Source organism: Passer domesticus, chromosome 29 (genome assembly GCF_036417665.1).
Source record: "Passer domesticus isolate bPasDom1 chromosome 29, bPasDom1.hap1, whole genome shotgun sequence".
Lineage (NCBI taxonomy): Eukaryota > Metazoa > Chordata > Aves > Passeriformes > Passeridae > Passer > Passer domesticus.
The window spans coordinates 3,575,345-3,644,589 of NC_087502.1; the positions used below are offsets into that span (position 1 = coordinate 3,575,345).

The window sequence follows — 69,245 nt, forward strand, 5'->3', positions numbered from 1 at the left end:
TGGAGCCGCCCCCAGCCCACCCAAAGTGGCCCAGCATAGGAGGAATCTCTGGCCCCGGGTGTCTGAGACAGCCTGACAGGGTCTTTAGGAACGGCTCAAACCATCAGCAAATGCTGCCCTTCTCTGCAGGCTCAGGGCAGCAGAAGGAGCCCCCAGGGCTGCCGACACAGCCCCCCTGGGAAGGGCACGGGGCCTTCCACAGAAGCTGGCATGGCCTCCTAGGGACACCTCCTGGCTGGTGGCCATCCTAAACCTGCGGGTGTGACACGGACAAGGAACGTGTGGGCCAGGGCACGAACGCTGCCCTGAGCCCTGGGGCCCGTGCAGCGCTGACATCAGCAGGTGTGGCAGAGTCCCTGCCCAAGTACACCTGCCACCCCTCAGCCCTGGCAGCGCTGGTGCCCGTCTCCTGCCCCAGAGACCTGTGCCCCGGGGGGCTTCTGTGCCACAGGGAGCCAAAGCCCACGTGCACTGGGGGCTGTGCTCCTTCCTGCTGGGGCTGCTGGCAGGAGCACCTGGAGCAACTGCTGGCAACACTTGGTCTCTGTCAGAAGCTCTTACTCCGTGCTGAAATTATTTTCTCATTGAAGTCATTTCCTTCTGCAGGAAAACACCTTAACAGCAAAGGCACAGAATAATGGGGCATTTAAGAATCCTCAGTTCAGGAAAGCTTCACTTCCCATTGCTCAATTCAAGTAGTTCCAAAAAGTTGCAAACTTCCCAAATCAATTGGGATGGCTTGAGAAGGTGAAGACTTGGAATTTTGCTTCCCATCTCAAAGCAGTGACCCATTTGTCTTAATGTCATCCACTGAGAGTCACTTTACAGAACATTACACAGAGGCAAAAAAAAAGGCCATTCTTTGGTTTGCAAATGGTTTTCTATGAAGGGATGATAATATCCTCATTCTCTTAAGGAATAAAAACTCAAGAAATGAAAGTTCACTCAGTGTTCCCAAAGTAGCCCAACCAAAAAAGTAGATGGCAAAAGGGCTAATCATCCCCCTGGTACAGATATCTAAGTGGCCAGTAAAGTACAGCTCTGCTCTCTTGTTCCCTGCAGGAGAATCAGGACTATGAACAGGAAAAGTCACAGATATTCTTTCTGCCCTCCGGAACCAAAGCTGTGCCAAACCACAGATGCTGCCTTCAACCTGACTCAGATTCCAGCCTAGACCTCTCACCTTCCAGACAATGCCTTCTCCAACACCCCCCCAACACTAACCCCCCCAGCCTCCCTCACAGAAGCCCTCAACACCTCGCCAGGACCCCGAGCTGTCCCTGTCCCTCTGCAGAGCTTTCCCACCCTCCAGCAGATGCCCTGGTTCCCTGCACGTGCCGTGGGATGGCCCTCAGGAGGGTCTGCTCCAAAGCCTTCCCTGGTGGCAGCTCAGGCTGCCAGGCCTGTGGTTCCTGGATCACCCTTCCCACCGAGCCTTCCTGTGCACGGCTGTTCCATTGGCACCTTTGCTCAGCTCGGACTTCTCCACTTAACCAGGACTGCTGGTCAAGGATCCAGAGCAGCCTGGCCAGCTCTTTCTCCAGCTCCCTCTTTACTCTCGGGGGAGCTAGAGCATTGCACAGGAAAACAACTGGTGCCACAAGGAGCCTCAGGCACCTTTGGCAGTGAAACAAGGCCTTTGTTTGACCTAAGTAAGCACAAGCCATTCACATTAGTGAACAAGTGCTTAGCACAGTCTGACCTGAGTACTTGCACCAGTTAGAATAAGAAAAACCTGGGGACCTAATTGATAGGAGATTGACTTGAAAAAAAGTTTTAGACATAGTCTGCCAGAAGAACTAAGGGCAAGTACAGAATCAGCCCTGTGCAGGGAAGCCATGAGGAAGATTTTGTGCTGCTTTAGGGCATCGAGACCACTCCTGGCCAGCACCTGGACATTAGCTTCGAGGATAGGAATGTGACACAGTGTATTTCTAACCCCCTGCCTATCAAATCACCTCAGCAGCGTAAAGATGGATGGTATTTTTGATACAATTCCTACACCAACCCACTGAAATTTATCCATGGCGGAGAAGAATTTCAGTGGGGTGCAGACTCCTGCCCTCCTGCCAGGTTAATAAAAGGGCTTTTGGCAGACAATGCATTTCTCTGCCGATTTCTTTGAGTGAGGGAGACCCCTCAGGACTGCTGTATCCTGAGGGAACACCGTTGGCTTTGACCTGTAGGCACCTGCACAAGCTTAGAATCAGCTGCCTCAGCTTCCAGGACCTCTCTTGGCCAGGATCCTGACATGGATGCAGGATTGCTGCGAGGCACTTCTGGGACACAGCAAGACAGGACCGGCTGTCTCGTGTCCACGTAGCACCCCCTGACACAGCCTGGGTCATCCCAAAACCAGACAAATGCTCACGTGTCAGCAGAGGGGAGCAAGGAGCACTGGGCTCCTCTCAGGGTATCTCAGCTGGCCTTGCTCCACAACACGCTTCCATTTTCACATGAGGGATTTTCCGTGGGGGACCACCAAAGTTACTAAAGTTACCAAAGTTACCCCAGAAAGTTCATTTGGCCAAGGGGTGGGGAAATTCATGGGCTATTGTCATGAAGCAGGTGTGAGCATATAGGGCAAGTTGCTCCTTGGCAGGCCCTGCTCAAAGCAGTGTACCATGGCTGTAAGCACTCCTGCAAACAATCACTTGTGAGCATCCACCTCAACCAGGCCAGAACTCCAGTCAGGGTCTTCAGGGTCTTGGTCTCTGCTCTTGTGACAGTTGTGAGGCAGATGAGGGAAACCTTGGACAATCTCTTGCAGTCATCTCTTCAGAGTGACGAATGAGCTTTGTCATCTGGTATTGTTCACACAAAGTGTGCTGGGGAATGCTTTGCCTGTTCAATAAACAGGTTTTTCCCACCTCCGTCCAAGGAAATTCTTTTCCAAACTGGTTGTGGAGAGGGGCCGTGTGGGTTGGCTTTCTGGGGGGGCCCCTATTGGAGGTTTCCTCCCAAATTTGCCCTAAACCAGGACATTCCTACATTCCCTATGCCACATTCCCGTTCTCATTGCCCCATTCCCTATGTCATTGCCAGTCCTGGACCCGTTCCCATTCCCTATCCCACATTCCCATTCTCATGACCCCATTCCCGGTCCTGTCCCCGGCTCCTTCTGTCTGGGGGAGTGGCTCTCCAGGGTCTGGTCTCCCCTGGGCACAGCGCAGCTGATCTTGGGGTGTTGCTACCTGCCCAGCAAGGGCCATGGGGGGTGATGGTGAAGCTGGCGATCGGCCAGTGCCGGCGGGCGGGACACGGGTTTGGGGATCCCCGGGAGAGGCGGGGATGAAAGGCGGGAGCCCCGGCGTGGGGAGAGGGGCGATAGCAGAGCTGGGGGAGCTCCGGCAGGCTGGAGGGGTGGTGGAGCCGGGAGATGAGTGGGGCCCGGGCCCCGAGGCTGAAAGTATTGTCGGGGAGCGGGGGAAGCGCTGAGTGCCTGGGGTGGGGGGATGCTGGAGAAGGGGACCCTGGGACACCTGGGAGCCGCGTTTGAATGAGGGGAGGATGAGCCCTGGGAGCCCCAAAAGCCCCTCAGCATGCCTGAGCAGGGCCCGGGACAGGGGAGGTGCCCAGGACCCACGGGCCCCTCAGCAGCTCTGAGAAGAGGGACCCCCATAACCCCAAATTAAGGACCTTGGAAACAGGGAACCCCTGGGAGAGGTTTTTGGCTCCTCCTTGATTTTTGGAGGTATTTTTGGCCACCAGACACCCAGTGACTTCTAGAGATGGACTTGGTTATCAGGACCTTCAAAGGCAATGCACTCACATCTTGTTTTTCTCTCAAATCACCATTTCCCATTCCCAACAATTTTCTGGATAGAGAAGGCTGCGAGGAAGCGAAAGATGCCTCGGGACTCTGAGGCAGGTGAGGAGGAAGTCACTGCCCCTTTCTCCCTCTCTCCTGCTCCATCTCCCAGCCCAGAATGGCCCCTGGCTGCAGGACAACCCTGCTGTCTCAGGGAGATAAAGAACTAGGAAAGACCTCTGGCTCGGACTCGGCAGCTGCTGGGGAGACCCACAGAGCACAGCGCCTTTCCCAATTCCAGCCAGAGGATGCACTGACCAATTTCCTGGGAAAAACACATCCACTCTCCTGTGAAACTTTAAAAGTTTAATAAAGGAAGACAGGGGACAAAGACCACAGAGCAAAGATGTTATGGCCAGGAGCATCTTGGCACTCAGCCCAGAGCACCCCTGCTATTTTGGAAACACCCTTTAGATACCATTTCCAATGCATCAGCTTGTTCCATATTCATAAACAATTATGCTTACTAAACTTCTCTGAAATCTGGTTTACATATTCCAAGAACTGTTTAGCATGGCTCCTCCTCCAGTCTGCCTTTTTAGAGCATGCAGATTCCTTGGCTGTGATTTTAGTCCATTTTTATCACAGCCTTCACTATTGCACCTTGGTCCACACTGTCTTCAGATGGTGAATGCTGATGGTTGGCATATCCGTAGCAGGTGTGCTCATCCTGTGTTCATTGGGTTTTATCACATCCAAGCAGGCATTTTAACACAAGCATACACTTACATCACTATTTCTAAGTTTTAGTTAACAACAGAAATAAAAGCTATATAACAAAGTTACTTTAACACCACGCATATAGAATCCATTTTTTTAATATTGTCGAAAAGCCCGTATTATAATATGTATCACTACCATGTTATGAATAGAAAGTTGTATTTTTTTTTAAGTTTCAGAGTTAAAAAAACCAAGCCAGACCGAGTCAGCCTCCTTTAGTTTCGCTGCCGAAGGAAAGCTTTTCAAATACCTGTTAATGGCAGGTGATTAACTGATTGTTTCCCTGATGCTGGCTGCATACCAAGAAGATACCAAGAGAAACCCTCCAGGGTAAAGAGATGAACAGTGACACCAGAGACAACATGCAAATGAGAAACGCAGTGCACCCTGGATTGTTACAGTTTTACAGTTTTTATAAGAAAAACCCCTAAAATCACGAGCCATAAGTAACTTAAAGTGACGTCTAAGGATGGGAGCATTGTCCCGTACCTGCTTAAACCTTTTTATTTCTCACTCTAACTTGAAAAGAAACTGATTAAAGAGACCCCCCGGGTTTCTAAACCAACAAACTAAGGACTCAACGACTCTCCCGTGAGGACAGAGTCCCCAGTTCTGTCTGCAGACCAGCGGACAAAACTGCATCGTCCTCCTGCTTCGTGCCACGCCTGGGAGCAGCGGCGGCGAGGGCGCAACCCGTCGATTTCTTCCCACCTGAGCTGATTCTTCTTAATAAAGGCATTAAAAAGGAGAAAGATCTCCTGCCCATTTATTTCAGCTTGGGGACTCGTCCGGGATAGCCACGCCTGAAGAGGACACCAGGACTGGGACGGCCGCCCACCCTGGACCTGCAGGACAGCTGGCTATCAGGACCAGAGAAGATCGGCTTGGGACAGTGACACGGAGCAACGTCGGATAGGTGAGAATATCCGGCGGCGGGAGAGGGAGGCGAGCGAGTGTGTGTGCGTGAGACGAGGGCCGGCAGCTCGGCCCCTCGAAGCGAGTGAGGACCCCTCAGTACCGCGGTTCCGCACCCCCGCGAGGGGGCCGGCCGGGAACAGGGGGAAGCGAGTGGAACTGGTGATTGAGGCGCCTCCAAAGGGGTAAAGAGGACCCCCCTCCAGGCGTGCGGAGGAAATAGCTGTGTGAGTGGCACGCACCCCACAGGACCCCCCTCCGGGCGTGCGGAGGAAATAGCTGTGTGTGAGTGGCACGCACCCCACAAGACCCCCCTCCGGGCGTGCGGAGGAAATACTGTGTGAGTGGCACGCACCCCACAGGACCCCCCTCCGGGCGTGCGGAGGGAATAGCTGTGTGAGTGGCACGCACCCCAAAGGCCCTGATACAGGTCCTAACGAAAGAAGTTAGGGTATCAGGCAGTTTGGCCCAGACAAAGGGCGCCTCAGAAGCCAGGGTTTCGAGGTTTGACTGTTTGAGCCTTGGCAAGGGAAGGCCAAGGTCTCTCTAAGTCCTGACGAAGGAGGTCAGGCAAACCTCAGAGGTCAAGACCTCGAGGATGTTTTTTTGTATTTTGGTTGTTTGTTGAGTCTTGGCAAGAAGGCCAAGGTCTTAACAAAGTCCTGACGAAAAGGGTCAGTGAAATTGGAGTTTTGGCAGGAGGTCGAGACTTCTTAAATAAGATATATTTCCTTTAGAGAAAAAGACACCTTGTGATTTGTTTAGAGGCAGAAAATAATGGGAGGGTGTGGTAGTAAGAAAAGTGGCCAAAGATTGAAGAATATACCTCCCCACAGTCCCCTAGGTGAGCTATTAGAGAAATGGGACTTTATAGAAAGTACAGAAGGATTAGATAAAGTTAAGATGATTCATTACTGTTCAGAAGTGTGGCCAGAATTAGAAGTGCAAGGAGGATGGCCATGGTGTGGGACGAAAGACAAGTGGATGTGTCAACAGCTGAGTAATTATCTGACAGCTAGAGAAAATACTGATGCTGAGGAACTATTGTATATAGCTTGTTGGTTGAATGCTATACAGAAAGAAGGAGTGCAAATTTGTAAAGTGCAGAGCAAGAAAGAAGGGAATGAAAGAGGAGATGCTAGAATTAAGGAAATTGGTAAAAGGTGGGACCCTCTAGACTACTTGCCTCCTGATGCCCCTCCACCTTATAACCCTCTCCTTCGAGCACCTCAAATAGCAGATCCAGTTCTTCTCCCGGCTGCCATGGGGGCCATTCCCTCACCCCCCCCTTCGACTCCTTCAGCTGCTTCTGCACCACCACTAATACCTACTACATCTGCTGCATCCTCCACCCCTTCTCCAGCTCCACCTAACCTGCACCCAAGCTCTTCTCCCCCTCCTACGGCAGTCCCTCCACCTCCTCCTAACTGTGACATAAATACCTCCATATCTAATAACCCCTTATCACCAGGTATAACCGTTGACTTACAGCAGGTCCAAGTTAATGCTATTACCCCTCAAGTGAACAATCTTGTGTCTGAAAATGGGCCATACTGTAGTACCCGATCCAAGACCTCCAAAGCAGAGAGACTTTTTCCCCTTAGAGAAGTTCCTATGGGAGGAGTAGCAGGAGGTGTTGGTTTTGTAAATGCTCCTCTAACTGCCTCTGAGGTGAGAGGATTCAAGAAGGAGTTAGGGAATCTAGTTGAAGACCCTGTGGGCATTGCTAACCAAGTGGATCAGTTTTTAGGTCCAAATTTCTACACTTGGGGGGAGATGAATTCCATTCTAAATATATTATTTTCCCCAGAAGAGTCCCGAATGATTAGGGCGGCAAGCATAAGAGTTTGGGAAAAAGATAACCGTCCAGGGCCCCAAGTGCCATCAGGAGAAGAAAAATTGCCACTAGTGGATCCCAATTGGAATCCTAACCAGGAGGAAGGGAGGAAGGCCATGATGGAGTACAGGTCCTTGATAATTCGAGGGATAAGAGAATCAATTCCCAAAGGAACCAATACAAAACTGGCATTTGAGGGTATACAGGAGAAAGATGAAACTCCTACCGCTTGGCTTAATCGCCTGAGGCGGAACTTTCAATTGTATTCTAGAACAGACCTGGACACTAGCGAAGGTGAAATGCTACTAAAAGTCCATTTTGTTACTAAATCTTGGCCTGATATACGAAGAAAATTGGAAAAGATTGAGGATTGGCAAGGAAAAGATATTAATGAATTATTGAAGGAAGCATTGAAAGTGTATTTAAGGAGAGAAGAAGAAAAAGCAAAGGCCAAAGCTAAGATCATGGTTGCTGTAGCCAGAGAAAGTGTAGGAGCAAACAACCCTTCCCTGCAGTACAAGGCTACAAAAGAGTGGGGGAGTCCACCACCAGGAGCAGGTAAAGATAAGCCAGTACCATCATATACAGGAGGAACGGAGAGGCCCCAAGTCCCTTTAAGTGAAAGGCGTTGCTATTACTGTGGGAGAACTGGGCACATTAGAAGGTTCTGTAGAAAGCTGACTCTGGATGAAGCAATAGCCAGAGAACAAGAAGCCTTAGAGAAAATGCTTAAAGGCGATGATTAGGGGTGTCAGGGGCTCTATACTTTAGGGGACCCGATGCAACACCTAGAAGAGCCCTTAGTAAACTTTGAAGTAGGACCCCAAAATGAAGAATTTGAATTTTTAGTTGATACAGGAGCAGATAAGTCCTGTCTTAACAAATTACCAGAAGGTATGGTAATTGGTAAAAAATTTTGTGAAGTATTAGGGGCTGAAGGGAAACCATTTAGAGCCTCAGTGATTGAAAATGTAAAAATAATTGGAAATTCAAGACAGTGTGAAGCAGATTTGATCTATCTGCCTAACCTAGAAAAAAGTTTGTTGGGGAGAGATCTACAAGTTCATTTGGGAGTAGGAATTATCCCGAGAAAAGGGAAAATGGTAGTACAAATAATGAAGTTATCCCAAGGTGATGTTGCTGAAATAAGCCAAGAGGTGTGGGCTGAAGGAGGAAAGCGAGGCCTACTGGACATTCCTCCAATAACAATAAAAATGCAAGATGGTACTTCACCCATACGGGTCAAACAGTATCCAATTTCCCTAGAAGGAAAAAAGGGGCTAGCCATAGTTATTGAACAATTGCTGCAAGAGGGAATTTTGGAACCCTGTATGTCACCACATAATACCCCTATACTAGCAGTTAAGAAAGCTGAAGGGAAATACAGGCTGGTACAAGACTTAAGAGAAGTGAACAAAAAGACCATTGCTAGACATCCGGTTGTGCCCAACCCATATAATCTTCTAAGCCAAATTCCAAAGGAACATGCTTGGTTCACTATTATAGACTTAAAAGATGCTTTCTGGGCATGTCCTCTGGCAGCTGAATGTAGAGATTGGTTTGCTTTTGAATGGGAAGACCCAAATACAAAAAGAAAACAACAGCTAAGATGGACCCGATTACCGCAAGGGTTTACTGAGTCACCCCACCTCTTTGGACAAGCCCTAGAGAGTTTGTTAGAACAGTTTGTTCCTGAAGAAGAAGTACAAATCCTGCAGTATGTTGATGACCTGATGGTGTCAGGGAAAGGAAAAGATCAGGTCAGAACAACTAGCATTAAACTTTTGAACTTTCTGGGAGAGAAAGGATTAAAGGTCTCACAAGAGAAGCTACAGTTCGTACAATCAGAAGTAACATACCTTGGGCACATAATAGGAGAAGGATACAAGAAATTGAGCCCTGACAGAATTTCAGGCATCATATCTCTCCCAGCTCCACAAACAAAAAGAGATGTGAGAAAGCTTCTAGGTCTGTTCGGGTACTGCAAGTTATGGCTAGATCAATACTCACAAAGTGTGAAATTTTTATATGATAAGCTGGTAGCCCCAGATCCCATAATTTGGACAGCAGAAGACGATCAACAACTAGAGAACCTAAAAGAGAAGTTGTCTTCTGCTCCAGTCCTAAGCTTACCAGACCTCAAGAAAGGCTTTGATCTGTTTGTAAGTGCTGAAAGAGGTATAGCCTATGGTGTACTAACCCAAGAGTGGGGAGGCTGCAGAAAACCTGTAGCTTACCTCTCCAAATTGTTAGACCCAGTAGCTAGAGGTTGGCCAGTTTGTATACAAGCCGTAGCAGCAACTGCTATTCTAATAGAAGAGACCCAAAAATTAACCTGGCAAGGAAAAATTAAAGTACATACCCCTCATGATCTTAAAACAGTGCTGAGCCAAAGAGCTCAACAGTGGCTAACCAATGCAAGAATACTAAAATATGAAATAATACTAACTAACACAGAAAATTTAGAATTCATCACATCAAACGCCCTCAATCCAGCACAATTCCTTATGGGAGAGCCTATAGAGAATCTAGAACATGATTGCCTTGAAGTGATAAGTCTCCAAACCAAAGTAAGAGAGGATTTAGAAGATCAACCTTTAACAGCTGGAAGAATTTTGTTTATAGATGGCTCTTCGAGAGTAGTAGATGGGAAAAGAGCTTCAGGTTATGCCATCATAGACGGAAAAACTTTACAAATTAAAGAAAAAGGAAAACTACCCCAAACCTGGTCAGCCCAAAGTTGTGAAATATATGCCCTGAAAAGAGGATTAGACTTATTAGAGGGGGACCGGGGAACCATTTATACAGATTCCCAATATGCATTTGGAATAGTACACACTTTTGGGAAGATATGGGAGGAGCGTGGATATCTAAGCTCAAAGGGAAAAAACTTAGCTCATGAGAATCTAGTCAAGTCTGTATTAGAATCTCTACAAAAACCAACAGAAATAGCAGTAGTCCATATAAAAGGGCACCAAAAAGGACACAGCTCCGAAGTTAAAGGAAACCGATTGGCTGATCAGATAGCAAAGGAAGCAGCTTTAGAACCAGGAGATCCAGTAAGAGTTTTTAAAGCAGAAACCACACTCAAAGAGAATGAAAGAGAAACCCCCATATTTAGTGAAAAAGAATTAAAGGCTATAAAAGATTTAAAGTTACGCCAAGGGCAACGAGGGGAGTGGTTAACATCAGACGGACGGGTGTTCTTAAACAAAGCACTTGCACGGACAGTGCTAACAGAACTACATAAATTAACCCACTGGGGAGTCCAAGGACTATGTGATCATTTCCTAAGAAATAACCTGTGCATAGGTGCATATGACCTAGCAAAGGCAATCACAAAAGGGTGTTTAATTTGCCAAAAAGTAAACCAGAAAGTCATGAGAAAAGTAGCACCTGGAGGGAGAGAACTAACTCTAAGACCTTTCCAGAGCATACAAATAGATTTTACTGAGATGCCACCAGTACAAGGATACAAATATTTACTAGTTATAGTAGATCATCTCACTCACTGGGTAGAAGCTTTCCCAACCAAAAGAGAAACAGCCCAAGTAGTAGCAAAGGTAATCTTAGAAAACATTATCCCCAGATACGGAATGGTGAATACCATAGACTCAGACCGAGGTCCACATTTTGTAGCTCAAACATTGCACAATATAATTGAAGTATTAGGAATAAAATGGAGATTGCATACTCCGTGGCACCCCCAGAGTTCTGGGAGGGTGGAACGAATGAACAAAACTCTCAAAAATGTATTGACTAAATTGATCGAAGAAACAAAAATGAATTAGCTAAAGTGTTTACCCCTAGCGCTCTTGCGCATCAGGACAAGACCCCGGTCTGATATAGGGATTTCACCCTATGAAATGATGTTCGGATTGCCATTCTTGTTAACACCCTATAGCACAGGAGACTACCTGGAAGGAGAAGAAGCTACAAGGAAATATTTAGAAGTAATTGGAAGGACCCTAGAAGGACTTAGAAAAAGAGGATACCTCCCCCAAACCTCCCCTCTGGATACAAAAGCACACGACATCAACCCAGGAGATTGGGTTTTAATAAAATCTTGGAATTATAGACCATTAATACCTAAATTTGAAGGCCCCTTTCAGGTACTCCTCATCGCTAATTCGGCCGTGCGAACCAGAGAAAAAGGTTGGACTCACATTACGAGAATTAAAGGACCAGTCCCACCCCCGAGCATTGGACAAGATTCTTCAGTGTCTGGTATTGGACCAGATTCCACACCACTCTCACCCCCGGGCATTGGACAAGATTCGTCAGTGTCTCCTTCTGGTATTGGACCAGATTCCACACCACCCTCACACTCTAACTCAGGACAAGATTCAACTGCATCGGGAGTTAATTCAGCTGAGTATACTATTATAAAAGGACCAAATGACTTAAAATTGACATTCAAAAAGACTGATGAACTGCGCAAGAAAAAAGTTTAGAATCATAACATGTCTTGAAGTGTTTTAAGAAATTTGTAAAAGTTAAAAATTGTTAATAAGTAATTCTAGTTAAGTCGTCCCAACTTGGTACCAAAGACCCCAGGTTAATCTTCTCCAGAGTACTCCCCTAGGAGGGACCAAATTAGCAGGGACAGATCAAGAGAGGTTTAACCAGAGGAGCAAGAGACTCTAAAGAACTTGGAGACTTCTTCTCAGTAAAATCCTCAAGAGGCAAGGCCGGGTGGGCAGGCTGTGCAGGATGACCCATACCGGACTCTTGGGAAGGGTAGTAGTGCTGGCTCTGATTGCTGGTGGTGCTCTGGAGAGCCCAGGAGAGCTGTGCAATGAGTACTACCAACCTTTCTATGAGAAAGAAGTAAGCTCCTTGCTGAGAGTCCACAACAATTGTGTTAACCTCTCCCAATTGATCTTTTATCAAGAGAATAAGAAAATATATTGGATAACCCGGAACACCGCCACCTTTAGGCAGCCACTCCTGGGAGAGCACCCTGTAGGAGAAACCTGGTGGTGCTTTGAACGTGATGCTACTGAAGCAAACCTAGTAAATCTGGTAAAAGGAAAAAGTATTTCTAAATATTGGGAGGGCACGACAAAAATTAATCTCTTTCAGGAAACCCCTAAATGCCTGTTTTGGGTCAATGGTACCACCACATCCACTGAATTGCCAAGAGGCTGGTCTAGTGGTGGCATCATTAAAATTATAAAACAAACTGTCTTTATAATACACAAAGAATCTGGATCAAGTTTAAGAGTTCCTATATATGAGAATTTGAGAAAAACAAAACTGAAGGAACAATATATGTTAAACAAAATTTTGAAACTACAATCAGAATTGGAAGTAATATCTAATCAGACCACATTGGCTCTTAATCATATTAATGACCAACTCAACCAAACCAAAACAGTATTTTATCAAATCAAATTAATTGTGGCAGTCATTAGAAATACTTTAAACGAAATAAAAGAACTAGCATATTTACAAAATCAAAAGACTCCTACACTTGATTCCAGTTGGTGGGATAATCTATGGATTTTCAAAAAAAGTTGGAAAACTATAACCTTCACTGTGGGTACACTTGTTAGTCTGTTCTTATTTCCATGTTTAACAAAAATAGTGACATCTGCTGTACAGAATAACCTAAGAATCTCTAAAGAAATTAACCTGAAAAAACCAAAAAAAGTAATGAAGCTTAGTAAATATGATCACCCAAGTGCTGAGGAAATGTATGATCAATACAAAAAATATAGGAAATTCTATGTTAATGAGCCAAAAATTATAAGTTGATGCAAGCTTAAGCTTGATCAAAGAAAAATAGGGGGGAACTGTTATGAATAGAAAGTTGTATTTTTTTTTAAGTTTCAGAGTTAAAAAAACCAAGCCAGACCGAGTCAGCCTCCTTTAGTTTCGCTGCCGAAGGAAAGCTTTTCAAATACCTGTTAATGGCAGGTGATTAACTGATTGTTTCCCTGATGCTGGCTGCATACCAAGAAGATACCAAGAGAAACCCTCCAGGGTAAAGAGATGAACAGTGACACCAGAGACAACATGCAAATGAGAAACGCAGTGCACCCTGGATTGTTACAGTTTTACAGTTTTTATAAGAAAAACCCCTAAAATCACGAGCCATAAGTAACTTAAAGTGACGTCTAAGGATGGGAGCATTGTCCCGTACCTGCTTAAACCTTTTTATTTCTCACTCTAACTTGAAAAGAAACTGATTAAAGAGACCCCCCGGGTTTCTAAACCAACAAACTAAGGACTCAACAACTCTCCCGTGAGGACAGAGTCCCCAGTTCTGTCTGCAGACCAGCGGACAAAACTGCATCGTCCTCCTGCTTCGTGCCACGCCTGGGAGCAGCGGCGGCGAGGGCGCAACCCGTCGATTTCTTCCCACCTGAGCTGATTCTTCTTAATAAAGGCATTAAAAAGGAGAAAGATCTCCTGCCCATTTATTTCACCATTCCTCAGCGGTGGCTCCGCAGTTCCCGGGCAGAGCCGCAGCGCCCAGCGCTCCCCACTTCCACCCCACCTGCGCCACCCGCTCGCATCCAGCGAGCCCCGGGAGCGGAATTTTGGCTCGGGGGGAAGGGGACGGCACGGACGGATCTGCACTGGGGGCCCCGAGCCCCCTGCCCATGGCTGGGGGCTGCTGGGGGTTTCTCCCCCTGCCCCAGAGCCGGTGCTGCTGCGGCCGTGGGGCAGAGCGGGTGCGGAAGGCGGGTCCGGGGCGGGAGCGGAGGAGGAGCGGGAGGAAGGGCAGGGAGAGGGGAAGGGGAGGAGCAGGAAGGCGAGGAGCACGAAGAGGAGCGGCCCGAGGAGGAGCAGCAGTGGCAGGAGCATTGCGGGGCTCCACGGCGAGCCCGCTGAGCCCGCAGCTCGGCTGGCCCCGGCAGCATCGCATTGCCCTGCGTGCCGCGGGTGAGCGCGGAGGGGAAGCTCGCCCCGAGCCGATCGCGGCAGCTCCGGGAGGGATTTTTGGGGGGCGAAAGGAGGGAGGTTGGAGGGGCTTGGGTCTGGCGGAATCCGGAGTCGCGTCCCAAATATATTTCGGTGTCGCTGGGAGCGGTATTTTTTCTTCCTATGACGAGGGGACATTTTTGGATGTGGCCGGAGTGCAGAGCTGAGCCGTGAATGGCCCGGGGGGATTTTGCGGGGCCCACGTGGCGCTCGGCCGGTGCCGGCGGGCGGGACACGGGTTTGGGGATCCCCGGGAGAGGCGGGGATGAAAGGCGGGAGCCCCGGCGTGGGGAGAGGGGCGATAGCAGAGCTGGGGGAGCTCCGGCAGGCTGGAGGGGCAGTGGAGCCGGGAGATGAGTGGGGCCCGGGCCCCGAGCCTGAAAGTATTGTCGGGCAGCGGGGGAAGCGCTGAGTGCCTGGGGTGGGGGGATGCTGGAGAAGGGGACCCTGGGACACCTGGGAGCCGCGCTCGAACTGATATAAAATTTCAATAACCAAACTGAATTTTATTTTTTATGTCTTTTATTTTAAAGCAAGCAAGCAAGCAGCACTGGGTTTTCGGGAAGTCACCGCTCCACTCACAGCACACACCACTTACAAGTTCGGTAAAGTATATATACTGTTTTTAAGCCTACAAAGCATTTTCCAATGTTCTCGGTTAGACCAAATCAGCAAATATCAATAAGCTGGGAGCAGCAATTTCATAATCTTTCCAGGTGGTCCTTGGCTTCCTGTCCTTCTTGTGGTCATCTGGAGGGAGGCCTTACACTGGTGTCTGCTACATGATTTTGTCAAGTGCATCAAGCTTTTTATTATACCTAAGCATTTAGTTGCTTTGTTAGCTTTACCACAACATTCTCTCTTTTATTCTAAGCATCAGTCGTCTTGCTACCTCATCTCTCTTACTCTTCTATACTTCATTGATTTTGATGCTTTATTTGGTTATTGGGTCAGAAAGTTTCAGAACCTTTCCTTGTGTCTATTTTGGACACAGCAGATAGAAGCATTTGCTGATTCCATTGCCAACTGACACGAATCACAAAAGCATTTTTCATAATCCCTCCCCTTTATGTTATTGATTCATGTCTTTGCATCAAATTGAGCTGATACTTTTTAGGTTGCAGTGTTTTTTGGTTCTGCTTTGGCCTTGACTATCATAAGGGAGTGAGTTTTTTCTCCTGTGGTTGTGATTTTAGGGTTTATGAGCATTGCTGAAATCTGCATTCCCTGGATCACTGAATGCATTAGACTAATAAAGCATGGAATCATACATGGTATAAACAATCGGCCTAATGCAGAAGAAAGCAACATGAACCCCAACTTTTTCCACCAGGCTCCTTCAAAGAAATTATTCCTCCAATTGTCAGTTAATATGGAATTCCATTTTTGCACTGGAACATGTGCAACTTGTTTAATTTTGTCTGCCAGATTTGTAATAGCTTCTCCATTATCATCAATCTCTAAATAGCACTCAGATATACTAAATTTTCCACAAAGCCCCCTTCTTCAGCTCATAAAAAATTTGGGGCTAGCCTGTTCTGATATACTGCTGCTCTGGTCTGGCTTAGTTGTCTAGCTACAAGCTTCAATGCCTCTGATGTTTGATTAAAAGTAATTTCTACACTGGCCTGTAGTCTAATAATTTGGTTAAGCATATAAATAGGGGTTCTATAACCCCAGCTGGTGTCCTGAGCCCAGGAGGCAGGGTCACAGTAATCTGTGATCCATTGGGAAGCCCATTCTTCATTTTTCCAGGTCTGTTTTCCTCCTATTTCAGTTTGTTTTGTTCTGCGCAGAGTTTCCTAAAGAGATCGTCCCAAATATTCACCTTTGCTCTTTGGTAGCAAAAAGAATGCAGGTTGTATAATTGCAATTGTACAGGTACCTCTCTGTCTCTTTGATAATTCATCATATGCCCTTTTACCACATATCCAAAGTAATCCATTTGAAACTTTCCAATTTTCAGCCTTCTGCCCCTGATTTTCCCAATATCCCTTAAGATCTTTTGCCTCCTCAAAAGGATTAGCCTGTGTTAGACTTTTCCAGCAAACAGTTCCATTGGTACAATTGATGGAGCAATAACCTGTTGGTGGTTTTGGCCACCAGGTTGTAAAAGTGGAGTTGGTGGTATATATCATCTTGCAGGGGGTGTGTCCTACATACGTAGTACAATTGTTTCCTTTCCTAGAAATACGAATTATGCCTACTACTTCATGAGTCAATATTTACCCCTGAGGTTGAATTTCATTAAATCTTTGTGTCGTGTTCCATAATATCAACTGATCAGGTCCAACCCCTTCTCCCCTCCATGGCCATTGCTCGGTCATTTGGGATCCCCACCAACCCAGCATTCAGTCACATTTAGTTCCTTAACTACTTTTTGCATCAGATCAATGAACAGATTATTTCCCTAACATGGGGAGGTCCCAATCACTGAGTATTTTCTTAATATTTTATACAGGTCACTTCCTGCTCTTGTTCTTCTTGGGTTTGAATTTCCCCTAAACGCTTTGTGATGTCTTCCACTAACTTTGATTTGAATTTATCTTGTACTCCCCCTTTATCTGAGTATCCCCACATTCCACCTTTGGGAAAACAGAAGAATGGTTCTCTCTGGTGACAAAATTGATAGTTTCCAGGTGCCCATCCTCCCATTCCTGAATCTGTTGCTACCCAGTAACTCTTCTCTCCTATTGTACAGGTTTCAGGTTGTCCTGGCCCATAACATCCTGCATTAATATGAGTGTGTGCTCGGGCCATGGTCCAGCCATACTTTACATTTTGGTCGCACTTCAAGCAGGGATCGGTTTCCTATTCCCTGGAAGACTCAACAGTACCATAAGGCCCCACAGTTTTATTGTCCCTCTTCCTCCTTGGCCTCCCGGGGTGCTCCCAGCAGTGAGGGGTACCATCTTCTCTGTACAAAGGATATACTTCAGGGGTTCCGTGTGAGCTTTCCTGCATTCTGTGCCGTTTCTTAAATACTTCCCAGTTCTTTGCTTTGGCTGTCTCGGATCCGCAAGGGACTCGATTACGTTTGCAATGCTCAATCTTTTTAATATTTGCCTCACTTGATAGTCCCCCTCTTAATCCGCATTTCCACAACATCCACTACTCATAAGAATCTAGTTTTAATGTTCTTTCCTCTAGTCTCTTTTTTAAAAAATATATTCAGTTAAAATCTGTTCAATGTGTTTACACTCTGGACACAACCCACTTGGAGGATAATCCCTGTGACAATGATAACACCACCTCTCCTTCCAATAGTTGCATTCAGTGCTTACAAAGGGATAGCAATTACAGTCCTTTTCAATAGAGGTTATTTTATCTCCTGGCATCTCTTGAGAATATGGCATCCCATATAACATCCTGCATGGGGAGATCCCATGCTCTGAGTTTGGCATTGTTCAAATATTTAACCACACCAATGGTAAATATTCAGAAAATATTGGATTAATGCTTGATCCAAGATAGTTTTGTTTCAATCATTAGTTTTGCTGGCTGATGCTTTAGGGTCTGGTTCATTCTTTCGACTCTCCCCAAACTCTGAGGGTGCCAAGGGGTATAATATTCCCAAGAGATCCCTAGAGCATTTATTACTTTTCACACTTTTGAGGTAAAGTGGGAACCCTGATCTGAGTCAATCACTTTAATCATCCCAAATCATGGAATTATTTCTTCTAAAATAATCTTTGTAACAAAATGTGCTGTTGTTTGTGTCACAGGGTAGATCTCCACACAATGAATTAATTGGTCCACTATTACTAACAAATACTTATATCTTCCCATTTTCTGTAGTTTGGTAAAATCCCCCTGTATCTTTTCAAAAGGCCTATAGGCAGTTTTTCTCCCTCCCCGCGAGGTCTGTCTAGATGTCTTCTTGTTAATTTTCTGGCAAATAATGCATCCTTTTGTCTTCTGTTTTGCTATATCAAATATTCTTATACATGCAAAAATCTTTAAAAAGTGGTCACTTAGTGCTCGTGTTCCCCAGTGAGCTCATTAATGTAACTGGGGAATCATTCTTTTAACATTACTTTTAGATAGCATTTCTCTACCATCTGGTAAAAGCCACTTGTGCCCTTCTAGCTTAGCCCCTAGTTTCTGCATCTCTTGTATTTCCTTTGAGATATAGCATTTTTGATTTTTTGTATCATCGTCACTTTTATTCAAATTATTTAAAAACACAGGTAAGCATACTGCTGCCCTTTGTGCTTCTGCATCAGCCAAATTATTGCCATGAGTCCCATAATCCGTTCCCCTCTGGTGTCCTCTGACATGGACAGCAGCTATCACTGATGGACCCCTCAAAGCTTCTGATACTCTTATGGGAACAACTGGATTACTTATTTCTATCTTAATGGGTCCAGTCTTCAGCTTTCCTATCTCCCCTTTATGGTGCCACACTTTTGGATTAATTTTGTCTTCATCTTTTGACATTAAGGTATAAAACTGTACCTGTAGTTCTCCTTGTTTCACTTCTAAATTTATTCCTAAAGCTATAATTAAATTTCTTCCTAGCAAATTATTATCTGCTTCTGCTACCAATAACAAATCATTCAAACAAATATTATTTTCTGATTCAATTTCAACATTTTCAAGAATGGGTACTTTAAATGGTTCCCCTTTTGCTGCCACAACTAGAGCAATTTCTTTACTAATTTTACCCCTTTGGGGCAGTGCTGTATAGTTGATCTTTCTGCTTCAGTGTCCACTAAAAAGTAAACATCTTCCCCTTGGGGACCTATTTTTAGTTCTATCAAGACCTCTTTTGATGATCTGGTCCTCAAGATGTACAGCCCCTGACACCCCTATTTGTCCTCTTCAGACTTTTTTTTTCCCATCTTTTTGTTGTTGCCTACAGCTTTGCTTTGTCTTCTCCTTCCTCAGTAATAGCAATGATAATCTGCAGGACCATCTCTGGGGTTTCTAATTTGGGGAAGTTTCTTATAATCTCCCCTAGGTCTTTGTCCTTCTGTTCTAAACACTTTCTTTTCCCCCTTCTGAGTTTCCCTCACAGCTGCTACAAAAAAAATCTTTGCTTTTGCCTTTTGTGTTTCTTCACCTCTCCTCACGTACACCTTTTGGTCTTCCCACAATAGCTCTTGGAGACCCCAGTCCTGCCAATCCTCTCATTTCTCCAGCCTTTTTTTTTTTTTTCATATGTCTCCCCATAATTTTGCCACAAATGGAGTTTGAAGCAATGCTGTTCCTACTGGTGAATCTGGGTCCACTCCTGAATACATTTGCAGGCTCTTTCTGAGCCTCTCAAGCCAATCTGTAGGTGTTTCATCTTTTTCTTGGCGCACGCTGAAGGCCTTGCTAATATTTTGCCCTCGAGGTATGGCATTCTGTATCCCTTGTATAATGATATCTCTAAGGTCCCTCACATTTTGTCTGTCCTGCTCGTTCTGATTAGGCCATTTTTGATCCCCACGTGGACCCTGCTGGTGTCTCCTTTCCCATTCTCTCATTCCTGCTTGCCTAATCATTTCTCTTTCCTTACAGTAGTAAATAGTATTCCTACTATAGCTTGAAGCTCATCCCAGGTGTAGGTATTTGGCCCTAAAAATTGGTCTAACCTCTCAGAAACCCCTAAAGGTTTTTCAAGCAGCCGCCCCATTTCCTTTTTAAATTCTCTTACATTCCCAGTGTTAAGTGGGACTGCTAGAGACACTATTCCCCTATCATTTCTTCCCATAAGTACTTCTCTCAAAGGGAATAGTCTCTTCTTTTGATCTTTCTCCTCCCCACTAGAATTATTTTCCTGGTGTTGTTCTCTCCTCTTGCTCCGAGTCCTACTAGATTGTGATGATAGTGGTGGAGTTGTTGAGCTCTGGGGTCTCTCAGGGGAGGAGAGAGTTTCCTGCCCTTGATAGGGAGGGGGCAAATTGTCTAATGGTTCCCAGGGTTTTTCTTTTTCCTCCACCTTTCTTCTTTTTTTAGTTTTCAGGGGGTATAATGTTATCACTACAGAAAACCCCCCCTGCCCCGCTCAAAAGTGCCACATAATCACTTTCCTCCTGATCAAAGGGTTCCTTACTATTTACATAAAGATTTAAAGCTTGACACATCCAATCATGAAAGAACCCAAGTATTGGCCAATATAAATGATCAGGCCTAATTTCTTCCTTAGTCCACTCTACCATACAATAATGGACCATCTCTTCTTTACTTTTTCCCTTCCTAGAGGGCATTGCATCCCAATGTGCAGTTGTTAACCCCAGGGGGCTGTCCAGGGGTATCTCTGGTTATTCACTCCCTTTCTCGTTTTTAGAGCCTCTCTGGGGGCCCCATAACCTTGAGCCTCTCTTGGGACCCTTTGAGCCTCTCTGGGGGCTCGTTGAACCTCCCTGGGGGTTCCTTGAGCCAGAGGTCTTACTGTTCCCCTGAGCCATCGTGAGCAGTGTCTCACAGCACTCGCTTTGTCCCTTCACTGGCCGAGCCCCTCGTGGGGTGATGGAAGCACAGACAGAAGGACTCCTCGATGGCTCCGCGATAATACTGCATCTACCTCACTCACTTTCACTCAGACACTGCTGTGTCCACCCAGCCAAATGATATTCACAGCCTGCTGCTCTTGTCTGGATCTTCGTGCACTGGAATTGCAGGTGATTTAAACTGCAGTTCTCAGGGAGCTCAGTTCCTTGCTTGCTTTCTTTACCAGGTTTGTGGTACCGTTAGCTCCCGGGCTATTGGCTTCTACGGACCACAAAAGTGGGGTGCCCCCTGCAGTAGCCTCAGTCCGAGAGATCCCAGGGCATCAGGTCGGCATCACCAAATTGATATAAAATCTCAATAGTCAATCTGGATTTTATTTCTATATCTTTTATTTTAAAGAAAGCAAGCCAGCAGCTCCCACCTGATCACATTTTCCAATGAGCTCAGTTAGTCCAAATCAGCAAATATCAATAAGCTGGGAGCAGCAATTTCATAATCTTTCCGGGTGGTCATTGATTCCTATCCTTCTTGTGGTCATCTGGAGGGAGGCCTTACACTGGTGTCTGCCACATGATTTTGTCAAGTGCATCAAGCTTTTTTTATACATAAGCATTTAGTTGCTTTGTTGCAGTATCTCTTAGCTTTACAACAACTACCTGTATTCTATTCCAAGCATCAGTCGTCTTGGTACCTCATTTCTTTTACTCTACTATACTTCTTTTATTTCAATGCTTTATTTGGCTATTTGGTCAAAAAGTTCCAAAACCTTTCTTAGTGTCTATTTTCGACTCAGCAGATAGAAACATTTGCTGATTCCATTGCCAATTGACACGAATCACAAAAACATTTGTCACAGAATCAGGGGAGGATGAGCCCTGGGACCCCCAAAATCCCCTCAGCATGGCTGAGCAGGACCCGGGAGCGGGGGATGCCCAGGACCCACAGGCCCCTCAGAAGTGCTGAGAAGAGGGACCCCCATAACCCCAAAGGACCCTGGAAACAGGGAACTCCTAGGAGAGTTTTTGGACTTAATGAATTTTGGAGGTTTCTCTGGCCACCAGACACCCGGTGACTTCTAGAGATGCACTTGGCCAGTGGACCTTCAAAGCCAATGCACTCACATCTTGTTTTTCCCCAAATCAGGATTTCCCATTCCCAGACCTTATCTGGATGGAGGAGAAGGCTGTGAGGAAGCGGAAGGTGCTCCGGGACACTGAGGCAGGTGAGGAAGAAATCACTGCCCCTTTCTCCCTCTCTCCTGCTCCATCTCCCAGCCCAGCACAGCCCCCGGCTGTAGGACAACCCTGCTGCCAACGCTGTCCTGCTGGGGATGGACTGGGGGGATCTCCTTCTCCTTCCCTCTGGCACGGAGACAAATCCCTTCCTCTCCTTGTCATTCTTCTGCAGACAAGGAGCTGAGGATGGAGAGCAGGGAGGACAAATCCCCACGGCAGAACCTTGTGGATGAGGCCATTTGGAGCGGCTCCACAGCACAGGAGTCTAATGGGGAGGAAAAGCCCCGGAGATCCCTCAGGAGGAGGGGCTCCAAACCCAGCCCAGGATATGCTGAGGGAGAAAGACCCAGCCTGTGCCAGGAAGGCAGCCAGAGATCTGGCCAGAGCTCTGAGGTGGTGGTCAATAAGCAGCTTGACGATGGCAAGAAGCCCCACCAGTGCTTGGAATGTGGGAAGAGTTTCCCCATGAGGTCCCGCCTGATCATCCACCAGAGGATCCACACTGGGGAACGGCCCCACAAGGGTGGGGAATGTGGGAAGAGCTTCAGGATCAGCCACCAACTCACTGCCCACCAGAGGATCCACACTGGGGAACGGCCCTATGAGTGTGGGGAATGTGGACAGAGGTTCAGGATCAGCTCCCACCTGATCGCCCACCAGACGACCCACACCAATGAACGGCCCTATAAATGTGGGGAATGTGGGAAAGGCTTCAGGAGGAGCTCCAGCCTGAAACTCCACCAGATGACCCACACTGGGATACGCCCCTAGGTGTGTGGGGAGTGTGGGAAGCACTTCCGTGACAGCTCTCGCCTGATCATCCACCAGACAATGCACACTGGGGAATGCCCCTACACCTGCTCTGAATGTGGGAAGAGCTTCATGGGGAACTCCAAGCTGATTATGCACCAGAGGATCCACACTGGGGAGAGGCCCTGTAAGCGCAGGGAATGTGGGAAAAGCTTCAGGCAGAGCTCCGCTCTAAATGCCCACCAGAGAATTCACACAGGAGAGAGGCCCTACAAATGTGGGGAATGTGGGAAAAGCTTCAGCCAGAGGTGCGGCCTGATTGCCCACCAGAGAATTCACACTGAGGAGAAGCACTGTGAGTGTCCTGAGTGTGGGGAGAGGTTTCAGAGCAGATACCATCTCCTCAAGCATCAGCAGATTCACACAGAATAGAGGCCCTTCCACTGCCCTGACTGTGGGAGGAGCTTTAAGAGAAACTCCACTCTCATCACCCACCATCTGATCCACGCTGGGGAGAGGCCCTAACAGTGTCCCAAGTGTGGGAAGCGCTTCTCCCAGAACTCTACTATGACCCAGCACCAAGGGAGGTAGCAGTAAGGGAAGGCCTACAAGTGCCCCATGTGCGGGAAGAGCTTTGAGCGCTGCTCCAACTCCATCCCCCACTGGAGGACCCCCACTGGATGATCACAGTGAGATTTGGTGATCCATGGTCCTGGTGATCCCTGTTAGAAAGACACCCGGCTGGTGGTCTGCACATCTTCCTGGCTTCCCTTGGACACTTGGACACAGCCAGAGAAAAATGCATTGGGATGCAAACCGACAACAGAATTTTGTAGGGGACAGCAGTTTTTTACTTTTGACCCCAAAAATATCTCACCTTTTGCATCCAGTCATTTCTTCGGGTGGCATCAAGGATGGTGTTGAAGGTCTTTTCCAACCTAAATCATTCTATGATTCTAATTCTCCCTGGCCTAGAGACATCTTCCACAGCCAAATGGTGATGGACTGGGGCACAAAACCAGGATTTTGGAGGCAGTGGAGTGGAAATTCCTCTAGAAAAGATCCTTTCTACCCACCCAGGCACATGGATACTCAGCCAACATGGACACATAAATCCTTTAATTTTGCCCTTGATTTTCTTTCATTTTTCTTCATCCCTTCAGCATTGGGGTAAAAATAAAGACATTTAACTTAGACACGGATAGTGAGATTGTGGGACATGGGTGGGGACATGGGTGGGGATGGAGCTGGGGACATGGACAAGGACATGGGTGCGGACATGGCTGTGGATGGTGATGTTGGGCATGGAGGGTGTGTCACAGGTATAGATGGTGACATGGGGCTGTATGGGCATGGATGAGGACATGGGGGACATGGCCATGGGTGGTGACAAGTGCCTTAGGGGACAAGTCCATGGGTTGACATGTCCATGCCATGAGGTGTCCCATGACCAAGGACAGCACATCCCCACCACCACCACGATACTGTCCCCTTCATGCTCCCGTTTATTCCCTGCTCTTTCCCTGGCTGTGACACCTCCCTTGCAGGATGTCCCCATGTCCAGGTGACCCGTGTCCATCAGCCACTCCCAGTGGCTCCAGCAGCAGCCAGAGCCCGTCCTCAGCACGCAGGATCAGCTCGGGCTTGCGGCGCGGGGGTGGCCTCGCCGTGTCCCTCCGCAGCGCAAACCGGGACAGTGTCAGTGCCACTGCCACCTTCATCTCAGCCATGGCAAAGCTCTGCCCGATGCAGTTCCTGCCACCACATCCCCACTGTCAGTGTCACCCCACTGTGAACCCAGCCAGAGACGGAGGTGGCACCTGGGGACACTCCTGTCCCCACTCCACCACATACCTGGGGCCAGCAGAGAAGGGGATGAAGGACAACCGGGACCGTCCCTTGCTGTTCTCAGGGCTGAACCTCAGAGGGTTGAACACCTGGGGTGACACCAGCACAGTCACACCGAGAGGACACAGCTGTCACCATCATGGTGACAAGGACACCTCATAGGGTGGTCCTACCTCAGGCTCAGGCCAGAGGTCTGGGTTGTGGTGGGTCCCGTAGATGTTCATCAGGCAGATGACCCCTGGTGGGATGGGAATGGCCACTTTAGGGACAGCAGATGAGGGTGGCTGGTGACACTGGGGACACCTTGGCCATGCCATACCCTTGGGGTGACATGGCCATCACGCAGGGGGATGTCCTCAGTGCAGCACTGGGATACAGCAGTGACAGGAGGGTGCAGCCGCAGGCTCTCCTTGATGCACGTGGTGGTGAAGGGCAGCTGGGACAGGTCCTCCCTGGGGACAAAGTTGGGGCGGCACCATGTCCCAGAGCCACATGACCTGGGGTGGCCCTGGGGACATCTCACCATTCAATGTCCGCAGTGTCCCGGCCAGCCAGGAGCTCCTGGACCTCCTGGCGGCATCGCTCCTGGTGCTCAGGGTGGCCAGCCAGGTTGTAGAAGAGCCATGCCAGGCCACTGGCCGTGGTGTCATGACCTGTGGGGACATTGGGTGAGTGAGGGGACACTGGAGTGGCTCCTCCCCAGTGGCGCCTGGGAGCTCGTGCTCACCCTCAAACATGAAGGTGTCAGCCTCAGCCGCGATGTCCTCGTCCGACAGGGTGTGGCCGTTCTCGTCCTGCGGGGGTGAGATGAGCCATGGGCCACCTGGGGCCACCGGTCTACGGCCAAATCCCATCCATGGCCACCACTCTTCTCCCACGGCCACCACCCTACAGGAACCACCATCCCACTGGCCATCAGCTCTATGGTCAATGCTGCCCATGGCCACCACTGTTCCCCTGTGGCCACCAGTCTATGCCCAAGTCCCTCATGGCCACCAGCATCCTCCTGGCCTCTATGGCCAACCCTTCCATGGCATCAAAATCCCCTTGACCACCATCCCACCATGGCCACCACCCTATGGTCACCATCATCTCCCCATGGCCACAGCCACCCTCTTGAGCACTTCCATGTCTCCATGGCCACTATCATCCCCCATCCCCTCATGGCCACCAAAGGACGAGGGTTGGGGGACGACCAGAGGCTGGACATGGTGACACTTTTGGGTGGCCTTGGGGAACCTCAAGGACAGGTTGGTGGCCACTGTGGGGTAGCATTTGGCCTGGCCATGGTGACACCTCTGGGACCTGTGGACTTGGGTTGGTGGCCTCTGCCTGGGCACTGCCAGGTCTCTGTGCCAGGTGCGGTGACAGCCATGGGTGGCCCTGGGGACCCGTCTGATGTCCCATGTCCTCCCTGAGGCACTGAGGAGTGGACAGAGTGGGGTGGAAGAAGCGCAGGACAGGCAGCCAGGGAAATCCCCCCCAGAGGCAGCCATGACGGTACTGGGCCACCAAGGTGTCCACCTGCTGTAGGGCTTCCTCCGTGCTCTGGCCCTGGGGACAACAGGACATGTGTGTCACTGGGGACACAGATAGGCTTGGGGACATGTGTATCCTCAGGATACTGCCAGCCTTGGGGACATGTGTGTCTGTCCCCACTGTCCCCTCACAGGTGCTAACATCCTCTCCCTACTGTCCCCTTGCTAGTGCCACCACCCCATCCTCATCATCCCCCCAAGTGTCACCATCCCATTGTTTTGGTCCCCTCAGAGGTGCCACCACCCAACTGTTCATTTGCATGTGCCTCCACCCCTGTCCCCGCTGTCCCCGCAGGTGCCACCCACTGTCCCTTCACCATGCCACTGTGTCCCAGCAACCAATTGTGCCAGGGTGGGATAGGGAACTTGTTCAGCTGTTGACAAGTGGCCCGGAATCGGGTGACAGCCACCAGCGCATCCCAGAGCCACTGCAGCCGCAGGGCCACCACAAAGGTGCCCAGGGCCACCGCACCCAGGGAACCTAGTGCCATGGCCACCGCCATGGAACCGCTCCTGGGGACAGGCTGGGGACAGGGCAAGGGGCGGGCATGGGCGGTGTCACCGCGGGGTCACGTGGCGCCGCGCTGGGTGTCACCGGATCCGCCTTTTGTCGTAACGCGTGCTCTGGTGGCAGCGTCCTCTGACACGTCCTGATGGCTTCTTGTGCTGACATGTCCTGGTCCTGCGTCCCCACATGTGTATCCTGGTGGCATCGTGTTCCCCCCCGCCGCTTGTAGTGTCCCCGTCTCCCTCTGTGTGTGTCCCTGTCCCCCCTTCCCTCTGTGTATCACCATCCCCCACCTGTGTGTTCCTATCCCTCTGCACATGTCCCTGTCCACTTTCCCCATTGTCGTGTGTTCCTGTCCCGTCCTAGTGTCCCCATCCCCATCTCCTGCGTGTGACCCTGTTCCTTTCCGTGTGTCCCTGTCCCTCTCTCTATGTCCCCTGCCTCCTGCCCCTGGCGGGACCAAAGTCCCCGAGGTCCTGGGGCCGTGTCCTGTGGGATATTCAAGTGTGCCACAGCATGTCCCCATGTCCCATAGGATGTTCCCGTGGCTGTTTCTTGCACTGAGCTTCTCCCCTGTGCCAGCACAGAGAGGGACACCCCATGACACCGCACAGCACCCCACGGCACTTTGACCTCTGGTTTTGTCTTTTCTCCTTGGTTTGGTGGGCACCTCTGGCACAATCCTCTAGTACAAGTGGAGGTCGTGGTGGTTCATTAACTGATCTCAGAGTGCAGAAACAACACTGAGGGGATTTCACTATTGATCAAAAGAAATGCACCTTTTATTGACTGCCCACAGCAAATGCCATAGAAGGGTTAAAAAAGAGATAAAATATAAAGACAGAGAGAGAGAGAGAGAGAAAGAGAGAGTATAGCTACCAAACATAGAGATTAAATCCTCGTGGTCCAGGTCGATGGAAATTCACCTTGTGACGTCAGGGAGAATATCAAAGTCCTGGTTAACTCAGGTATTGTATTTGTGTTTCCCCCAGACAAGGAAGGAATGATGAATCTGACTCCATGTTCTCAGAAGGCTAATTGATTATTTTATGATACTATATTACATTAAAAGAATGGTATATTAAACTATACTAAAGCATATAGAAAGGATACTTACAGAAGGCTAAAACGATAATCATGGAACTTGTGACTCCCACCAGAGTCTGACACGGCTTGGCCCTGATTTGCCAATAAGTCAAAACAATTCAGAGCAAAAACCCATGAAACAATCACCTGTTGGTAAACAATCTCCAACCACATTCCACATGAGCAAAACAGAGGAGAAGCAAATCAGATAATCATTGCTTTCATTTTTCTCTGAGGCTTCTCAGCTTCCCTGGAGAAAAATCCTGGGCAAAGGGATTTTTCAGAAAATGTGAATGTGACACTCAGGGGTCTGTTATAGTCCTTTGCCAAGGGGAGGAACAGGTAATTCTCTTGAAATTACTGAGGGGGAACAGGTACAATGAAGAGTAAGTCTGTTGAAACCGTCAAGGGGGAACGGGTCATATTCTCAGCAGTGAGTGAGAGTCATTGTTTTCTTGACCCAACGACCACACCTGGCACATCTCCCTTCAGTTTGGTCAGCTCCCCGTGTTAGAATCATAGGGGTCTCAGTCTCAGTCCTTAGGAGAGGGGGCTGCAATCTCTTTCTGTCATTGTGGTAGAGAAGCAGATGAAGGGTTTTCCATGGGGAACCACCAACATTACCCCTGAAAGTTCATTTGGCCAAGAGGTGGGGAAATTCATGGGCTACTGTCAAGAAGCAGGTGCAAGCATATAGGGCGAGATGCTCTTTTGCCAGCCCCCTGCTAGAAGCAGTCACTCCAAACACAGCTGTGCACAATCACTTGGGCAGCATCCATCTCAGCCAGGCCAGAACTCCAGTCAGGGTCCTCAGGGTCCCAGTCTCTGTCCTTGCAACAGTCGTGAGGAAAATGAGGGAAAATTTGGACCATCTCTTACAAGGTCCCATGGCCCCAAAGGGGCCTCTGGATTCTCCAAGACCCCAGAGTGTCACAGGGCCCCTGTGATCCCATCAGTCCCTGCAGTGTCACCATGTTCCCATGAGTACCTCTAGTGTCACAAAGTCCCCATGAATCCCTGCAGTGTCACAATGTCCCCAGGAGGCCCTGCAGTGTCACAGAGGAGCAGCACTGGAGTGGGCACAGCACCAGGGGAGGTTTGGCAGCGTTCCACTCTCTGTGACACCACAGCAGTGGCAGCCACAATGTTCCCCTCTCTCTGACACTACAGGTGTGGCAGTACCATCTCCCCCTCTTTGTGACACCACAGCAGTGGCAATTCCAACATTCCCTTCTTTGACACCACAAGGGTGGCAGCCACAAAATTCCACTCTTTATGACCCCACAGCAATGGATACCCCAGTGTTCCCTTCTCTGTCACACCAGAGCCGTAGCAGTGCCAGCATTCCCCTCTCTGTGACACCACAGTGGTGGCAATCCTGACCTTCCCCTCTCTGTGACACCACAGCTGTGGCACCCCTAGTTCCCCTGCCTGTGACACCAGAGGTGGCACCCCCAGTGCTCCCCTCTGTCTGACACCAGCACAGTGGCAAACCAAAGATTCCCCTCTCTATGATAAAACAGTGGTGGCAGCTCCAAGGTTCCAATCTCTCTGACACCACATGGGTGGCAGACCCAACGTTCACTGGTCTATGAAAACACAGAAGTAGCAGCCTCAACGTTCCCCTCCCTCTGACACCACATCCTTGGCAGACCCAGTGTTCCACTCTGTGACACCACAGCGGTCAGAACCTCAACTTTCCCCTCCTTGTGAACTGCAGCTGTGGAAGCCCCAAGTCCCCCTCTCTGTGGAACTGCAGCAGTGGCAGCCCCAGTGTCTCTCCCTCTCTGACACCACAGTGGTGGCAGCCCCAAAGTTCCCCTCTCTGTGACACTGCAGGGGTGGCCATCCAAAGTTCTACTCTCTAAGACAGCACCACAAGTGGCAGTTCCAACATTCCCCTCTCTCTGACACCTCAACACCTGCAGCCCCAGTGTTCCCCTGTCAGTGACATGACAGCAGTGGCAATACCAATGTCCCCTTGTCTATGACACCAAAGCGGTTGCAACCCCAGCGTTCCCCTCTCTGAGACACCACAGAGGTCGCAACCCAGCGTTCTCCTCTCTATGACAGCTTTGCATTGGCAGCCCCAACATTCCCCTCTCTATGACACCGCAGGGGAGGCAGCCCCAAACGTTCCCCTGTTTGTGACAGCACAGCGGTGCCAACCCCAGTGTTCCCTTCTATGACACCACAGCAGCCGCCCCAACCTTCCTCTCTCTGTGACACCACAGCTGTGGCAGTTCCCTTGTCCTGGTCTCTGTGACACCACAGTGGGTGATGCCTGAACGTTCCCCTCTCTGTGACACTGCAGCTGTGGCAGCAGCACTGGAACAGAAGCAGCAGCTGTGGAACAACAGGGGAGCAGGGGAGGAGCAGAGACAGAGCTCTGGATCAGCGGGAGATGAGCAGTGCTGGAACTGTGATGGAGCATTGGTGGAACTGTGGTGGAACTGTGGTGGATGAGCAGAGGAACTGTGCTCAGAGTTCAGAGGAAGATCCCCAGAGCAGCACTGGAGCAGCTTTGGAGCAGCAGTGGAGTAACTATGGAAAAGGTGGAACAATGGTGGAACAGGAACCATAGCCATGAACTGTTGCCACATTTCCCTTCATAGAGAAAAACAAGGCACAATTCTTCCCAAGGATTTCTGAAATCAACATTTTCTGAAGCTCAGAGAATGGGAAAACACAATTCTTATCTCATTTGCTGAGCGTGTGTTGTGCCAAAGTAGAATGCAATATGGAGATTGTTTACCCAAAGTGATGGTGTTTTGTGTCCTGGGCCTATTAGGGCCAAGAGAGTGTGTGTGTCGGACTGTCGGCTGACAGTCAGGGGAGAGTCATGAGATGAGTGCAGTTCTGTGCAGTTGTGTGAAGAGATGAGTGCTTGGCAGATTCAGGTTAGATGTAATGCATACAGTATAGTATAATAAAGTAATAAATTAGCTTTCTGATATTAATGGAGTCCACCTCTTCATTCCCTCACCAACATTGGAGACGCCTTTGATTTACAATAATGAACATTGGTAGCACAGAAACCACAGCCATGGACAGTGGTGTCACAGGAACCACAGCCATGGACAGTGGTGGCACATAGGTGGCACACTGGTGGCACATTGGTGGCACATTGGTGGCACATTGGGGTCACATAGCAGGCTCATTGGTGGCCCATTGGTGCCACATTGGTGGCACAGGCCCCACGGCCATGGAGCGGCACAGGAGATGCCGACGCTGTGGGACACAGAGCGGCTCCGAGCGCTTTGTCCTGCAGGGACTGGCTCTGCACACCAGAGCGATACCAGCAGGCTGATCCAGAGCGGGGGAAGCAGCAGGATTTGCTGCTGGGCTCTGGAAGGCAGGGATGGAGAACATTGAATGGTGACCTGGAGGTTCGACCCTGCTCATTGTGGCTGCTTTTGGGGTGCCAGGACCGTTCCAGTCCATCTGAAGTCATAAACTCAGGATATACTCAGGACAAAAGCAATCAAACTGCCTTCTTTACTGCAGGGAAGCACAGCTTGGGAGAAGTTTAATGATTTCTGATTCAGGAACCAAACTGGGTCAATTACTTGCCTATGGTTTGTTCTAGTCCTGAAACTATTCCCAAAGTGCTGGGATTTGGCATTAAAAACAAGCAATGTGCCTCATCACCTGGATATTGCACACATGGAGTAAAGAGCTATTTGTGGTCATTACGATCCAGAAAACAAATGGATTTTTTTCCTGATTTCACTCTTCCATCCTCTCTCTCTGGGATGAGGCCTCCAAGACTCCCTGCAGGTCTGCTTTCCTGAAGCTGCTCCTCGGGAGTTGGGATGGGACAAATGAGCAGTGGAAAGAGGGAGGAAAATGGACCATTCAAACTGCAAACTCTGTTGTTGTAGCCTCTGCATTTCCAGTGTTCAGAAACTGTCATGGTTTCAACTCTCTGACCAACCACATTTCTCACTTTTGCCCTGGCAGAAAACCTTCCTTTGGCCCTATTTAACATCTGACCCTCGGAAACACCTCAGTGCAGATGCTTTTTGGTTGGTTTTGCTAACAGGTGACAAGAAAATCAGCGGAAGGGGAGAGATGAGGGAGAGGGCAGAAACCATTCCTTTCTTTTCTCTTCCAGGTGCAAAGTCTCCTGTGCAGGTTGTGCTGCAGCCAGAGACTTCCCAGGCCAAGGGCTGAGGGAAGGGATTCAGCTGAGGCAGCTGAGACATCTCCTGCCTGCTTTGCAGCCCTGGGGCTGGCAGGGGACACAGCTGCCCCCCATGCACCCCACACAGCCCCTGGAATGGGGGATTCTTCCTGCCTCTGCCAGATGCTCCTTCTCCATCCCTGGCCTGGCTGCTCCTGCTCTGAGCTCCCTGCCATGGTCATTGCTGGGGCTGGGGAGCAGGAGGGAGGAGCTCAGCACCAACCTGGGAGGTGCCAGCGGGGTCAGAGATGTGTGGAAGTGACAGTGACAGAGTGATGGGATGTGCAGATGGGCACAGGGACAAGAGAACACCTCTGGGGGAAACCTCTTCAAAATTTGGGGGATTTTTGTTTGTAAAATACATATAGACATGGATTCACAGACACACAGTGTGACTTTGCTGAAAGGGTTTATTGATTATTGATTATTGAGGGGAAATGGCTCAGGGCTCACAGGTGATCAGAGGGTTCCTCCAGGGATGATCATCTCCTCATGCCACCAGAGGGGATCGGGACACCGGTGTCCCCACAGCTTCCAATCCTAAAAGACAAACCCCAGAACGTGACTCTGGAGCACACTGGGCCATGCATGGGCTTTGTCTCCACCCCTGTCCCTGCAGGCACGGCTCACCTAGGCATCCAGAGGGGCAGCCAGGCGCTTCACACGCAGATCCAGCAGCTTTTCAGGCAGAGGGGGCTGGGGACAAAGGCAGCGTTAGAGACACACTGGGGGCACTGGGCTGGACTGGGAGGCAGGGGAGAGCAGGGGGCCCTTGGGGAAGGGGCTGCAGGAGCAATGGGCTGCAGGAGCTGCTGTGCTCCTGCCCAGAAGCACTGGGCTCCTGGCCAAGAGGCACAGCTGGGGCAGGGGCTGCGTCCTGGCTGATCCAGGGGGTCCTGGGGTGACAGGAACGGGAATGCAGCAGGGGCCCTGGGCAAAGGCTTCCCTGGCGAGGAGCCGTGGGGCAGGCTGCTGTCTGGGCTGTCAGTAGGGGTGCACTGGGCTGTGCTGGGACAGACTGGGATGGGCTGGGCTGTGGTGGCCATGCAAGGGCAGGGTCTGACACTGGCAGAACTCGTGGTACCCACCAGAGGTGTCTCCAGGTCCACGACGTTGTCTAAATCCAACTGCAGAGAGAGCAGGAGACCTGGCTGGTCACTGGGCTGTCCTCAGTGCCAGCGAGGGATGGGGGGACTGAACTGCCACCCAATTCCCTGAGGGGATGCCCTCCAATGCCAGCAGCCCACTCACCTCCCGGAGATCATCTTGGGTTCCTTCCAGGAGTGCCTGGAAAGGAGAACAAAGGCTTGGTCTGGACTGGACCTTGTGGGGCTGTGGGGGGACACGGGTGCAGGGTGCAGGGCCCAGGCAGAGGGATGGGAATTCAGGGCCTCCAAGGAAATCTGCTGGAGGTGGGGGAGACCCAAAGACTCTGATCTGGGGTCAACTGAGGGCCCATGAGACAGGGCTGGGGGCGTGGAAGGAGCAGGGTGTGAGGTACAGGGGAGGAGAAAGGAATTGCAGTGTAGGGACATGGGAGTGCAAGAGAGGGGCTTGGTGGGGACAGAAGAATGAGGATGGGTAGGGACAAAAGCAACAGGACTGAGAGATGGTGTGGGAGTGGGGAGTGAGTCAGGGAATTGTACAGGGGGACCCTCCTGCATTGGAGAGGAAGAAATGCAAAGGACTGAGGGGAAACATGGAAGGAAAGGCCTCAGGAATGGTCAGAGGCACAGAGAGAGGTACAAAAGGGTGGGTTGGGAGGCCAGAAAGGGCAGGATGTGGGGACAGCGTTTGGCTGGTGCCTCACCTTGGCCTGTGCCGGGGGGCACAGCAGGATGCAGAAGAGCAGGGCCACGCTGAGCACAGCCACCTTCATCTTCCTCTCGCTCTGGGCAGCAATGCCTGAGGCTGCAGCAGGTGAGGAGCACCTTTATCCCTGCTGGGACTCCTCCCTGCACCCTCCCTGCCAGCCCCCAGGCCAAAGCCCAGCTTGGCACAGCCCCCAGCCCTGGCCACAAGACCAGCCCTGGCACAAAGTCCACCCCACCTGTGGCACGGATCCAGCCCCCTTGCCCGGCATCCCTCCAGCTTCCTGCACAGGGCAGCTGCCCCTGGAAGAGCCCAGGCACCTGGGGGGCCAAGGGGGGCAGGCAGGGAGCCAAAGGCATCTGGGCACCCTGTGGGGACAACCCCCAGTCCAACACAATCCATCCTCCAACACCCCCAGTGCCAGATCCCCCATCTCCTGCTGCCCCTCTCCTCCCAGAGCTTTCCCTGTGGGACAGCCCAGAGCTGAGCCCAGCCCCAAACCCAACATGTGGGAGAACAAGGGGAACAAGGGACGTGTGATCAGGTGGGTGATTGGCACCTCCAGTCACTGCAGACACTGGGAGCACTGGGCAATGCTGATCACCTGCAGACAAGGGTGAGGGTTGGGGAATGGCTCAGGCGTGACAATTCCCACATCCACACAACCTGATATCCCATTCCCTGCAGATGCCAAACCCATTCAGTCTCCATGCCCAGAGCACTGTCCAGAGGGGAATATGCCCTGCCCTGACCCTCATCCTGTCACACCTGCAGCCACTGAGCCCTCCCAGAGCACCTGGGGCATGGCCCTGGCCCTGAACTGAGGCCAGCACTGGCCCTGAGCAGGATGTGCCCATCCCAGGGACATGGGGAAGGGAGCACCTGTCTCCAGGCAGCCACTCGGACCTCATTGGGGTAACAGAGGTGCCCTGTGAGGAGCAGGGGTGTTGGTCCCTTATCAGCATCTCTGACAAGCCCTGTCTACCCAGGCCCTGAGGCACCAGGAGGACATTCAGATATCTTGGGCTTTCTGGGACTGCCTGGTGCAGGGTGGTCTGTGCATGGGGGAGCTGAGAGCAGATGGATCCCTGGTGGGGACAACCCCCACTCCAACACAATCCATCCTCCAACAGCCCCCAGAACCATGTACCTCCATCTCCTGCTGCCCCTTCCCTCCCATAGCTTTCCCTGTGGAACAGCCCAGAGCTGAGCCCATCCCAAAATCTGTTGGGTCCCAGCAGAATTGCCCCTGTTCCTCCTCTGGCACTTTGAGGAAACAGTGGTGGGCACTGACCCCTCTTCCAGGAGCATCAGGACCCCAGACTCAGGGAAAGCAGGAATGTGGCAGGACTTTGAGTCAAGGGCAGGCAGGTGATTGGGATCTGCAGCCCCTGGAGACACTGGGAGCACTGGGCAGTGTTGATCACCTGTTGATCACCTTGCAGACAAGGCTGAGCCTTGGGCAATGCCTCAGGTGTGCTTGTTCCCTCAGCCAGACCACTCCATTTCCCTTTCCCTGCTGGCCCCAAACCAGTCCCATCTCCAGCCCCAGAGCAGAGTGCAGAGGGCAATGTGCCCTGCCCTGCCCCTCAGCCTGTCCCACCCACGGCCACCGTGCCCACCCAGAGCACCCGTGTCCCGCTCTGCACAGCTGCCACATGCAGGGTGCCAGGGACCCCATCCCCAGCGAGGCTCAAACTCCAGCCCTGGCCCTGGCTGCCATGGGCTGCAGCTCCCCAGGGCCCTTGGCCCCACACAGGGTCTCTGCAATGGCCTGGCCCTGAACTAAGGCCAGTGCTGGCCCTGAGCAGGATGTGCCCATCCCAGGGACATGGGGAAGGGGGCACCTGTCCCCAGGCAGCCACTCGCAGCTAATTGGGGTAACAGAGGTGCCCTGTGAGGAGGAGGGGTGTTGGTCCCTTATCAGCATCTCTGACAAGCCCTGTTTACCCAGGCCCTGAGGCAGCAGGAAGACACTCAGATATCTTGGGCTTCCAGGAAGGAAAATCCATGGTGAAGTGATTCCCGAGAGCTGTCCTTGGCAGTGACTCCTGTTTGACATTCCAGGCCATTAGTGAAGGGTTGTGCACCTCTCTTTCCCCAGGGACAATGTGGATCCATCCCAGATGTGTCGTGGCCCAGCTATGAAAATATTTCAGGCCACTGCCTTAACTGTTTGCTCTGGAGCTTGCCCAAGGAGCTGCAGGGTCCAGGAAGATTTTCCTGTGGAGTGCCCCAGGATTCAGAGACCAGAGTGTCCCCATGGGGGATCCTTGACCAGAGGCACAAGTGCTGACATGGCCTTGGAATGGGATTGAGGAAGTGTCCACAGGGTTCCAATTGCAGAATAATGGCCAAGGAGAGATCCAGACCTCCTTGGAGATCAGCGCCAGTCAGGGGGTGGCAGTGGACAACCACTGACCACGTGCTAACAGCCCGAGCAGAAGAAGCTGGACATGGCCAGAGGCTCCCAGTGAGGGCAGATTGGCCCTGCAGCTTCAGGAACCCCATGGGAATGTCCCTGCCCCCCTCGGGGCTGTGGATGAGCTGTGCAGAAACTGTCCCTCCAGCTCTCAGCAGAATTTCAGCAATGAGGTTATTTCCCCTCCATTGTATTCATTGTGATCCCCATGGCAGGAGAAATGATGAAGAGGACTCCATGGATATCAAAAGGGTAGTTAATTACTATATTATACTACAATATTTTGTACTATATTACACTATATTACATTACATCTAAACTGAATCTGCCAAGCACTCAGCTCTGCTCTCAACTGCCGACAGTCCCGACACACACACACATGCCTGGCCCTGATTGGCCAGGGAAACAAAACACCATCACTTTGGGTAGACAGTCTGCATATTGCATTCAACTTCTGCACAAACACAGGCACAGCAAATGAGATAAGAATTGTGTTTCCTTTTTCTGAGGTTCAGAGAATGTGAATCTCAGAAATATTCTTGGGAAGTTGTGCCTTGCTTTTCTCTGTGAAGAGACATGACTGGTGGTTTTGCATCAACCTTTTACAGTGGGGTCCTCAGCACAGGAAAGGCTCAGACTTCGTGGAGCAGTTCCAGAGGAGGCTGAGATGCTCCAAATGCTTGGAGCACCTCTGTGACAGAGACAGGCTTTGGGAGTTGGGGCAGTTCAGCCTAGATCAGAAAAGGCCATGGGAAGACCCCACAGTGACCTTGCAGGACTTGAAGGAACCTCACAGGAGACGTGGGGAGAAATGTTTTAGTAGGATCTGTCTCAACTGGAGAAGAGGAAATGGTTTTAAAGCAGAAGAGAATAAGTTCAGACTGGAGATAAGGAAGAAATCTTTGATGCTGATGTCGGTGAAACACTGGCACAGGTTTCCCAGACACCTGGTGCATGACCCATCCTTGGAAATATTCCTGGTTGGATGGGCTCTGAGCAACATGATGGAGGAAAAGATGTCTCTGCTCCCACCCCACAGGAGGCCCTGGGGTGTCAGCTACAGGAGTGGTTGGTGTCTCTTGTAGGATTCAATTCCCCCCGGGGAGCAGAGGGAACACACAGCAGCACAGATGGCAGGAACATCCTCCCATGGAGATGGGAATATTCTGGATCAACAGGCTCAGGCTGCCCAGTTTTGTGTCTCTGTAGATGGACACAAGTGTCAGAAGAGACTGAGAACCAGGAGGCCCTGCAGTGTCTCTGAGTCCCCTTGGTTCCAGGAGGCCCCACAGAATCCCAGGGTGTAGTAGTAAGTTCCTTTGGTATGAAACAGTTGTGTTATTAGTGAAAGTAGTGTGTTTTGGTTGTTCCCCATGCATACTGTTTTGCGCCGGAGATGTACCTTCCCATCCCCCTGTCCATCAACCTCAAGACCTACCCCTTATTCCAGACCCTTCCCTGCCACTCAGGGAAACCCTGTCCTTCTCCCTTGTCCATCACAGAAACCCCACCTTTAGCTCTAGAATCTTCTGTGTCCATCTTTTATCCCTCAAATACCTATTGGTATGCTCAGTCTGCTCTCCTGCCCTGTTGTTCCCCATTGGTTGTCATAATGTGGATGCCGCCCTGTGCTCCTGCCCAGGTTTCCTGCATTGGTCCTGGTTTGTATCCTCCCCATGTTCACTCCCCCGTACTGCAGCTGTTGTAACCCTGGATTTGCTGTCAGTTGTCCCTGGACCCTGTCAGATATTAAAGCCTCTTGGGAACCTACACAAGCGATCCCTCTCTTTCTTTCGCTCTGGATTTCTCGGCTCGGGACATCAGTAGCTGCACAGAGCAGCCTGCTGCTTCTGGGAGACAAGCAGCCCTGCTTGTACCAGCAGCCAAACGGGCCCAAAGGGCAGATAGGGAGTGGCCACTCTTGGCACGGGCCAGGAGACAGGGCTAGCCACAGACATCTCTGAGCAGCCACCGTGTCACGAGGGCCCCTTTGGTTCCATGAGGCCCCACAGAATCCCAGGGCTCCTTTGGCTCCATGAGGCCCCACAGAATCCCAAGGCCCCTTTGGTCTCATGAGGTCCCACAGTGTCACAAGGACCCCTGGACACCACAAGGCCCTGAGGTATCCCAATGGATCCTTGATGATTCCAACTGGCCTGGCTGTGTCACGAGGGCCCCTGGATTCCCTGAGACCCCACAGTGTCACAGTGTCCCATTGTTTCCACAAGCCACAGGTTTACAAGGGCCCCTGAGCATCTTTAGGCACCAGAGTGTCACAGCAACCCCTCAGTTCCATGAACTCCACAGTGTCACAATGTCCCCTTGGTTCCATTTAGGCCTGCAGTGTCACAATGGTTCCTGGGAACCATGAGGCACTGAGGGATCACAGTGGATGGTTTCATGAAGCCCCACAGGTTGGCAGTCTCCTCTTGGTTCCATGAGGGCCCATGGCCCCAAAGGGGCCTCTGGATTCTAAAAGGGCCTGGAGTGTCACAGGCCCCCTGTGATCCCATCAGTCTCTGCAGTGTCACCATGTCCCCAGGAAGCCCTCTGATGTCACCATGTCTCCATGAGTCCCTGAGGTGTCACAGTGTCCTCAGGAAACACCGCAGTGTCACCATGTCCCCATGAATCCCTGCAGTTTCACAATGTCCCCAGGAGGCTGTGCAGTGTCACAGAGGAGCAGCACTGGAGTGGGCACAGCACCAGGGGAGGTTTGGCAGCGTTCCCCTCTCTGTGAGACCACAGCAGTGGCCATTCCAACATTTCCCTCTCTGTGACACCACAAGGGTGGCAGCTCCAAAATTCCACTCTTTATGACCCCACATCAATGGCTGCACCAACATTCCCTTCTCTGTCACACCAGAGCAGTAGCAGCGCCAGCATTCCACTCTCTGTGACACCACAGTGGTGGCAATCCTGACCTTCCCCTCTCTGTGACACCACAGCAGTTACAGCCCCAGTGTTCCCCTCTCTGTGACAACACAGCTGTGGCACTCCCCCTAGTCCCCCTGTCTGTGACACCAGAGGTGGCACCCCCAGCATTCCCCTCTGTCTGACACCAACACAGTGGCAAACCAAAGATTCCCCTCTCTATGAGAAAACAGTGGTGGCAGCCCCAAGGTTCCAATCTCTCTGACACCACATTGGTGGCAGACCCAACGTTCCCCTGGTCTATGAAAACACAGAAGTAGCAGCACCACCGTTCACCTTTCTGTGACACCACAGCACTGGCAGCCCCAGTGTTCCTCTGTCAGTGACACAACAGTGTTGGCATGCTCAGTGTTCCCATCTTTGGAACATGACAGCAGTGGCAATACCAATGTCACCTTGTCGATGACACTGAAGCAGTTGTAAGCCCAGTGTTCCCCTCTCTGTGAAACCCCGGTGGTAGCAGACCCAAAGTTCCCCTCTCTGTGACACTGCAGGGGTGGCCATCCAAAGTTCTACTCTCTATGACAGCACCGCAGTGGCAGTTCCAACATTCCCCTCTCTGTGACACCTCAGCATCTGCAGCCCCAGTGTTCCCTGTCAGTGACATGACAGCAGTGGCAATACCAATGTCCCCTTGTCTATGACACCAAAGCAGTTGCACCCCCAGCGTTCCCCTCTCTGAGACACCACAGAGGTGGCACCCCCAGCGTTCTCCTCTCTATGACAGCATTGCAGTGGCAGCCACAACACTCCCCTCTCTATGACACCGCAGGGGAGGCAGCCCCAAATGTTCCCCTGTTTGTGACAGCACAGCAGTGGCAGCCCCAGCGTTCCCTTCTATGACACCACAGCAGCCGCACCAATCTTCCTCTCTCTGTGACACCACAGCTGTGGCAGTTCCCTTGTCCTGGTCTCTGTGACACCACAGTGGGTGATGCCTGAATGTTCCCCTCTCTGTGACACTGCAGCTGTGGCAGCAGCACTGGAACAGAAGCAGCAGCCGTGGAACAACAGGGGAGCAGGGGAGGAGCAGAGACAGAGCTCTTGAACAGCTGGAGATGAGCAGTGCTGGAGCAGTGATGGAGCAGTGGTGGAGCCGTGGTGGACGAGCAGAGGAACTGTGCTCAGAGTTCAGAGGAACATCCCCAGAGCAGCACTGGAGCAGCTTTGGAGCAGCAGTGCAGTATCCATGGAAAAGGTGGAACAGTGGTGGAACAGGAACCATAGCCATGAACTGTTGCCACATTTCCTTTCATAGAGAAAAGCAAGGCACAATTATTCCCAAGGATGTCTGAAATCAACATTCTCTGAAGCTCAGAGAATGGGAAAACACAATTCTTATCTCATTTGCTGTGTCTGTGTTGTGCCAAAGTAGAATGCAGTATGGAGATTGTTTACCCAAAGTGAGGATATTTTGTTTCCTGGGCCTATTAGGGCCAAGAGAGTGTGTGTGTCACACTGTCGGCTGCCAGTCAGGGGAGAGTCATGAGATGAGTGCAGTTCTGTGCAGTTGTGTGCAGAGATGAGTGCTTGGCAGATTCAGTTTAGATGTAATGCGTATAGTATAGTATAATAAAGTAATAAATTAGCTTTCTGATATTAATGGAGTCCACCTCTTCATTCCCTCACCAACATGGGAGACACCTTTGATTTACAGTAATGAACATTGGTAGCACAGGAACCACAGCCATGGACAGTGGTGTCACAGGAACCACAGCCATGAACAGTGGTGGCACATAGGTGGCACACTGGTGGCACAATGGTGGAACATTGGTGACGCATTGCAGGCTCATTGGTGTCACATTGATGGCACATTGATGGCACATTGGTGGCAGAGGCCCCACGGCCATGGAGCGGCACAGGAGATGCCGACGCTGTGGGACACAGAGCGGCTCCGAGCGCTTTGTCCTGCAGGGACTGGCTCTGCACACCAGAGCGATCCCAGCAGGCTGACCCAGAGTGGGGGAAGCAGCAGGAATTGCTGCAGGGCTCTGGAAGGCAGGGATGGAGAACATTGAATGGTGACCTGGGGGTTTGATCCTGCTCATTGTGGCTGCTTTTGGGGTGCCAGGACCGTTCCAGTCCATCTGAAGTCATGAACTCAGGAGATACTCAGGACAAAAGCAATCAAACTGCTTTCTTTACTGCAGGGAAACTGTCGTGGTTTGGCCTGGAAGTGATTTTCTGGAAAAGTCTAGGTCAAACCAATCAGTGGCCAGATTTGAAACTGCCATCTGGTGTGGCCAATGGGGATCTGGATACGCTTCTGAGAAAACACAGGGGTTAAAAGCAGAGCATTCTGAGAGAAACTTCCTCTTTTGATCCAGCCGGTGAGTGAGTCTGACCTCCTCTCCCCTGCCCAGCTGCGTCTGGGTGGGGCAGGGGAGGCCATGCGGCCTGTGGGGAGGGAGGCCGGAGCTCTGTAAGGTGCAGGGGTGGAGGAGACCTGGGATGTCTGGGCAGCCCCCCCGGGAGAGAGTGATAGAGACTGTTCTGGCAGCACAGCCAGCCAGAAGCGGGGGATGCTGCGAGAGAAGGTGCACGGCAGCTGTGGGAGTCCTGGGCAAACAGAGGCGAAGATTTTAACCCCTTTGTAGAATATGGAAACCTTACAAATGCTGATCCTCCTGAATCGGAATGAGGAGAGAGATGAAGCACAACGAAATGGGCAAGTGTGAGGAAAATTTGGAAGAGGTGAGAAGAATCCTAGGTGGGAAGAGATGATGGAGTGGCCTTGGGCTGGACTCTTTCTTGTATGGCCATGGACAGACCCGTGTTTTTTTCCTGTGACCCAGAGACTGTATTTAGGGGGAGGCAATACCTTGGAGTCAAGAGTGAAGCATCGGCGTGAACAAAGACAGCTGAAGAGGGTGTGGGATGCCCTCTGTCTCCACGGAGAGGAAGATCTCTGTTCACGAGGCCCCTCGGCCCCAGGCAGTGAAATCTGGGGGGGACTGGTGTCCTAAAGTTGAGAGGTGAAGCAGTGGTGAGAACAGAGATGGGTGAGAAGGGTGTGAGATGCCCTCAAACCCTTCAGAGAGGGTTTGAGATCTCTGTTCACAAGGCCCCTCGGCCCCAGGGGGTAAATTTAGGGGGGGACTGATGTCCCAAAGTTGAGAGACTGCTGCTTCTGGAACTGGATGGAGCATCTTTAAACAGGGAACCCTAAAAGCAGTCCTGGCCCATGTCCAGTGGTGAGAGTGCTGGACGTGGGGGGGGAGAAGTCACGAGGGCCGATGTTCTCTGGGTGGGGCCATGGGTGACACGGAAGCACAGGAGGTTTTATTTGTGCTTCTGGGGGAAGCCTATGGTGCAAGGGGGGACTCCTCTCTCTCCCTGATGGATTTGAGAGTTGATTATTTGAGGGGTGGTGAATCTGTGGAGAAAAGGGAGGGGGGAGGAGGAATGTATTTGGAGGGTTTTCATTCTTAGCTTTGTATGTGTTCCTTTCTAGATGTTGTAATGAATAAAGTGTTGTGTTTTTCCTTCCATCCCCAAGTGGGAGCCTGCTTTGTTCTGTTTCCGGGTCACATCTCACAGTAACCATTTTGGAAATACACCTTTCATGGGGGCCCTGGCACTGTGCCAGGGCCAAACCATGACAATCAGGAAGGTTTCTGTATTGGTTTTGGTTCACCATTTTGAGATTTCTTGGCCAATGCAGCAATTAGTCTGTTGGGTTCAGTGTTGGCTAATTACCAGTGCACTCACTAGAATATACTTCCTCATTTCCTGCTCTGAAATATGATTAGGAGAAAGGCAGAGTTTATTAATCGTAACTAAAGGAAAGAGCAGTAAGGATCAGAACAGAACTTTCAGAACAATTCTCCTCTCCCTACAACCGTTTCCTTCTTCCTGACAATGTAAAGAGACAAATCCAAAAATTTTCAGTCAGTTTACCACCTTTAGAATAGTTTTCTTCAGTTTGCTTAGGGAGAGGATTTTCTCTTTCATGCTATGGAGACTTCTCCATAAGAAAAGTTTTCTCGTAGCTGTCAATTCCCACAAATAGCAGCTGCCCAGAAAATCTCCAATCGTCAAGTCCCTCCCATTTTTCACAGCTTTTCCCACTGTTGTGTTTATGGGCCATGACAACTTATGGGGTATGAGTTTAAAGATAAGCTGTTTAAGAGCAAAGGTTCTCTTCATCTATTTCTGAAATCATCTTCATTTCTAAGAACAGAGATCTTTTTCTTTTCTCTGTGATGGCACAGGGTCTCATCACTCTTCTGTCTTTCAATGTTCAAAGTTCTCATGGGATCACAGCTACATCAACATTTCCTTACTTTAGCATGTAGGCCTTTGCTGAACAAGTCATCTCCCTATACTTTTCAATGCACTACAGGGAAAAAGAGAGTCTGATGTATCAATTACATCCTTCTCCATGGCTTTACAAGAGGATTTCAGCCCTCAGATCAGGGAATTTCCTCATTGTTCCCATCGAGGATTCAATTTTCCCTTCACTGAGCTTGGTGTCTTCATGTGGCTCCTCTGTGTGCCTGCACTTTGCCCTTTTCTCTCACTCGAGGGAGGATGGAAGCACTGAAAGAGTTAATATCTCTCCCGGGGCCTGCAGATGGTTCCGTGACCCCGGCCGGGCTGGGTCCTTGCAGCCGGAGCTGTTTTATGATGGAGGTTTCTGCAGCGGCTGCGCTGGGGCTGTGTCAGGATGGGCCGCGCTGGGGCAGGGCCAGGATCTCAGCAGCCAGGCCAGAACACAGCAGCAGCACGGCCGGGGCCCATGGCTTCTCCTCCCCCTGCCCGGGGCTTGCGGGTGACCCCCAAGGGTGGCAGAATCTTGGCCGAGCTGGCCCGGCCTGGGGCTGCTCCTGGGGCCCAGCAGATCCTGGCTCAGCCCGGGCTGGCGGTGGGGCAGGGCTCGGTAGCGCCCAGGTGTTGGCAACCGCAGCCATGGCCCGGCCCGGCCTCGGCCCCGCGGCCTCCCCTACCCTGCCCGGCAGCCGATGGGGCCTGGGGGGCTCCCTGGGAAGGGGCCTGGCCCCACGGCAGGAGCCGCCCGGCCTGGCCCAGCTGAGACGGGGGCTGGGTCAGCCTTGTTACCTCTTTGCTGGCCAAAAGGGAAAGAGACCCTCCCAGGCTTTCTCATCTTTAACATGTGTCTGCACAGAGGCATGTACAGGTTACTCAGTGGTTTAACAGACTGTAAATTCTCAAAGATAATTACTGAATTTTTTTTGTGAGACACAGAGGAAACTGCTACAGCTTCTCTTATAAGATCACTTCTGTGATGCAAAACCCCCACAACAGCACAGAGCTCCTTTGTCTATATGGAGTGGTCTTGTGCCCGAGGCCTCAAAACCCATCCTTGGGAGATCTCTGGGCCCTCTCCAAGGTGTTTTCAAATGAAAACATTCAGCTTCTAGTCTTAGAAAATCACCAGAGGACAGGGCTAGCCTGACCAGTTTTTCCTGGCGACTTTTGTCTTGGAGCAATGCTTGGATATACAGAATTTTGGAGGCCATATTCTAATTTTGGCCATGGTCCCTTGGAAAGAAGGCCAGTTATTTTTCATAGGAAGGAAGGAACAGAGCCCCAGTGTTTCAAGAGCAGATGCAAAGTGACCAGCAGAGGCCAAGGCCAGCCAGGGCTGGCAGGTTTTCTTCTGAGAGATACCCTTGCATATGGGAAAATATTTTAGGGAGAGTACCACTTTTGGCAATGGGCCTCTGAAAAGAGGGACGCTTCTTTTCCATAGTAAGGAAAGCACAAAACCTCACTGTTCCAGGAGCTGATGAGAGGCAGCCCTTGACATCCCAAGATCAGCCAGGCCTGTCAGGTGGCCCCTGGGAAGCCACGCCAGCCAGACCTGTTCCATGTTCCCCCAGCTCCATGGGGCCCCACAGCGTCCCAATGGTCTCTTGCTTCCATGAGGCCCTGAGGTGCCATAATGCCCGCTTGGTGACACGAGGCCCTGAAGGGTCCTAACGGTCTCCATGGTTCCATCAGGCCCCACAGAGTCACAATGGTCTCTGGGTTCCATGAAGCCCCGCTGTGTCACCATGGCCCCTTGGTTCCATGGGCTCCAGTGGTGCCACAATGATCTCCTGGGTTTCATGAGGGCCCACAGTGTCCCAGAGATCTCCATGGGAAGGAAAGAACCCAGCCCCAGTGTCGCAGGGGCAGTCACCAGAGACCAAGGCCAACCAGACTTGGCGGTACTGGCAGATTTTGCCTGGGAGCAACCCTTGGATATACAGAATTTTAGAGGTGCAATCCCAATTTCAGACATGGATGCCCAGAGGAGAAGGACGGTTCTTTACCATTGTAAGAAAATCATCGAACATTGTTGTTTCAGGGGCAGATGAAAGGCAGTCATCAGAGGCCTAGACCAGCCAGACCTCTCTGTGTCCTGGTAACTTTTGTCTGAAAGCAACCCTTGGACATAGGGAATTTTGGAGGTGGAATCCCAATTTCGGCCACTTCTGTGTAGATAAGTGGGACGGTTCTTTTTCATAGAAGGGAAAGCTCCAAGCCTGAGTGTTTCAAAGGCAGAAGAGGAAAGAGGTGGCTCCTGGGTGGCCAAGCCATCCAGACCTGTTTGTCCTGCAGCTTTTGTCATGGCAGAATGCTTGGATATATTCAATTTGGGAGGAGGAATCTCAATTTTGACCACAGACACTTTGAGAAGAAGAACAGTTCTTTTCCATTGGAAGGAAAGCACAGAGCCCCCGTGTTTGGAAAGCAGGTGAGAGGGAGCTCCCAAGAGGCCAAGGGCAGCCAGACCTGTCTGTCCTGGAAACTTTCACTTGGGAGCAATCCTTGATGTACAGAGTTTTGGAGGTCGAATCCCAGTTTTGGACAGGGGCACCTGGTCAACATGGATGTTTTTTTTCTTATAGGAAAGAAAGTGTGAATTCCAAGTGTTCTGGAAGAAGATGAGAGGTGGCCACCCTTAGGCCAAACCAGCCAGACCTGTCTCTTTTGGCACCTTTTGTCTAGGGACTATCCTTGGACATAGGGCATTTTGGAGGAGGAATCTCAATTTTGGCTGTGGAGGCCTGGACAGGAAGAAGAATTCTTTTCATTAGGAAGGAAAGCACAGAGCCCCAGTGTTTCAGAGGTAGATGAGTGCCAGCCCTAAGGAAGCCAAGGCCAACCAAACTTGTCAGTCCTGGCAGCTTTTGTCTAGGAGCTATACTTGGATATAGGGAATTCTGGAGGCAGATGCCAAATTTTGGCTATGGGTGCCTGGTCAAGATGGATGGTTTTTTCCCATGAAAAAGAAAAGCACATGGTCCCAGTGTTTCAAAGGCAGATGAAAGGTGCCCTCCGGTTAGCCAAGGCAGCCAGATCTGTCTGTCCTGGCAGATTTCATCTGGGAACAATCTTTGCATGTAAAGAAATTCAAAGGAGGAATCCCAGTTTTGGCAATGGGCCCCTGGAGGACAAGGACAGTTCTCTCCAGTAGGAAGGAAAGCCCGGAGCCCCAGTGCTTCAGGGGCAGATGAGAAGCAGCCCTCGACATGCCAAGGTCAGCTGGGCCTGTCAGGTGGCCCCAGGAGGCCCAGCCAGCCAGACCTATTCCCTGTTCCCTTGGTTTCATGGGACCCCACAGTGTCACAATGGTCTCCTTGGTTCCATGAGGCCCTGGAGTGTCACAATGTTCCCCTTGCTTCTGCAGTGTCACAATGGCCCCGTCCTCCCATGAGGCCTTGCAATGGTTCCACAAAGCCCTGATGTGTCACCATGGCCTCGCGGCTCCATGCACCCTCGCTGTGTCTCAAGGGCTCCTCCGTGATACTCTGGGCTCCACAAGGTCACCATGGACCCTTGGTTCCTTGGAGCCCTTGAGTTCCACAATGGTCTCCTTGATTCCATGAGGCACCAGAGTGTCACAAGGGCCCCTTGGTTCCCCGAGGTTCCATAGTGTCCCCATGGTTGCTGTCAGAGGCTGGATGAGATCGATGTCCCAAGACACCTTGGGATGCTCGGAATGCCCTTGTGGGGCCAGGCCCGGGTCAGGCCTTGGTTTGTGGTGGGACAGAGCCCCGCCCCCAGCCCTGACAGAGCTGTCAATCACACAGCAGGGGCTGTGCTAACCAGCTCTGATTGTCCCAGCTGCCAATCAATCACACACTAAAATATGGTACCTTCCCTGACTGACTGGACAAGCCACTGGCAGTCCCACCCCAGGGGCGGGCCCATGAAGGCCCAGGGGGTTAACAGCCAGAGCTCGAGGCCAGCCCCTGCTCTGGATCCTGCCTTGCGCTGGGGTTTCTCTGTCAGTGATGCTGGAACCCGAGCAATTTGTTCCTAAGTGCGTGTCTGTCTTTCTGTTTTTCTCTAATTCTTCTCCTTCTAATCCTACTTATCTTGAATATTTTTGGGTAACTTAGCATCTCAATGGTTCAAGGTTTTTAGGTTAAATGTGTGAGAATCCAGGGCACAGGGAATATTTCTCTGTCTGCTCTCAGGGGTCCTGCCCCCCAGAGAAACACTGCCTTTAACCTTCACCCATGGAGAGGACTTCCAAGACTTTGAGATATATGAGAATTTGCCAGTGTGAAATAGGTAATAGAGAGTAGTATAGTATGTCACTTGGTTGAGAAATTTAGGTTTTGGGATTTTTAGTATGGTGCAGATAGAAAGCAAGAAGAAGGAATTTTGGTGTAATCCCTGTCTTCTTCTTCCTCTTCATCTACTCCATTTTCTGCAGTATTCGTGGCACAGGGTGATTGGTCAAGGAAAGCACAGTGCAGAGGTCAGGTGGACAGTCAAGGGATGAGTTCTTGGTAGATAAGTAGAAATAATGTACATTTTAAGAGTTAATTGGATGAGACAACTTTGAAAGACCTTGAAACTGTACATTTTCCATCCCACTGAGTCTGGTGTGCACAGCATGAAAAACTTTATGTAAGATAACTATAAACAAGAAGCTGAAGACCAAAAAAGTCCCGTGAGTCTCCTTTTCCCTGGCACCGAACAGCTAAACGAGGGTTTTCCCCATCCAGAGAGCCCCCAGAAGGCTCCAACGTAAAACAAACATCAATAACTGGTGCCCCAACAATGTTTGTAATAAGTTGTTTTTCCTATAAAGTTGTCTACTGATGGGTGTTGTCTTAATTAGCCAAGCATGTGGAATGTGTTGATTAAATGAGCACTGAGGTCCACCTGTAGCAAACCAAGGTCTAAAAGAAGAAGATTGAATAAATGGGTGCCTTTTAGCCCTTAGCCTTCTGATCTGACTCTGTGTCATCTCTGACTCAGCGGTGACATTTGGGGATCTGTGGGGGCTATTGGGGGTCCTTTCTGCACCTCGAGACCCAAAAGGATCTTCTCCAATAAACTTTGCCTGAAGCTCCCACTGTGCCCATGACAGGAACCCCTGTGAGTGTCTGCGACATCCCAGCTCTTTGACAGCCTGGGGACTCCTGGGATGTCACCACGGAGCACCTGTGAGTGCCCGTGACACATCGGTGCCTTGGCAGCCCAAGGTGCCCTGGGATGTCACCATGGAATGGCTGTGACTGCCTCTGCCCACAGGGCTCTTTACCATCCCCAGAAACCCCTGGGAGGTGTCCATGGAGCCCCTGTCTCTGCCTGTGACATTCCAGCTCTTGAACAGCCCGGAGATTCTTGGAACGTCCCCATGGAACCCCTCTGAGGGCCTGTGACAAATCTGATCCTTAGCAGGCAACCATCCCCAGCCCCCAGTTGCTATGGTCAGTTTCCATGGCAACCATCACCAGCCCCCTGTTGCTATGGTCAGTTTCCATGGCAACCATCCCCAGCCCCCTGTTGCTATGGCCAGTTTCCACGGCAACAATCACCAGCCCCCTGTCGCTGTGGTCAGTTTCCATAGCAACCATCCCCAGCCCCCTGTTTCTACGGTCAGTTTCCATGGCAACCATCCCCAGCACCCTGTTGCTATGGTCAGTTTCCATGGCTACCATCACCAGGACCCTGTTGCTATGGTCAATTTCCATGGCAACCACCCCAGTCCCTTGTGGCTATGCTCAGTTTCAATGGCTACCATCACTAGCCCCCCGTTGCTCTGGTCAGTTTCTATGGCAACCATCCCCAGCCCCCAGTTGCTATGGTCAGCTTCCATAGCAACCATCCCCAGCCCCCTGTTGCTATGGTCAGTTTCCATGGCAACCATCCCCAGCCCACCGTTGCTATGGTCAGTTTCCATGGCAACCACCCCAGGCCCCTGTTGCTATCGTCAGTTTCCATGGCAACCATCCCCAGCCCCTTGTTGCTATGGTCAGTTTCCATGGCAACCATTCCGAGCCCTCCCGTTGCTATGGTCAGTTTCCATGGCAACCATTCCCAGCCCCCTGTTGCTATGGTCAGTTTCCATGGCAGCCATCCCCAGCACCCTGTTGCTATGGTCAGTTTCCATGGCAACCGTCACCAGCCCCCTGTTGCTATGGTCAGATACCATGGCAGCAATCCCCAGCCCCCTGTTGCTATGGTCAGTTTCCACGGCAACCATCCCCAGCCCCTTGTTGCTATAGTCAGTCTCCATGGCAACCATCCCCAGCCCGCTGTTGCTATGGTCAGTTTCCATGGCAGACATCACCAGGACCCTGTTGCTATGGTCAGTTTCCATGGCAACCATCCCCAGCCCCCTGTTGCTCTGGTCAGTTTCCATGGCAACCATCCCCAGCCCCTTCTTGCTATGGTCAGTTTCCATGGCAGCCATCCCCAGCCCCCAGTTGCTACGGTCAGTTTCCATGGCAACCATCACCAGCCCCCTGTTGCTATGGTCAGTTTCCATGGCAACCATCACCAGCCCCCTGTTGCTATGGTCAGTTCCCATGGCAACCATCCCCAGCCCCCTGTTGCTATGGTCAGTTACCATGGCAACCATCCCCAGCCCCCTGTTGCTATGGTCAGTTTCCATGGCAACCATCCCCAGCCCCCTGTTGCTATGGTCAGTTTCCATGGCAACCATCACCAGCCCCCTGTTGCTATGGTCAGTTTCCATGGCAGACATCACCACCCCCCGTTGCTATGGTCAGTTTCCATGGCAACCATCCCCACCCCCCTGTTGCTATGGTCAGTTTCCATGGCAACCATCACCAGCCCCCGTTGTTGTGGTCAGTTTCCATGGCAACCATCACCAGTCCCCTGTTGCTATAGTCAGTTTCCATGGCAACCATCCCCAGCCCCCTGTTGCCATGCTCAGTCCCTCGGCAGCTCCATGCTGACCCCATGACAGGGTTGGTTGCCATGGACACCAGCTCAGGCCTGCAGCCAGAGCCCGTTGCCATGGCAACCATTGGCAGTCCCATCCCCAGGGTCACGGGATCCCAGATCCACAGAATTGGCTGAGCTGGGAGGGACCCATCAGGATCCTGGAGTCCAGCTGCTGGCCCTGCACAGGACACCCCAACAATGCCAGCCTGGGCCTGGCAGCGCTGGCCAAACACTGCTGGAGCTCAGAGAGCCCTGGAGCTGGGAGCCTTCCCTGGGGAGCCTGGGCACTGCCCCAGCAGCCTCTGGGGAAAAACCTTTTCCTGAGATCCAACCTCAGCCTTCCCCAACTCAGCTGCAGCCGTTCCCTCCAGTCCTGTCCCTGGGCACCAGAGGGAAGAGGTTCCCACAGCCTCAGCCAGGGACCCGCTCCCAAGGCTGTTGCCATGGCCACCAGGGCTGGGACCAGCTGGGATGCTTGGATTCCAGGGGCCAGGGTTTAGGAATGGGTTTCCCCAATGTCCTGCTCCCACTAAAACCACGCTGCTGTTGGCTGCCCTCCCACCTCCCATGGAAATCACAAAAGGTAAAGATCCTGGGCTGGCATAAGAACAATTTACTGGGAACATCAACGAGATAAAAAACAGGAACAGAAACAATATTGATAACAGAAGGGATAAGAAAAATTATTTACATGGAAAACTACAACACAAATCCCTGGCTCTTCTGGGCCTAGTATTTCATCCTGCCTGGAAAGGACACCCTTGTCCTCAGGCAGAGAGAGAGAGAATCCCTTTCCCTGTCCCTGGCAATGACCCGAGGTGGGAGTGAATGTAATGACATGGCCATGGCCAGACCTTCATGTTCTTCAATCCCACATCATGCCATTGGCAGGGGCAGGAATACAGACGAGTGTTTCCGAGCATGGATCACAGTGAACATAGATCACCAGGGCTCTTCCCAGTGTGGGTTCTCCAATGGTGGATGAAGCTGAAGAAGTGCAAGAAGCTCTTCCTGCAGTTGGGACATTTGCACGGCTTCCCTTACCGGTGCCTTCGTTGGTGTCTGGTCAAGTTGGAGCTCTGGGTGAAGCTCTTCCCACACCGGGGACACTCGTAGGGCCTCTCCCCGGTGTGGATGCGCCGGTGCCTGATGAGGTTGGAGTTGTGCTTGAAGCCCTTCCCACAGTCGGGGCAGCAGAAGGGCCGCTCCTCTGTGTGAATCCGCTGGTGGCGCAGGAGACTGGAGCTGGTCTGAAACCTCTTCAGACAATGGGGACACTCGTAGGGCCTTTCCCCAGTGTGGATGAGTTCATGCCTGACGAGTTCTGAGCTGCACCTGAGGCCCTTCCCACACTCCCCACACTCGTAGGCCCATTCCCCAGTGTGGATCATCTGGTGGCTGATCAGGTGTGAGCTCTGCCTGAAGCTCTTCCCACACTCCAAGCACTTGTAGGGCTTCTCCCCACCATGAAGCTGCCCATAGGCCACCAGCTCTGATCCCTGGCTGAAGCTCTGTCCACCTTCCTGCCTCAGGGTGGGTCTTTCCTCCTCAGAGCACCCTGGGTTGGGTTTGCAGGCCCTCCTCCTGGGGGATCTCAGTGCCTTTTCCTCCCTGTTGGATTCCTGCCCCGTGGCGTCGCTCAAAATGGCCTCTTCCACAAGGTTCTGCCGCAGAGATTTGTCCTCCCTGGTCTCTGGGGAAGGCAGGACAAGGAGAGGATGAGATTTGCCTCCATGCCACAGGGAAATGGAAGAAGATCCCCCCAGTGCATCCCAAGATGGCGTTGGCAGAGGGGTTGTCCTTCAGCCAGGGGCCATGCTGGGCTGGAGCAAGAGACAGGGGGAAAGAGGCACTGACTTCCTCCTCACCTCCCTGGGTGTCCTGGGGCATCTTCCTCTTCCTGGCAGCCTCCATCCACCCAAGGTTTGGGAATCAGAAATCCTGGTTTGGGGGAAAATACAATGTATGAGCACACTGGGTTAAGGGGTTCCTCCTGCCCAAGTCCATCTCCAGTGTTGCGGCACATCCACAACGAGCCCCTGTGAGCAACCTGCACTCCCAGAGCCCCGAGCACGCTTGCTTAACCTGCTGATGGACAAGGCCAGAGACGGCTCTTTGTGCAGAGCTCCAAACACAGTTTATTGCAATGTAGAGGGTCCAGGGACAGGGACAAAATGGGGCTGAGAACACAGGGTTTGATAAGGGGGGAAAGGGGCGGATCTCAGGGTCAAGGGCCAATGGGAAGTGAGCACAGGTGGTGCAGAGGAGGGGCAGCCAACTGGGGAACCAATGAGGTAGCAGGGGTGGAGCATTGCAGTAAACCAGGACCAATGGGGGGCAGGAGAGGGGAGAACATTCTCAGGGAGCACATATAAGGAAAAAAGGGCAGCTGGACTGATACCAATGAAGCTCCTGCACAGTCCCTGCTCTCCATTCCTTGGCCCCCTGAGCTCTCCTCTGGGGCTCTTGGAACACCCGGCAATGGGAAACAATCCATTTTGGTGCTCCCTAACCAGGCCACAACTGAAACTTTGTTCCTTTGCCCTGACTGCAGAGACCCCCAGGGCGTTTTCTGCACACAGTCCCAGCCCCCAGCGCTTGCTGAAGGCGCTCCCTGCAAATGTCACTGTGCCAGGGCCCTGTCCTTGCTGTCACCTGCTGGGGCTGGCCATGCACAGAGCTCCTGGACTTGCATTTGCAGCTGCTGTGCAGCCAAAGCTGAGGCATCTGCAGCTGCCTGAATGCAAAAACTGGAATAGGAGCCTCTCTCCAGGGGGAAATCTCCCCCTCCTGTCCCAGCCCTTGGCAATGCTGCCATTCTCTGCTGCTGCTGCTGGGGCACTGGGGGCTCTGGCTGAGCAGCAAAGGTGACCCTGAGCCAGGAGCTTTCCTTGGCTGCAGCAAAGCCTCGGCACCCAAAGCCCTTCCCAGCGCTGTGCCTGTGCCAGGAGGGATTGTGCCAGCCGAGCTGACCCAAAATTTCTTCTCCCAGGCAGCTTTAGGAGACATAACATGGAGAAAGCAGAGCCCACCCACAGCTTTGCACAGTCCTCCAGAAGAATCCTGTGTGTGAAGCAGCCTGGGAACAGGGTTTAGTGCCAGGGAAGGGGAACTCAGAGCCCTTTTGTGCCCTGTGGGCTGAGGCTCTGCATTTGCAATGGCCCTGCAGCTGCCAAAGGGGCCTTTTTGGCTCAGCAGAGAGCAGTTCTGCTGAAAACCTGTCTTAAACCTGCTTTTGCTGCAAATGTGCCCAATAAATTCTCATTTTTTGCAGCCCCAGGTCTTGTGTGAGTGTAGGTCTGGAAAGTGAAGGATGGAACAGCTCTTGTGGGGTGGTGTTTTCCTTTCCTTCTTTTGGTTTTTCTTATGTTTGTTTTGGTTTTTTGTTCTGTTTTGGTTGGTTTCTTTGTTTTTATATTTTTTTCTTTTTTTGAGTTTTTTTTGGGGGTTTTTTGGGATTTTAGGTTTTTTGGTTTTGTTTTCTGTTTTGTAGGGGTGGTGGTGTTTTTTTGGTTGTTTTTTTTTTAGTTTTGGTGTGGTTTTGTTTGGGTTTTTTTCGTTTTTGTTTTGGTTTGGTTTGGTTTGGGTTTTTGTTTTTGTGGTATTTTTAATGAACTCCCCCTGTCAGCTCTGGGCAGAGCTTTGTAGCTGTGTCTGACACTTGTCTGTGGCACTGTGCAGGTGGCCAGGGGGACCTTCCCCGAGCTGTGTGCAGAGGAATCCACATCAGCCCAGGCCGGGCTGGGCAGTGGCCGCTCAGTTCCATGGACTGGACGCGGCTCTGGACGCTTCCCTTGGAGCGTCTGCAGGGAGGGAACGCTGGGGCTGTCACCGCTGGGGTGTCACACACAGGGGAACGCTGGGGCTGTCACTGCTGGGGTGTCCCACACAGGGGAACGCTGGGGCTGTCACTGCTGGGGTGTCACACACAGGGGAACGCTGGGGCTGCCCCGCTCCTGCCCTGTCCCCAAACAGCTCTGCCAGCATCTTGAGGGGACACAGAGGCTGAGCCAAAGAGGGAGAATTGCATAAGGGGCTGAGATGGGAGGGACACATTGCAATCATGGAGTTACAGAATCACAGAATGACAGAATAATAGAATTACTGGGTTGGAAGAGACCTTCAAGAACACTGAATCCAACCCAGCCCTAACAGCACCTCAACTAAACCATGGCAACGAGTGCCACAACTAGTCTTTTTTAAAACATATCCAGGGACGATGACTCTACCACCTCTCCAGGCAATCCAATCCAATAATTTATCACCCTTTCTGTAAAGAAAATGTTTCTAACATCCAACCTCTATTTCCCTTGGTGCAGCTTAAGACTTTGTCCTCTGGTTCTGTCAGTTGTTGCCTGGAGAAAGAGACCAACCCCACTGGACTTACAACCACCTTTCAGGAAGTTGTAGAGTACAATAAGGTCGCCTCTGAGTCTTCTCTTCTCCTGGATAAACAACCTCAGCTCCCTCAGTCGTTCCTCACAGGATTTCTGTTCAAAAATCCTCACCAGCCTTGTTGCCCTTCTCTGGACACGCTCCAGCCCCTCCATGTCCTTCCTAAATTGGGGGGCCCAGAACTGGACACAGCAATCAAAGTATGGTGCCAGTCCAGGGGAAGAATGCCAAGTACACCAGGGCCAAGTGCAGGGGAAGAATGACCTCCCTGCTGCTGCTGGCCACACCATTCCTGATCCAGGCCAGGAGCCATTGGCCTTCGTGGCCACCAGGACACACTGCTGGCTCATGTTCAGCCGGCTGTCGAGCAGGACCCCCAGGTCCCTTTGTGCCTGGGCACTGTGCAGCCACACCATCCCCAGCCTCTGGCATTGCAGGGGGTTATTGTGACCAAAATGCAGGACATGGGACATTGAGTCATTAAACTTCATCTGATTGGACTCTGCCCATCCATCCAACCATTCCAGGTCTCCCTACTGAGCCCTCTTGCCTTCCACCAGATGGACACACACTCCCAGCTCAGTGTCATCTGCAGATTTACTAATGAAAGACTCAATCCCCTCATCCATGTGGTCAACAAAAATATTGAACAGAGCTGGCGCCAGCACAGAGCCCTGAGGGACAGCACTGGTGCCTGGCTGCCAGCTGGATGCAGCAGCGCTCTCCAGCACTCTCTGGGCCGGCCATGCAGCCAGTTCTGAACCCAGCACAGAGTGCTCCTGTCCCAGCCCTGGGCTGCAGCTTCTCCAGGAGTGTGCTGTGGGAGACAGTGCCAAAGGCCTTGCTGGAGTCCAAATAGACACATCCACAGCCTGTCCTGCATCCACCAGGAGGGTCACCTGGTCATAAAAGGAGACCAGGTTGGTCAAACACGACCTACCCCTCCTAAACCCCTGCTGGCTGGGTCTGATGCCCTGGCCATCCTGTAAGTGCTGGGTGATGACACTCAGTATAAACTGTTCCATTTTCTTCCTGGGTACTGAGGTCAGACTGACTGGCCTATAATTACCAGGATCCTCCTTCCCACCCTTGCTGTGAATGGGAGTCACATTAGGCAGCTTCCAGTCATCTGGAACCTCAGGAGTGAGCCAGGACTGCTGGTAAATGATGGAGAGCAGCTTGGCAAGCTCATCAGCCTGCTCCCTCATCACTCTGGGGTGGATCCCATCTGGTCCCATGGATTTATGAATATCCAGCTGGCTCAGAAATTCTCTGACTGCCTCCTCCTGGATCACAGGGGACCCCTTCTGCTCCCTGATACCATCGACCAACCCAAGAGGGCAGTTTTCCTAAAGGCAAGTCATCTTCCCACTAAAGACTGAGGCAAAGAAGGTGTTAAGCACTTCTGCCTTCTCCTCATCTGCAGTTACTAAGTTCTCTCCCTCATCCGGTAAAGAACAAGGATTGGTCTTACCCTTCCTTTTACCATTAATATATTTGTAAAAACATTTTTTATTATCCTTTACTGAAGTCACCATTTTAAGTTCAAACTGATCTTTGGCCTCCCAGATTTTTTTTCTATATGCTCTAGCATTCCCCTTAAATACCTCCTGAGAGACCTGACCTTCCTTCCAAAGATAATACATTCTCTTTTTTATTCCTAAGTTACTTAAAACATATCAATTTATTGTCCCCTTACCTCTAATCTGCAATATGGCACATATTTATGACAAAGACACAAGAGATAACTGTATTACCACCCAATGAGATGGTAATGTTTATTAAATGTAGGCACAGGGTGAAGGGACTCAAAGCTGGGCACAGGATATGAGGTGTGACCTCACCAGCGCCCAGCACAGAGGGACAGTCAGAGCCTTGGTCCTGCTGGCCACACTATTGCTGACACAGAATTCCAGGATGCCCCTGGCATATTCCTCAGCACACTTCCATTCTCCCCCACTCCCCTATGAACTAAAGAATGGACATTTTCCTTGGCCCTCCTTTGTTCTTAATTTTTTTTTTAAAAAAACAGTCTTTCTATAGACTTTCACAGCAGCCTCCAGATTAAGTTCAAATGAAACTTTTCCCTCTCTGATGATGTTTCTACAGGAGGTCAGGGCTGAGGGCTGTGACCTATGGTGGGCTGGGTGGGAAAAGCCCTCTGGCACTTTGTCACATGGCTTCCTTGGAGATGTTTATGGGAGGAACAAAGGTGGGACAAGAGAGAGCTGCAGGTCACTGGGAGAGGAACAAGAGTAGGCAAAGTTGTGAGGGGCAAAGGCATTAAAAAGGCCTTTGTGTCCAGGGAATCATTCCAGGCCTCTGTGAGAAAGGCAGCTGTGCCCACCAGGCCTTTGTGACCCGCAGTGACATCGTGCCCAGAGGCCGTTGTGGTGAGGGTTCATGTCATGAAACCCTTGGGGCTGCCAGCCCCTGCAGTGACCACTCCCAGGAGAGCAGCTCTCTGAGGAGGCAGCAGCTTCTCTGGAGGCAGCAGCTCCCCTGGGTGATTGTGGCCAGTGTTCACCAGAGCGCTCCCACAATGCTGAAGAAGCAGGAGACAAATGCCCACGGCCAGCCCCGTGAGGCGCAGCCACTGCTGTACCAGCGGCGACAGGTGAGGGACAGGGATGGAGGGACAGCCTGCAGTGGGACCTGGGGGAAGCCCTGGGACGCGGACAGCCAGGCCTGGCACCAGGCCATGCTCTGTGGAGGGGACAGGGCTGGGATGTCCCAGGCACAGCAATGCCCCAGAGGCAGCGAGCCCAGCTGGGAACCTGGCCCAGCCTGGCTGCTGTGGCCAGAACCTGCCTTGGGGCCAGGGCCGGGCCTGCAAGCACATGGGGGACACCGTGCCCACACAGCCGCCTCCATCCCGTGCCTCCTCCTGCTTCCCACAGGTGACCCACAGGCAGCCACAGGCGGCACCTCAGGTCACCTGGATGACCATCACACCCATCCCTGGGGACAGGCCCACTCTGTTCCCCATCTGCTCACGGAGCCCCACCAGGTCCTGCACACGCAGGGGCAGCCAGGAGGGCGGGCGCTCAGTGCCCTGCAGCAGTGTCACAGGGCCACAGAGATTGTCCGTGTTGGACTTGCCACCTCTCCATGGCCCTCAGGTGACACTGGCACCTCCAGGCCAGCCTAGTGTTCAAATATCCAGAGCATCCACTGAGAGGGTCAAGCTGCCCCCTCTGCCAGCAGCACCTGCAGCAGCAGCCTCTGGATCCTCTCCCAGGGGCACAGCATGTGCTGTGGGCCCCATGGCCAGGGGCCAGCCAGAGCGTGTGCCACCTTTTCCATGGAGCACTCTGGCTGTGGGCAGAGCCCAGGGAACACCCTCCTTGGAGAGGACAACAGAAGGGCTCTGGCAGGGGTCAGCAGCAAGGCAGGGCCATTGCCTGCCACCCGTGACACCTGCACGTGGCGTGCCGCTCCGCACTGGGGCCCAGCCGGCTTGGAAGCACCTGGGGCGCTCTGTGAAAGAGGGGGTCCTTGAGGTGCAGGAGGGGCATGGTAGCAACATCTACAAAGAGCTTTTTGGAGGCCTCAGGCCACACCTGTCAGCAAACAGGTCCATCATGTCCACCTGCACTCACAAACAGTCAGGTGCCCGCCAGGATATGGATGCAGAGCCCCAGGAGCTGCCCAGTGCTTCCAGCTCAACCAAAGGTTCCACAGAAGAGGCAGCAAAGTGCTCTGAGCTCCCGTCCCATGCCCAGCTGGCAGAGCAGAACTCTGTCTCTGGAAACTCACAGCTCTGGGACATTCCTGTAAAGGAGCTGGAGGAGGAAGAACTCCCAGAAGCACAGGCTGCAGGAGAGTGGGACCGAGACCTGCAGAGTCTGTGGCTTGCCCTGTTCTTGAAGGAGAACGAGGTAGAGGCAGAAGCTACTGCCCTGGCTGGAGACCTCTGGGATGAGGGCCCTGGCAAGCTCTGCCCCACATGAGAGCCTAGGGAAAGCTCAGGCTTCTCAGCTTCTCCTTTCTCTGGAGGCTCCTGTGAGGAAAGGGCAACTTGTCAGCCAGGCAAGCACACTGCACTTCACAAGCAGCTGTGCATGGGGCCTGATGATTTGCTGCAAATTACGCATAAAAAGAGAGAGGAGCTGGAGAAGCTGGAGGAAGAGAAAATGTATGCAGAGCTCTTTGGAGACATCTCCTCCTCCATAAGCAATGAAGAAAGCCCCATGACGTCCAGCTGCATCCTCAGGGATCCATCAAGTGCCACCGTGGAACCACCTGCAGACCCCTTGGTGCCACACAGCGGTTGCAGTTTGACCAAAGACACCACAGGAGAGGCACAAAACTGCTCAGAGCTGTTGTCTCCTGAGCTGCTGGCAGACTTGGGCTCTGACTCTGAGGACTCACCATCCCTGGAAACTCTGCTGAAAGAGCTCCTGGAGGAGTGGGTGCAAGAAGAAGCGGGGGGAGAGAGGGACAGAGAAGTAGAAAGCCCGTTGTCACTCCCGCCACGAGACCAAGATGAAGAGTTAGAGGTCGTGGTTTGACTAGGAAGTGAATTTCTGAAAAAGTAGGTCAAACCAATTGATTGGTCAAACCAATCAGTGTCCAGATTTGAAATTGGCACCTGTTGTGGACACTGGGGATCTGGATACACCTCTGAGAACACACAGGGGTTAAAAGCAGAGGATTCCCAGAGGGACTCTCGTTTTTGAGTCCGGTGGGTGAGTGGATCTGACCTCTCCCCTGCCCAGCTGCGTCTGGGTGGGGCAGGGGAGGCCATGCGGCCTGTGGGAAGGGAGGCCGGAGCCCTGCAAGGTGCAGGGGTGGAGGAGACCTGGGATGTTTGGGCAGCCCCCCGCTCCGGGAGAGAGTGATAGAGACTGTGCTGGCTTGAAATTTGATATCTTGTGCTGGCACCATGGACAGGAGAAGAAGGGGGGGCAAGGTGCCCCCAGCAGACCGTGGCTGAGGTTTTAACCCCTTTGGTGCTGTGACAATGGAAGCTGTAAAAAACATTGATCCTCCCCAGCTGAGAATTGAGCGGGCATGGAGGATGGGCAAGTGAAAAGAAGGTTTGAGTGAGTGAAGAAATGCCAGCAGATGAGAAGCACCCTAGATGGAGGAGATGATTGCAGTGGCCTTTTGGCTGGACTTCCCTCTTACATGGCCACGGGACACAACCAATTTCTTCCTGTAATGTAGACACTGCCCCTTGGGGGAGGTGCTTGTCCAGAAGCCAGGAGTGACAAAGCTTTTATAAGAAGTAGAGGGAACAGAGACTGATGGGGAGGGTGTGGTGGAGCCCTCTGCCTTCAGTGGAGAAGGATCTCTGTTCATGAGGCCCCCAGGCCCCAAGGGAGTAAAAATATGGGGGGACAGGTGTCCCAAATTGTGACAGGCGGCCACTTCTTGGAACTGGGCAAGGCATTCTTAAAAGGACCTAAGAAGCAGTTTGGATCCATGGCCAGTGGTGAGAGCACTGGACATGGAAGGAAGATGGTCACCACGGCAGATTCTCTTTGGGCGGATGCCACGTGTGACATGGAAGCACAGGAGGTTCCAACTGTGTTTCCTGGGGAGGCCCATGGGGCAAGAGGGGCACTCGTCTCTCCTGATGAACTGGGGTAGGTTGTGTGAAGGATGGTATTGGACTGAGAATTGAGCGTTAGAAGGGATTGAGTGTTAGAGGGGTGGGGGGAGGAGGAGTGTTTTGGAGGGGTTCCATTGTGGATTGTTGTGTGTGTTTTTTGGGTTGGTTTTTTTTTTCTTCTTTTTGTTTCTATGTTATAGATGAATAAAGTGTTGTCTTTTCCCTCCATTCCCAAGTTGGAGCCTGGTTTGTTCTGTTTCCTGGTCACATCTCACAGTAACCATTTTGGAAATATACCTTTCGTGGGGGCACTGGCATTGTGCCAGGGTCAAACCACGACACCGTACATCCTGGATTGCCCCATCCCGGGGGCAAAATCCATCCCCTGTGTTTGTTGGTCTCCACATGGTTGGTGGTTGTCCCTTTCTCCCCTGTGTCCAGGTCTCTCCAAGGGCCTTCAGGCCTTCCAGGGAGCCAATAGCTCTTCCCATTTTGTACTGGCTGTGCACTGCTCAGGATCCCTGCCAGTCCTGTGTCCAAGCCATTTATGGAGATGTTGGGGAGCACAGGGCCGAGGATGGAGCCCTGCAGATCCCCACTAGTGACCGGTGCCAGCCTGATGCCACCCCAGTCACTGTCACCCTTTGTGCCCAAGCCTTGTGCCCATTGTCACCCATCACATGGCAGGTTTATCCAGCTGGGGCTGGACAGTTTGTCCTGAAGGATCCTGGCAGAGACAGTCTGCAAATCTTTGCTGGAATCCCAGTCTTTTGGGATTTTTTTACTGGCTTTCCTTGATGAACCAGATGGGTCACCTTGTCTTAAAAAGAAATTGACAAGCTATTATTTAAACACAAAACTAACTTTATTTACAAATAAACTATGTACAGCTATAGTTGGTTTGCCAACCATAATCCTCAGAACAAAGTGATGTCCAGGTTCAATGATGTATGACGAAGTGCTGACCAAGCCTGGATCCAACCACACGCAGAGCCTTCTCTGAGAAGAACCTCAGGAAGTCAGGAGTCCTTTCTGCACCTTGTGAATCAGCGGGAGGGTGTTCCTGATCAGTCTGGCCTGAATGTGCCACTCTGGACACAAGAGGCCCCCAGCTCAGCGGTGCCAGCACCACAGAGAGCATCGGGACCCTGCTGGTGATTGCTGCTCCCTCAGCCTGCTCAGGATCAAGCTGGTCTGAGCTGCCAGGCAACAGATGAATTCACAGCCACCTTTCTCCAAGGCCTGAAGTTCTGTGACCAAAACAGAGCCGAGCTGAGTTCCTGTGTTTGCAGAGACCCCCAGTCTCCCAGCCCTCGCTCCCCACTCACCTCTGACAATCAGAGCAGGCACCTCCGTGCTTTGGTCCTTGACATGCCGCATGATGGTCCCTGGGCACAGAGCTCTGTCAGCCCCTGCTGTTCCCCAGCATGCTCCCAGCAGCCAGGGCCCACCAGTAGCCTGGATGTGGCACTGGGCAAGGGCTGGGGGAGACAGGAGCTGCCCAAAGTGGGAGCCTGGGCTGGGGCTTACCAATGAACCTGATAGTCGAGTCTCGCACGCATTCCTGAGGGTCCTTCAGGTACTTCAGGCTCTGAAGAAGGTACTGCTCAGCCCTGCTGCTGTCCTTTTTCATCTGGAGAGACCATAGAGGTGTGAGCATTGGCACATACCCTCCAGGTGGCTGCAGCAGCCCCTCCTGCCAGCACCTCCATCACCAAGAGCCCTGTTCCCTCCCACTGGGTGCAGGAAGGGGAGATGGGCCTGGAGATGAGCCTGGAGAAGAGCCCTGTTCTTGAGCCAGGAACAAGGATGCAGCTCCAGGCTGTGGGGTCTCTTCCCTAGGCCCAGCTGCAGAGCCCATGGCCTGGCACAGTCCCTGGGGTGCATCCTCACCAAGCACTCAGCCATCTTCCAGGTCTGTTGTGTCTTCACCACATGCTTCATCTCCTTCCACTTGAGGAGCTCTGCGATGGCAAGGAGGGCATTCCTGGAGGCCTGTGGAACAGCAGAAGCTGGGAGATGACTCCAGGGCCTGGGAAAGGTGACTCTGCCTTTAGGGAGCTGGGACACGCCCCTGCCAAAGCATCTGGGAATGGCCCCTAGGTACAGGGATAGAGGCTCAAATCCCTGCTCTCCAACACCTTTGGGGACCACACAGCACACATCCCACACCTTGGTGGTGCTGGGCTGGGGCTGAGCCCTGCTGCAGTAGGCAGGGCAGGGGTTGGGGATGGCCGTGCCAGCTTGTCCAGCCCTGCTGCACTGATTCTGCAGGGACCCTTCCCAGGGTCTGTGCTGGGGGGGCTGCCCAGTGCCCCGGAGCCCCAGGGAGTGTCAGCCACCCCTCTCTGTGTCACTGCTCATCCTTGACATCAGTACCTGGCCCACTTTGGGGGCCTCGTCGTTCATGCGAAGGATGAGCGGGGCCAGGACAGTGTGCACGAAGTTCTTCATCCACTTCTTCTCCTTCCCCACCACTGTCCTCACCAGGTTTCTGAAGGAGCTGATGCAGCTCTCCCGCACCCAGCTTTCCTCCTGGAAGGAACAAGGAGAGGTGAGCTTGGGAAACAGCAGCTCCCACCCATAATGAGGGGTGTAGCAAGAGCCTGAAGGAGAGATGTGGGACTTCAGGCGGCTCTTCAAAATGCAGTTTATTGTATCCAAGATGTTACAGCCGTGCAGGGTCGTGGGTGACAGAGCCTGTGCTTACAGCTGTCAGCTCCAGCTGTAGGCAAGCCTGAAGACCCTTTAATTTTGGTTCCAATGCATTATATACTTTTCTTTGCTGAGCATCTTAATACAGAAGAACCAATCTATAGCTTAAGCTTTACCTATAGCCTATCATAACTACTATAATTACCATATTCGTGTTACTATTCTCCAATCACTAAAAGTTAGTATGTTACAGTTTAAGTTAGAAGTTGTTTTCCAGTTTTCTTGCAGTGGAGAATTTTGAGACCTTTTTTCTGCTTGCGACGTTGGCAGTCTTGTTTGCCTGTGCTATCTTTCTGCTTGGTAAAAACATCTTCTTGTTTGAGGTGGGTTTATCCTTTGCTCTAAGTGATAAAAATCCCCTTCTAACTAACATACCCTTTGCCTTCTTAGTTATCCAGTAGGAGTGGCTGGGCAATTCTTTTCTTCTGTATCAAAACTTGCTTCCATCCCTATTTCATTCTCAAGTTCTACATTCAGAAATCTTTCTGCCAAGCATCCATATCTGTGAGACTTTCTTGTCAAACTTTCATCCTTCCCAGCAGGGTGTGACAGCAGCTGAGGTGAGGGGCGATGCCCGGGGGCCAGATTGCAGAGTGGGGAGAAGCAGAATCCATGCCGGGAGAGCCCAGGGGAGCGGAGCCTGCCCCGAGTGCTGCTGTCACAGCCCAGTGCCCCTCTCAGGGCTGGGGCTCACATTGGCCTCACCTCATCAAAGTGGTACCAGAGTATCCTCGCCACATCCGCAGCAATGGAACTGGCCTCGGTCCTCTTCAAGCACTTCATCATGTTCTGGAGGACCATCAGGGCCATCATCACCAGAGACGGGCAGTTCTGCCGCAACAGGTTCATCAGGTCTGGCAGCAGGACCTTCATTTTTCTTGCCTGCAGGAAAGACAGTTTCCATTTGGTGAGCAGGCCCTGCCAGTCAGGGAGGCTGTTTGGAGCCCTTGTCCTGACTCCCAGGCCAGGGTTGAAAGGCTGGCTTCCCCGTGTGTGCCCCTGACAGCACCCTGCTCACCCTGTCCTCTCTGTTGGACAGTGTGATGAGGGCCCTGAGCAGCAGGGAGGTTATCTCTCTGTCTGTGCTGTTGGCTGAATACAGCAGAAACCTGCAGGTTTTGTACAATGGAGCGAATTCCTCCTCTTGCACATCTTCGGAGGCCAGCAGCTGAAAGAAACCCTGCAGTGAGCAACTTTGCCCCTGGCAAAGCCAGCAGGGCTCCTCTGCCACAGCTTCTGCTTCCCCCCACAGCCGAGGACAAGGGCACCAGAGCTTTTGCTGCTCACTCACAGCCAAGTAAGAGAGGCAGTCGTTTTCAGCCAATGTCCGGAAAATGCCATTCTTCAGGTCCTGGAGTTGGACACGAAGCTCCTTCAAGACCTTCTCTACCGTCTGGGGCACCGAGAACATCACCTCCCACAAACTGAGGGCATTCCTGCAAGGCAGAGCACTGTCAGCAGGGCCTGGGCCAGCGCTGCAGGATGTGGGCTGCCTGGGGATCCTGCCCAGGCAGGCAGGAGATGCTTGAGGAGCAGCGTGCTGGCTCTGGGCTAGCTCTGGCAGGCCCAGCCAGCTTTGGCTGTTGCAGGCCTGAATGACCCCCATCAGGGCTGGAAAGCGTGCTGGGATGGGGGGCCTGGCTCCTTGGTGGGGTCCTGCAGTGTTCTTGGGTTTGCCAGCCAGAGGGTCTCAGGGTCCCTCTCCCCACAGGGGCTTTTGGCACCAGTACCTATCTCCTCGTGGGGCGATCTGCAGCAGTGTTGTGACCACCTGCCCAGGACTCCTGTCAGCCACCAAGAGAAGCAGGCAGTGCAGGCTGTGCTGGACTTGGATGTCCGTGACCACCCCAGTGTGGTAGATGTGGCTCACGATTTTTGGCACCTGGAGGGACACAGGTGAGGATGGTGCTGCCGCTGGAGCCGAGCTGCTCTTCCCATCCCTCTCTGCTGCCTCAGGGCGGCTCCAGGTGCCCAAAACATCTGGATTTGGGAGGGATGGAGGGAGGCAGGAAGCCAGTATGGCAGGGCAATCCAGACACAGGCCACTTACATCCGTCAGCCACCAGTCAGGCTCTCTCCCAATCACCTCCAGCATGCTGAGAGCCACCTGATGATTGCAGGGAGATGAGTAGCGGAACATCGTAATGGTTGAGAGGATGGTGTGTGTCCTCTCAGAAGGTCCCAGGTATTTTCCAACAGCCTGTGGCAGGAGGGAAAGGAACCCTGCTGATTCTGGGCCCCTTTGCTTACACAAATGCTGTGGACAAGAGTCCCAGCAAGGGGAGCTCTCGGTACCTCGATGAAGTCCTTGGCATTGGGAGAATGAAGTGAGGAGCTGATCCCATCTTCCCAGTGGGCTTGGAGCTGTGCATTCTCCTCTGGCAGTGTCACACCTGAGGAGTGGGGAAACTTGGACACATCAGTGAGACACAGCTGCTGTGCCAGCAAGCCAGCCACATCCTTGCTGGAGTTCTGGATGCTAAGAATTTTAGACTTTCTGTGCTAACAGACTCTGACCCCCAGGAGAGCACTACATCTGACCTGAGGCCGTGAAAAAGACTTCCAAAATTAATTGATAGCACTGGGATTACAGGTGTATAGTTAATTAGAAATGTGTAATATCACAGGCTAGAAAACTTCAGAGTTTAAGGTTTTAGAATACAGAAATATATATAGGGCAAGGCAGAAGTTTTAGGGCTGAGACAGCTTGTTCTTCTTGACCTTCTTCCTTCTCCTTCAGAAGTTTGAGTAGTATTTTGTAAGTGGACAGAAAAGTCCGCATTGCGGACTTCAAGTGATTAGTTATTAGCTTGAAAGAGAAAATAATTTAGGTGTCATTTCTTAATTAGATATTTTAGCCTTAAGAGACCTTGTAACAAGAGATAACCATTTTTTGCCTTGTTAATGAAAGACTACTGAAGTCACTGCCTGTGAGACTGTAACGTTGATAAGTTAAACACAAGTCTTAAATGAGTCTAAACATGAACTATCATCTCAAGTACCTTCAGTCTTGATCTCAACAGACAAAAAAAAAGCTGAAAACCAGCACATCCTGACAGAGTTTGGGAACTGGGAATTGCTGGGGAGGAGTTGGTTGCAGCAGCAGGTGGTGCACGGGTGTAAAGGGCAGCCTTCCTCCAGTGTCTCCAGCCAGTGCTGCTGGCCCAGGAGGCTGCGAGCCCCTGGAGCTCTGCATGCAGCCCCCAGCTGCACTGTGGCTGCAGTACTGGTCAGGGGGAAGGGCCCGTGGGGCTGGCGTGTGGCAGGGAAGGACACAAGCTCTCCAGGGCACCTGGGGAATGGGCGGAATGGGGCTGAGTCCTGTGTGGACGAGCAGCTCAGCTGCACAGGACCATCAAGAGCCCGGGACAGAGAATGTGGGGAAGGAATAGAGATGATAGCAGTGCTGGGGACATGGTGGCACCTGCACCAGGCACAAGGGTCCATCAAAATGCCAGGGAAGAGCAGCAGATAGATCAGGGGGTGTCACTGTGCAGGGGGATGCAGCCCAGCACAGCTTCTCTTACGTTGCTGCTGAGAGATGAAATTGAGGAGGGCGTAGAGAGCATCCAGAGCCACATGGTTGGTCTTTTCTTCCTCAAATGCCATGAGGATGAGATGTCCAAACACCTTGCCAAGGACTGGGATCTGGATCTGTGCACAGGCATCATCTCTATCCTCATTTTGACCAGCCTGGGGGAGGCAGGCAGAAGAGCAGAATGGCTGAAGAAGAAGAATGGCTGAAGAAGAGCAGCTGAGGCCAAAAGCCTGACCCACACAGTGTATCCCAGGCTGGAGGTGGCTCAGAGCTTGGTAGGGCCCTGCAGGCCCCATCTCAGAGAATCACTGGACAGCAGCCCCAGCAGGGAGAGCTCCCTCCTTGCTCCTTGGGCACTCCCATCCGACAGAGGGCTGGGGCAGAGCCGGCTCCTGGCTGGGAAGCCCAGGGAAAATGGAGGGACCAAGACCTTTCAGCTCAGAGCCTGAGCCCAGGCTGGCCTTGAAGGCACCTCGGAGCTGCAGCTCTACTGGCCATGGGGACAGGGAGATGGCTGGAGGTGCCTGCTCCTCACCTCCAGAGTGGAACAGCTGGCCAGCCAATGGCTCAGGCTGCAAATCCTCTGCAAGGCCCTCTCCCGCACAACGGCTCTCTCAGAGCTGGTGAAGGTGAGCAGCACCTAGGCACAGAGAGGCTTAGGTGAGCCCTGGGAGCAGACACCAGCTCCTGTGGGATCAGCGTGGCTCTCTCCTCCTGGGCTGGACTCCTACCATCCTTCAAGGCTTCCTTTCACCTCGAGCTCAGCCTCAGGAGGCTCCTGTGCCTGGGACAAAGGCCCTGGGCCAGCCTTGTGGCCAGGCAGGTGCCACTCTCTGCAGCCCCTGTACTCCAGCTGAGCCCCAGGGCAGGGCAGCACCCTCCCTGCAGTGTGCTCTGCCTGCTCACAACTGGGCTGAGGACCATCCAGCCAGGAGTGGGCAACCCCCCCAGGGTAAGGAACAGTGCCCACACCCCCACTCTTTGCACAGGCCAGACCTCCAAGACGTCCTGCAGCACCTCGCCAGATTTGAGCACCACAGCCTTCAGCATGATGTCCATGGCATCCACAGTCTGCAGGGAAGACAGAGAGTGATGGTAGGGATTCTGCTGCCCCTCCCACCCTGGAGACTGATCAGAATTCCCAGGGCAAGATGCCCTCACTGCCTGGGAGATCCAGGGACAGGCAGTGTCCTGCATGCACTAGCCTGTGATGCTGGACATGGCCCAGCCCTGGGAAGGGGATGGAAGGATGAAGGTGGGAAAGCAAAGCAAGAGCCTGCCATGCCTTGGATCTCTGATCATGAGGCAGCATGCGGTGGCCAAGAGCAGCCCAGAGGGCCTGGGGTTCCTGCAGCTCACCCAGCACTCACCTGAGTGTAGAGGGAAGCCTCCAGGCCCGTCATTTCCTCTTCTGGAGGAAGAAGAAGAACACTCTGAAAGCAGGAGCTGATCAGCTGTGTGTTGTCCAGCAGCTCGGGCAGCACAGAGCTGCAGAGAGAGAGGTTCCAGTTGGATACTGGTGATGGCAGCAGCATCTCAGGGCCTTGTGCAGGTGGACACAGAGCGTCCCTCAGAGGCATCAGCAGGTACCTCAGTTGGGTGATGGCCAGCATGGCAAGCAGCTGCAGCTCTGTGCGCATCTGCTTCTGGGGCTCCTCGCTCAGCAGCGCCTGTGGAGCACAGCTGGGCTGGGACCTGGCAGCTGCCAGCACCCAGTGCCACCAGCTCCTCACCCTGCACAAGCACTGCCCTCACAGGGTGCTGGGGCTCCCCAGGTGTGCCCTCACCTCGACCTTCTCTGCCAGCTCATGTCTGCGGCAGAAGCACTCCAGGCCTGCTAACGAGCCACGGTTCGTGGCACTGCTGCACAGGCTGCGGATGCTCTCCAGGAACTGCAGCTTGTCATCCTGCATCTGGCAGCAAAGGACAGAGAGACCATGGGGCGTCTGAGAGGGGACACATGGCCAGCAGGACCAGAGCCCTGGGGGAGTACAGGGCACAGCCACCAGCCCATGGACTGCATTTACCGGGCAAGAGAGCCTGACAAAGGCCTGGATGAATGCCATGGCTTCCTGCTCCTCCTCACACACAGCTAACCCAGCAGCACCTGACAGCGAGAAGGAAGGGCTGCAGAGAATCTGGCAATGGCAGAGAGCAGGGGAAGATCTGCCCTCCACCCAGGCCTGTGCCTGTTCTGCTGGCACGGCCTTCCCAGGCGGATCCTGGCTGGAGGGTGCCCAGCAGAGGAGCTGCCATGCTGGAGCACAGCACGGAGGGGAAAGCCCCAGAGCCTTGGGCTGAGGAATGCACTGGCAGAGGGACAGCAAAGGTGCAGGGCCTCATGGCATCCCTGCCTGCTGCCGGCCCAGCCGCGGCTCACTGCCCTCACCCTAGAGCAGGAGTTGGGGCCCCTCTGCTCACTCCCTCCTTGGCAGAGATTGTGCTGGGGCTGGCATTCAGCCCTGAGCAGCCTCAGCCTGAGGCATCACAGCCAGCCCTGGGCTGCTGTGAGCCAGGGAAACAGGCTGGGCTCCCAGCCCTGCCCAGCCCAGCAGGGCCTCTCACTCACCCGTCTGCAGGGGCTGCACCATTGTCACCTCGTAGGGCTCCACTGGGGAGCTGCTTTCCTGGGGACCCCCGTCCTCCTCCCAGGCCACCCTGGGCTGCCTCGGGGCTCTCCTCTCCATGATTTGGTAGAAAAGTCAAGTAGCGGAGAAAGGGGAAATAAGAATTGTTTGGGAAAAACCTCAGCACCACGGGGCTGCTGAAGAAGCAGGGAAACTCTGGAGCTTGTGTGTAGAGGCTCCTGGCCAGCTCTGTATTCCCAAACTATCCTCTTCTCTCCCTGTCCAGCTGGACACTGACCACAGGGGCAGCAGTGGGGTGTCACAAAGG

General features: G+C 52.0%; 3 protein-coding genes, 1 long non-coding RNA gene and 1 pseudogene across 4 annotated transcripts in view; 1 reads left to right on the forward strand and 4 right to left on the reverse strand.

The window, feature by feature from the left end:
• Positions 1–14,022: 14,022 nt before the first annotated feature.
• Positions 14,023–23,838, forward strand: LOC135287399 (zinc finger protein 239-like; annotated as a pseudogene).
• A 176-nt stretch (positions 23,839–24,014) lies between these two features.
• On the reverse strand, positions 24,015–26,531 carry LOC135287296 (cytochrome P450 4F3-like). Its single transcript, XM_064400645.1, has 8 exons — positions 26,346–26,531; positions 25,796–26,044; positions 25,218–25,284; positions 25,014–25,143; positions 24,794–24,942; positions 24,664–24,728; positions 24,497–24,579; positions 24,015–24,397 (listed from the first exon to the last, which is right to left on the reverse strand). Exons 1-8 carry the CDS (start codon positions 26,529–26,531, stop codon positions 24,148–24,150), a joined length of 1,179 nt encoding a protein of 392 aa, XP_064256715.1. The 3' UTR covers positions 24,015–24,147.
• A 24,234-nt stretch (positions 26,532–50,765) lies between these two features.
• LOC135287416 (zinc finger protein 70-like) lies at positions 50,766–52,670 on the reverse strand. Its single transcript, XM_064400775.1, has 3 exons — positions 52,228–52,670; positions 52,011–52,083; positions 50,766–51,835 (listed from the first exon to the last, which is right to left on the reverse strand). Exons 2-3 carry the CDS (start codon positions 52,054–52,056, stop codon positions 51,183–51,185), a joined length of 699 nt encoding a protein of 232 aa, XP_064256845.1. The 5' UTR covers positions 52,057–52,083; positions 52,228–52,670; the 3' UTR covers positions 50,766–51,182.
• Positions 52,671–60,955: 8,285 nt separating this feature from the next.
• LOC135287438 (uncharacterized) lies at positions 60,956–61,858 on the reverse strand. Its single transcript, XR_010351118.1, has 3 exons — positions 61,628–61,858; positions 61,426–61,485; positions 60,956–61,347 (listed from the first exon to the last, which is right to left on the reverse strand). It is a non-coding gene; the product is annotated as an uncharacterized LOC135287438 (long non-coding RNA).
• Positions 61,859–62,037: 179 nt separating this feature from the next.
• The window catches only part of LOC135287297 (uncharacterized), a 7,381-nt gene continuing 173 nt past the window's right edge, over positions 62,038–69,245 (reverse strand). The window contains exons 1-16 of the mRNA XM_064400646.1: positions 68,920–69,245; positions 68,378–68,457; positions 68,138–68,263; positions 67,941–68,020; positions 67,721–67,838; positions 67,347–67,421; positions 66,886–66,990; positions 66,340–66,505; positions 65,108–65,205; positions 64,863–65,012; positions 64,543–64,694; positions 64,104–64,248; positions 63,831–63,980; positions 63,518–63,694; positions 62,477–62,632; positions 62,038–62,061 (exon numbers count right to left, since the gene is read on the reverse strand). The exon at positions 68,920–69,245 is cut by the window's right edge and continues 173 nt beyond it. Coding sequence (XP_064256716.1) covers positions 62,038–62,061; positions 62,477–62,632; positions 63,518–63,694; positions 63,831–63,980; positions 64,104–64,248; positions 64,543–64,694; positions 64,863–65,012; positions 65,108–65,205; positions 66,340–66,505; positions 66,886–66,990; positions 67,347–67,421; positions 67,721–67,838; positions 67,941–68,020; positions 68,138–68,263; positions 68,378–68,457; positions 68,920–69,037 — 1,920 coding nt within the window. The 5' untranslated portion in view covers positions 69,038–69,245. The remainder of the gene's footprint in view (positions 62,062–62,476; positions 62,633–63,517; positions 63,695–63,830; positions 63,981–64,103; positions 64,249–64,542; positions 64,695–64,862; positions 65,013–65,107; positions 65,206–66,339; positions 66,506–66,885; positions 66,991–67,346; positions 67,422–67,720; positions 67,839–67,940; positions 68,021–68,137; positions 68,264–68,377; positions 68,458–68,919) is intronic.

Bases quoted from the DNA above. Each gene is read 5' to 3' on its own strand.
- LOC135287296 (XM_064400645.1), bottom strand. From the start codon at position 26,531: ATGGCGGTGGCCATGGCACTAGGTTCCCTGGGTGCGGTGGCCCTGGGC. The intron at 25,285-25,795 runs GTCCCAGAGGTG...TCACCCCCGCAG, and splicing joins CCACCAACCCAAGTCCACAG to GACGAGAACGGCCACACCCT. The intron at 24,729-24,793 runs GTGTCCCCAGTG...CCATCCCACCAG, and splicing joins AAGGGTATGGCATGGCCAAG to GGGTCATCTGCCTGATGAAC.
- LOC135287416 (XM_064400775.1), bottom strand. From the start codon at position 52,056: ATGGAGGCTGCCAGGAAGAGGAAGATGCCCCAGGACACCCAGGGAG. The intron at 51,836-52,010 runs GTGAGGAGGAAG...TGCCTTCCCCAG, and splicing joins GCCCCAGGACACCCAGGGAG to AGACCAGGGAGGACAAATCT.